The following is a 59,495-nucleotide window of genomic DNA, read 5'->3' as shown; positions in this document are numbered from 1 at the left end:
ATGAAGGAAGGAGACAGATTGAAGGGGAAGGGATGGAGATGGAAATGGAAGGAAGGAAGATTGAAGGGGAAAGGAAGGAGATGGAGAAGGAAGGAGATTGAAGGGGGAAGGGAAGGAGGGAAGGAAGGAAGGAAGGAGAGATTGAAGGAGAAGGGAAGGAAATGGATGAAGGAAGGAAGATTGAAGGGGAAAGGAAGGAGATGGAGAAGGAAGGAGATTGAAGGGAAGGAAGGAAGGAAAGAAGGGAAGGAGAGATTGAAGGGAAAGGAAAGGAGATGGATGGATGGATGGATGGATGGAAGGAAGGAAGGAAGGAGAGATTGAAGGGGAAGGGAAGGAGATGGATGGATGGAAAGAAGGATTGAAGGGGAAGGGGAGGAGATGGATGGAAGGAAGGAAGGAAGATTGAAGGGGAAAGGAAGGAGATTGAAGGGGGAAGGAAGGAAGGAAGGAGAGATTGAAGGGGAAGGGATGGATGAATGGAAGGAAGGATTGATCTTTGGAGAGTCATGATTTCCCAGATGGTGATGAACTGCAACTCCCAGCATTCCCCATTCTTCCACAGTGCTTTTTAGGGCTACTGGAGATGGTAGTCCAGTAAGGTCTGGAGACACACAGATACCCTAGCAGGGAAAATTGGCCGGGTAATTGCTGATCATTGATCTGGGGCCTTGGAAGCCGCACGGAGGATCCACGTGCCTCAGAGCTGCCGGCCGCCCTCTTGCACCCGCCAACCTGGAGCCCCCATTCTCATCCTGGCACCTCTTGCCCTCTCCCAGCTGCCCCCCAGGACCTGCCCGCTCCTCCAGCCTCCTGTGCCATCACAGCAGTGGGGTCGCGGGAGCCCTTTGCTGCCACAATCCTTCCTCGACTCGTCGCATGCAAGGGGTGTGGCCGGAGCTTCAGCTCCTGCTTGGAAGGTGCCGCTTCTCCCCTCCCGGCCCAACCGGCTAGCCTCCGACGCACATGCGGGCATCGCCGCCGCCTCGCCCTCTTCCCAGCCACCTGGCTGCTTCCGAGGCCTGGAGCCCGGTGAGCTGGGAAGAAGCCGCTCCTGCCCGCCAGCCCCAGGGCCGCGTCGGGTGCCAGAGGGCCGAGGCGGCCTCCGATGTCAAGGGAGGCAGGTCGGGCGGCATGGGGGAGGCCCCGCACAGCACGGAGGGCAGCCGGGGGCGGAGCGTGGCCAGGCAACCAGGAGGCGTGGTGACCGGCTTGGCGCCTCAGGTTAGCTAGTAGCAGCGGCAGTGGGGGAGCAGCCCAGCAGCAGCGCCAGAAGTGGCCCAGATTAGGCTTGGCCTGGCTGCCCATGCAGCTGAGCCTGCCCGGGCGGCGTTGGGGGCACGCGCGATGGCGCTGCAGCGGCAGGAGCAGGCGCTGTCGGAGAAGGGTGCCCTGGAGGTGGAGGAGCCGGCGAAGGAGGAGGGCGGCCGTGGTGGCCAGATAGAGGAGCGGTGTCTCGGTTCCTAAGACAATCAGAAATATGTGTTTTCCGATGGTCTTAGGCGACCCCTGTGAAAACATTCGACCCCCAAAAGGGTCGCGACCCACAGGTTGAGAACCGCTGGATTAGAAGATCTCCAAGGTCCCTTCCAACTCTGTTGTTCTGTCACACTTTTTGAACCCACATGTTTCCATGTCTGTCCTAAGAAGGGCTTGTTATGTATTCAGGCTCTTGGGCATAGGGCTTCCTGCCTGAGCAGGGGGTTATAATAATAATAATGAAGTTGGAAGGGAGCTTGGAAGTCATCTAGTCCAACCCCATGCTCAGGCAGGAAACCCTATACCATTTCGGACAAATGGCTGCCCAGTCTCTTCTTAAAAATTTCCACTGTTGGAGCATTCACAGCTTCTGGAGGCAGGTTGTTCCATATTTAATAAGGGAGAATATTTGGAGCTCATGGTTGAAATGAGGGATCCTTGGTGCTTTCTGAGCTTGGTTGTGTTCTTGCAGACGTTTCCTTACCCAATCTACAAACTACTCCTTACTAGCACTGATGATGTTATCTGGTTTGGGTAATGAAACTTCTTCAAGAAAATAAGTAAGCTCAGAGAGCAGAACCCCTCAGGTTTTTCATTCTGCAGCATGGAGGACAAGAGAGACCCCAACCTCAGATCTTATATCAACCCAATTGTAAGGAGCTGCCTCAGCTAAGCCACCCAAGAAAGCAGAACTCTTGAAACAGGCATTGTCTCAAAAGGAACTTTTATTAGGGGCTCATGATAGCAGGGAAAACAAGGTGAGGTCTGAGGAAAAACCCGTGGAAGCGATAAAAGAAAAGCATTATTCAATATTCCTCCCCCCCAGAATCCAGTGTTCATTTGATTCCAGCCAATACACAGGTGGAATAGTGTTTTAACTGGCTTCTTTGGCACGTTCTTTCAAGTTCTCTCTGGCTTTCGTTTCCTTCTGGCTCCAAACGCAACCATCTCTCAGAGAAGGGTGATGCATTCCATCCCCTGGGGGACGGACACCATAGCTGGACAGTGCAAAGTATCCCCAAGACATCCCCCCTCCCAACAGAGTGGCAGGCCACAAAGAAAAGTTACAGATTCAGGAATAGGAATAAGGAGACAATAATATTCTCTGGGAACCTGACACCAGTACCAGGCATCGCCCCATGTTTTGAACATACCCTGATAGACACAGGCAGAGGAATCACCAGAAAAGATAAAAGAAAGAAGATTTGAGATGGTGAGGCATAATTTTGATTAATGTTCAAACAAGAGATGCAACAGTGTGGAGGCCTGAGTCTGTTTGCACCTCACTTTATGTCGGTTATGACAAACCCTTTAGAGACTGAGTACCCCAAACCCACCCATCCCCTGCCCCACCCCCACCCACCGGCAGGGCCACCCACCGCAGATCGCCCAGGTGGCCCAAAAGTGCAATGACAGCCACACTCTCCACCCGCACCCCGCAGCATCAACTGCACGCAACAGGGTGAGAGGGTGGAGTCTTGTCCCTACTACCCGGCTGCCATGTCCTTGGCTGCTCTGCTCTGTGCGGGCTCCGCTTGGGGGTGTCTCTCCTCCAGGGGGGGCTGCTAATGAGGAGAGGGCCGCCGGGGGAGGAGGGGCTGGGATGACGGCACATGTGCCCACAGAGAGAGCTCTGAGTGCAACCTCTGACACACGTGCCATAGGTTCGCCACCACTGCTTTATGTCAACTTTTCTTCTTTTTTTTTCTTTCTTTTTTCTTTTTTTCTGCTTCAAGCAGGTGGTGAATGGGAGATGAAGGATTCTGGCCAAGAATCAGCAGCACCATTGCAAAAAGGCAGAATGAAGTACGCAGAGACATATTTTGGAAAGCAAAGTTCTGAGGAAAAATTATTAAAGGAGGAGCTACAGAAATGCCCTACTTTACCATATGTAGCTGTCAGTGATTTCTCGGGCAAAGATGATCAGCCAGAAAAAGAGGCTTGGCCAGAGTGTGGAAAAATACCCGCAGACGAATCAGGATTATATGACTGTTGCAGAAGCCACACGATAGAGAAACAAAATGAATGTGGAAAACATTTCCGAAGGACCTTTTCTGTTACTTTGCCTCAGAGAATACAAGGAGAGAAACCATATAAATGCCTGGATTGCGGAAAAAGCTTCAGAGACTCAAATTATCTTACTTCCCATAAAAGGATCCACACAGGAGAAAAACCATACAAATTCAGGATATGCGGAAAGGGCTTCGATTTTCCACAAAGCCTCACTTCCCATTTTGGGAGTCACACAGGCGAGAAACCATATGAATGTACGGAATGTGGAAAACATTTCACTCATTCAAGTAATCTCAGTAACCATAAAAGAATCCACACCGGGGAAAAACCGTACAAATGCAGGATATGCGGAAAGGGCTTCAATTTTCCACAAAGCCTCACTTCCCATTTTAGGAGTCACACAGGCGAGAAACCATATGAATGTACAGAATGTGGAAAACATTTCACTCATTCAAGTAATCTCAATAACCATAAAAGAATCCACACCGGGGAAAAACCGTACAAATGCAGGGTATGCGGAAAGGGCTTCAATTTTCCACAAAGCCTCACTTCCCATTTTAGGAGTCACACAGGCGTGAAACCATATGAATGCCCCAAGTGTGGAAAGACCTTCAGTGAAAAATATCAGTATAAAGTTCATAACCAAAAACATACCAGAGAGAAACCATATAAATGTACAGAGTGTGGAAAACTCTTCACTAATTCAAGTTCCTTCACTTACCATAAAAGAATCCACACCGGAGAAAAACCGTATGAATGCAAGGAATGTGGAAAGAGCTTTCGTTGTGCAAAACACCTTACTTACCATACAAGGATTCATACAGGAGAGAAACCATATAAATGCCAGGAATGTGGAAAGGGTTTCACAGTTTCAAGTTCTCTTACTGTTCATAAAATGATCCACACTGGGGAGAAACCCTACAAATGCAAGAACTGTGCAAAAAGCTTCAGACGTAAAGGTCACTATATTGTACATAACAGAATCCATACTGGAGAGAAACCATATAAATGCCCAGAGTGTGGAAACGGCTTCAGAACTTCAACTTCTCTTGCTGCTCACAAAATGATCCACACCAGAGATAAACCCTACAAATGCAAGAACTGTGCAAAAAGCTTCAGTCAAAAATATAAGTATACTGTACATAACAGAATCCACACTGGAGAGAAACCGTATAAATGCCCGGAGTGTGGAAAGAGCTTCACAACTTCAAGTCATCTTACTACTCACAAAATGATCCACACCGGGGAGAAACCCTATAAATGCAAGAACTGTGCAAAAAGCTTCAGACTAAAATGTCAATATATTGTACATAACAGAATCCACACTGGAGAGAAACCATATAAATGCCCGGCGTGTGGAAAGAGCTTCACAACTTCAAGTTATCTTACTGCTCACAAAATGATCCACACTGGGGAGAAACCCTACAAATGCAAGAACTGTACAAAAAGCTTCAGACTAAAAGGTGAATATATTGTACATAACAGAATCCACACTGGAGAGAAACCTTATAAATGTACGAAGTGTGGAAAGGGCTTCACAGTTTCAAGTTCTCTTACTGCTCATAAAATGATTCACACCGGGGAGAAACCCTACAAATGCAAGAACTGTGCAAAAAGCTTCAGTCAAAAATATCAGTATACTGTACATAACAGAATCCACACTGGGGAGAAACCATATAAATGCTCGGAGTGTGGAAGATGTTTCACATCGTCAAGTTCCCTCACTTCCCATCAAAGGAGCCACACTGGAGAGAAACCATATAAATGCCCAGAGTGTGGAAGATGTTTCACTTTGTCAAGTAACCTCACTTCCCATCAATGGACCCACACTAGGAAAAATCGTACATTTGTCTGGAGTGTGGAAAGGGGTGAACTCAACGTCAGTCCCTTTATGAGCACAGAAAAGAACCGTATAAACAAATTATCAGAAATTTGGGACTTTTGAGCTATTTATTACTGTGGAGAAATGAAATGTTAGGGAATGAAGGGAAGATAAGAAGGAACGACTATTCTGAAGAGAGTGGAGAAAAATAACTACAATTGTTGTTGTTTTTTTTTTTTTTTTGAATAACGTTGAGCGTTTGTCCATACAGAGCCCCGAATATACTCTTTTTTGGAAGATCCATTTTGGAACTTTTTGCATCTCTCAGTTTATTGGCCACTAGAAGCACCTAACATAGTTACATAACAATGACTCTGGGTTTTGACTTTGCTCTTTTTGCTCCTTAATTTAGATCTCCATCACTGAACATTAATTACAAGGGCTGTCAACACTTTCATTTCTGCAATAGTGGCAAATATCTGTAGCTCGGGTGTAGGATGAGGGTGAAGGTTTGTTTTCCGATCTTATAGGTTGGTTTCCGAACATTTTCTTACCAGGCTAGGAAACATCTTTAGCGGAGTTTAGAGGATGTCAGGGTTAAGTGTTTATAAGGGCTTCAGATGTGGGTGTGTCAAAAGAAGGTTAGAAAAGAGCAACTAAGATGATCAAAGGCCTGGAGACTAAAACATGAAGAACGGCTGCAGGACTCGGGTTTTGCTAGTCTAAAGAAAAGAAATAGGGGAGACATGATAGCAATATTGCAGTATTTGAGAGTCTGCCACAAAGAAGAGTGGGTCAAATTATTCTCCAAAGCACCAGAGGCAGGACAAGAAACAATGGTTGGAAACTGATCAAAGGGAGAAGCAACCTGGAATTAAGGAGAAAGTTCCTAAACGTGGACAATTAACCAGTGAACAGCTTGCCTTCAGAAATTGTGGGCGCTCCATCACTGAAGGTTTTTAAGAAGCGACTGGACAGTTACTTGTCTCAGATGGTATAGATTCTCCTGCTTGAATGGGAGACTGGGCTAGAAGACCTCCAGTCCCCTCCAGATTCTATTCTATTCCGTTCCATTCCATTCCATTCTACTCTATTCTTGTGATGGCTCAGGTGTGAGTCATCAGTGAGAGGCTTCTGATGGGTCTTGTGATGGGGAGCAATTCCATCAACAGGCACATTGACCTACAACCAGCCTATGAAGTCCTCAGAATCCAAATCAACCACACAGCCAAGCGGAGAGAGCACCGACCTTCAACCAACCCATGTAAGCCCCCCAGAAGTTCACCTCCCAAAGACCCTGACCTGATGTAACCTCCCCATCACAAGACCCTCTCTTGACACACCCACACCTGAAGCCCTTGTAAACAAGAACACTTTACACTGACGTCCTCTAAACTCTGCTGAAGATGTTACCTAGTCTGGTAATGAAATGTTCAGAAACCAACCCACAAGCTGAGAGAAAGAGCTTCACCCTCACTTTCATTTCTCTTTTATTTAGTCTTCTGGCTTTCTCAACTCTTGGGATGATAAAAAAAAACACCATGCCAGGTTTAAGGTATGGGTGGGCAATCTCAGCTTTGCTGTCATCATGCAATTTCTTCAATAAAGGTCCCTTTTGGTTTCCATTCTTTTAAGGACTAATCTCCAAAATTATTTTTACATAAAGTTTCAGTCTTGTAGCTTCATTCTTCCTTTCTTAAATGCACTTTTTACCCATGCAGCACAGGACAGGAATCCGGACCCTATTCCAGAGTTACAATGTCCAAGATCAAAGGTTTTCTTCTTTAGATCCCCAGTAATTTTCCGCACCTAATGACGAAGCTATGGTTGAATCGGTGGTTTGGGTTGAAATCCAGCCCCATAGATCTTTAGGAATTCCATCCAAAGCAGAGATTCTCTTGATTTAGAAGGGAGTTTGAACCCCTTCTGGCTTTTGGCTGATTACTTGACTCAGCTGGCCATGGGTGCTGAGGGAAACCCTTTCTGTCAAAAGATATCAGAACTCCAGCTGAATACCCCCTCCTATTTTTCCTACAACAAACGGCCTGTGAGTGGTTTACCAAAAGAGAATGACAGGCCAAAAGTCACCCAGCTGAGTTTCCCAACCTTTCGGCATTGGCGGCGTAGAGTGAGTGTGAGGAGAGAAAGAAGGGATGATTTTGTGCTATGTGCTCGTGCATGAACACTGCAATGTTTGCAGCGATGCTTGTGTGAGTGGAGCTATGTATACTTTTTTTAAACAAATTTTATTGTTTTTTTTAATTCTTAAAGTGCTCAAGACATAACGTGGTGCTGGGGTAATCAAACATCCAAAAATAAAACCATATATGAATAGCACAAATCAATATTCCCTCTCTATTTCCTTCAAATAGCATAATATATTTAAACTAATCCATTTCTAGATTAAGTTTCTATAAATCCGAAACCTGTTTCAGAGCATTATGACTTTACAATTACCATAATCAAATTTAACCTTAAATGAATACGTTCTCACTTCAGGTATCCCTTCCAGGTGTAATCTAGTTCATGATCTCTTAAATCCTTAATTTTATCACAAGTCTCGTTTATTTCTTCTTCCACTACACAATATTTATCCTAATTAAAATAAAATATTAGTCTACCCTATACGTATAGTCCTTTAATCAATCAATCTCTTTAACATAGCAAAATAATATCAAACCTTAAATCATTTCCATCCATTAGAGAAAATTCAAATTTCATCCAAATAATTATCATACCTAAAAAACACCCATGTTATCACACAAAAAAAATCATCTTGCTCATTTAACATAATTAATTATTGAGTCAATCCAGATCTAAAAAGCCTCTTCAGTTTTCTTCATTCCATTACACAGTGGTTTTCATGGAAATAAACCTATTATTATTATTCCAAGAAATACATTCTTAATCTATTTAAGGTATATATTCTAATAATCACCCATTTTTCTCTTACTTCTAACTCTAAATCTTAATCCTCAAATCATTCCATAATTCTACAGTGTCTTTTAATCCATTACATATAATTTTAAATTTCTCTTTTCAGTCTTATTCTGGCTTTCTTTTTGTGCCAGGTAGGTTTCCATAACAAAGCTTCCCTTTCAGTCGATAAATCTCCCTTTGTTGTTTGTAGTATCATTTGAATCAGTAAAAAGCATCCCATCCTCTGCATTGGGTGTCTATTTCTCTTGTCCTTAAAGCCTCGTTGTTTTAAAGGTTCAAATCTCAGTCTTTGGTTCTTCTGATCCTCAAAGATATAGATGAAATGCTTGTAAGGTAAAATAAATGCCTCTTTAATCTCAGTTGATTCCTCTTCTAATGTGTTTTGATTTATACAATAGTCAGATGCTGTCTGTAAATCAGTTTGAACGTTTTGAGGTAAAGCTTATGGTTCTTAATTCTGTAGTAATCTCTTTCATTTTAGCGCATATTTCTTCAGTAGCCTCATGAATCTTTTCCAATATAAGTTTACAGTTTAATTGTGAATGAGGTTTCTCCATTTTAATAGTAATTGAAGAGAGTCCCTTTTATCTTTTAGTGGAGGCTGTCTTTAATAGAAGTTAAGCAGTATCCACCCCCACAATTTCCACAAGTACATCAGCTTATCTTTTCTCTTCAAAAATAGTTTGAAGGTCAAATCTACCTCATCTCCAGACAGTAACCAGCAGTTCCAGTATTAACTTTTTGCCACTAGATGTCCTCAGTAGGTTAAGAAATCTTTTCCAGACTCCATTTTTTCTGTCTTTTAAAGGAAAAGGTGGAAAAAGAAATAATCTTCCAGTGTAAAATAATAGTACAGCTCTAAAAAGGAGTTTTTTCTGTAGCCCCAAAGTAGATGAGAGTAAAATCTAGTCATTAAAAGTTATTTCTTCTATTCTTTTGTTCAACGCCTTTCTTCCCAAACAAACAAAAGCTGCTTTTTCAAGATAGGGAAATAATTCCAACGAAGCTTTTACAGGCAAAAAGAACACAATAGAATAAAGAGAGGAGCAGGAGGGGTCTCACCCAGATCATTCGTGGTGTGTCTTTTATGCTTAGACGTACTTGTGACTTTCGGCTGGTGCAGCAGAGTAATTGGCCATCTTGCAGGACGATCTTTGCTCTGTCAGCCCTAAGGAGATAGTTGGAGCCGCGAGAGAAGCTGCTGCCCTCCCGCAGCCACCAGCAAGTCTCCTCCCCACTAGGGGGTCTACTGGCGAAGAAAACACGGCCGGTGTGAAGACGAGCCTCAAAACACGACCGGAGTCGCTGTGAACCAGAACCGGACGTCGAGCCATGTACACTCATGATGAACAATTGGGGCTGTGAATGCTCGCGCGAGTGGGGCCACAAATGCCCGCGATGCTCACACAAATGCAGCCACAAACGCTCAGGATGATGCTAACATGAGAGGGGCTACAAATGCCCATGGCAAGGCTCATACGAGTGGGGCTGCGAATACCCACGGCACAGCAATGATCACGTGACTGGGGCTATACGAGAGCATGAAGATGCGCACACAAACTAGCCACTCAAGTGGCCTGGTGGTCAATGGGCTGCAGCCCGGTAGTAGTCCACAGCCCACTGGTTAGGCGCCTTACCTAAGGGGAACTAGATCTCATGGTCCATCAGTTTCTAATCCAGCACACAAACGACTTGTGATCATTATTTATTTATTTATTTATAAAATATATTGTTAATTGCGAAGTCGTGTCCAACCCATCGCGACCCCATGGACAACGTTCCTCCAGGTCTTCCTGTCCTCTCCCATCTTCTGGAGTCCATTTTAGTTCTACTGCTTCAGTGACTCCATCCAGCCACCTCATTCTCTGTCGTCCCCTTCTATTGCCCTCAACCTTTCCCAGCATTTGGCCCTTCTCCAGTGAGTCCTTCCTTCTTATTAGGTAGCCAAAGTATTTGAGTTTCAACTTCAGGATCTGGCCTTCTAAAGAGCAGTCAGGTTGATCTCTTCTAGGACTGACCGGTTTGAACGCCTTGCAGTTCAAGGGACTCACAGGAATCTTCTCCAGCACCAGAGTTCAAAGGCCTCAATTCTTTGGCGCTCAGCCTTTCTTATGGTCCAACTTTCACATCCATACATTGCAACTAGGAAAACCATGGTCTTGACTATACGCACTTTTGTTGGCAGGGCAATGTCTCTGCTTTTTAGAATGCTGTCTAGAGTTGCCATAGCTTTCCTCCCTCGGAGCAAGCGTCTTTTAATTTCTTGGCTGCAGTCCCCATCTGAGGTGATCTTGGAGCCCAGGAAAATAAAATCTGTCACTACCTTCATTTCTTCCCCATCTATTTGCCAGGAATTGAGAGGGCCGGATGCCATGATTTTGGTTTTCTTAATGTTGAGTTTCAAGCCAATTTTTGCACTCTCCTTCTTCACCCGCATCAAAAGGCTCTTTAATTCCTCTTCACTTTCTGCCATTAGAGTGGTATCCTCTGCATATCTTAGGTTGTTGATATTTCTCCCGGCAATCTTAATTCTTTAGCATAGTCAATGAAGCAGAAGTAGATTTTTTCTGGAACTCCCTAGCTTTCTCCATGATCCACCGTATGTTGGCAATTTGATTTTTAGTTCCCCTGCCTCTTCAAAATACTGCCTGTACCTCTGGTAGTTCTCGGTCCACATATTGCTGGAGTCTAGCTTGTAGGATTTTAAGCATAACTTTACTAGCATGTGAAATGAGTGCAATGGTGTGATAGTTTGAACATTCTTTGGCATTGCCTTTCTTTGGAATTGGAATGTAAACTGACCTTTTCCAATCCTGTGGCCACTGTTTAGTTTTCCAAATTTGCTAGCAAATTGAGTGTAGCACTTTTACTGCATCGTCTTTTAAGATTTTGAATAGCTCATCTGGAATGCTGTCACCTCCACTAGCTTTGTTGTTGCTCCGATTTCCTAAGGCCCATTTCACTTCACATTCTAGGATGTCTGGCTCGAGGTCAGTGACCACCCCATTGTGGTTATCTGGGATGTTAAGCTTGTTCTTGTATAGTTCTTCTGTGTAGTTTTGCCACCTCTTCTTAATCTCTTCTTAATATAATGTAAATATATATATACATTGCTTACTGGTGTACACCGCTTAGAGAGTGCTTGCACTTAAAGCGGTAAATAAGTCTCATAAATAAATAAATAAAATAAATAATCTCTTCTGCCTCTGTGAGGTCCCTGCCATTTTGATCCTTTATCATGCCCATCTTTGCATGAAACATTCCCTTCATATCTCCAATTTTTCTTGAAGAGATCTCTGGTCCTCCCTATTTTATCGTTTTCTTCTATTTCTTTGCACTGTTCATTTAAGAAGGTATTTGTATCTCTTCTAGCTATTCTCTGGAATTCTACATTCAATTGGGTGTATCTTTCTCTTTCTCCTTTGCCTTTCACTTCCCTTCTTTCCTCAGCTATTTGCAAAGCTTCCTCAGACAGCCATTTTGCTTTCTTACATTTCTTTTTCTTTGGGATGGTTTTAGTTGCTACCTCTTGTACAATGTCCGTCCATAGTTCTTCAGGCACTCTGTCTATCAGATCTAATTCCTTAAATCTATTTGTCACCTCTACTGTATATTCCTCAGGAATATGATTTAGTTCATACTTGAGTGGCCTAGTGCTTTTCCCTACTTTCTTCAATTTAAGCCTAAATTTTGCAATGAGAAGCTCATGATCTGAGCCACAGTCAGCTCCTGGTCTTGTTTTTACTGACTGTATAGAGCTTCTCCATCTTTGGCTGCAGAGCACATAGTCAATCTGATTTCTGTGTTGACTGTCTGGTGATGTCCATGTGTAGAGCCGTCTATTGGGTTGTTGGAAAAGAGTGTTTGTTATGACCATCGTATTCTCTTGACAAAATTCTATCAGCCTGTGCCCTGCTTCATTTTGTACTCCAAGGCCAAACTTGCCTGTTATTCCAGTTATCTTTTGATTTCCTACTTTAGCATTACAATCCCCCATGATGATAAGGACATCATTTTTGGGTGTTAATTCTATAAGGTGGTGTAGGGTTTCATAGAACCGGTCAATTTCATCATCTTCAACACCAGTGGTTGGGGCATAGATTTGGATTACTGTGATATTGAATGGTTTGTCTTGGATTCGAACTGAGATCATTCTGTCATTTTGTGGATTGTATCCCAGTATTGCTTTTCCTATTCTTTTATTGACTATGAAGGTTACTCCATTTCTTCTGAGGGATTCTTGCCTGCAGTAGTATACCTGATGGTCATCTCAGTTAAATTCACCCATTCCTGTCCATTTTAGTTCGCTGATGCCTAAGGTGTCAATGTTCAGTCTTGTCATCTCTTGTTTGACTACGTCTAGCTTGCCTTGGTTCATCAATCTTACATTCCAGGTTCCTAGGATCTTTACAGCATCAGACTTTCCTTTCACCACCAGATATATCCACAGCTGAGCGTCCTTTCGGCTTTGGCCCAGTCGCTTCATTCTTTCTGGCGCTACTAGTACTAGCCCTCTGCTCTACCCCAGTAGCATATTGGACACCTTCCGATTTGAGGGGCTCATCTTCCAGCGTCATATTTTTTTGCCTTTTGTTACTGTCCATGGGTTTTTTTTAAAATAAATTTTATTAATAATACAAAATTAAAAACACATTGGACATAGATATGACGTCACTGGTTCCATACATCTTCCGACATTTTACAGTAATATTAGTACTCATATAGACATATATGTCTTGAGCGTTGCTCACTATTTGTAATATAATATTAACACTTTTCCCCTTATTTCTGTATATCTATTTATCTTTTAAATATACATTTGTCTATAATCTATATTTTATTCTAACACTGTATATTTGTCTTGGCTACCCTCTTATTGTCTATCCAATCATAAAATTGTTCCCAGATTTTGTAGTACTTAGCTTCATTTTTATCCTTGAGTTCCAATGTAAGTCTATCCATTTCAGCGCAATTGAAATTTTCCAATAATATTTCCTCTTTGGTTGGAGTATCTTTCTCTTTCCATTTCTGAGCGAAGGCTATTCGTGCCGCTGTTACTATATACCAGTGGTTTTCAACCTGTGGGTTGGAACCCCATTTGGGGTCGAACGACCATTTCACGGGGTCGCCAAACAACGCAGTCCGCCATTTTTTCCCCTTTTCCTTAGCTGTGCTGCTCCCTCTTATTCTATTGGCTTTTGAAAGCCAATAGAATAGACTCTCTTGAATAGAGTCTAATTCTATTGGCTTTCAAAAGCCAATAGGAATTGTCCAGGCTGTCTCTGCCCTGCTGAGCCCGCCAAAAGTCCCATTCTGCAAACAGGCACCAGTTGAGTAGTCCTCGACTTACGACCGGTTGAGTAGTCCTCGACTTATGACCGGTTGGGGGTCGCAGCATTAAAAAGGTTGAGAACCACTGCTATATGCTATATGCCCATGGGGTTTTCATGGCAAAGATACTGGAGTGGTTTGCCATTTCCTTCTCCAGTGGATCACATTTTGTCAGAACTCTCTGCTATGACCTGTCCATCTTGAGTGGCCCTGCACAGCATAGCTCATAGCTTCATTGAGTTATGCAAGCCCCTTTGCTACGAGAAGGCAGTAATCCATGAAGGAGATAAAATATATAGGCTGCCCATCTTATCTCAAGGTAACTCTGGGTGCTTATTATAACATGATTATTATAACAAGCTCTTCCCCAAGGGACAATCCGAATTACAAAAAGAAATTAATCACAAAATTCCATCCAGTCAAATCAGCCTACCAAATCCTTTCCACCAAGAAATTAGTATTTCAACTAGCAATAGCACTTAGACTTATACACCACGGGTCTCCACGGTCTGGGGGGGGGGGGGAGGTTGGACCAGATGACCTACAAGGCTACCTTCCAACTCTGTTATTCTATGTCTTATTCTATGTTTCATCCCTTTGTACCAACCTCTATAAAAAAGAGAAAAGAAAGGAGGGCAAGAAGACGCTTTTGGAGACGACATGACAGTCTCTCATGGAAATTGCAGCCTTTCTTCTCTCTTTACATTGAGCACCTGCGTTGCACAAGGCATCCACCAGGGGGCTCCCTTTGCCAAGCGAAGGGAACACAGGGCGCTTCACCATTGGGCGGCTGGAGGACGAAGGCCACAGCTGGCTTTCCGGAGCAGGAGGAGGAGGAGGAGGAGGAGAGGAGGAAATGACGTCACAGAGCTTTGCCTCTCTAGGACGCTGCACTCTCTCTCCATCACCCTCTGCGCTTTGCTGCAGGTAAAAGAAAAAAAGGAGGGGAATATCTTGCAGGGGAGGCAGCTAGATGTGGCCCTAAGGGAAGAGAGGGGGGGGGTCTCTCTTCCCATGCAAAGGGAGGCTGAGGGTCCTCATCCTGGAGAAGGGAGGGACACATGCCAAGTCCTCATCCAAGTTCAGTCTTCTGAGTCCCAAGAGTGGGAGAGACCAAATCCCATGTTCCCCAGCTGCCCCCCCTTTCCATGCACACAACAGACAGTGGGTGGGGGGGGAAGCAGAGGACCAGACCAGCCTTGTTGCCCCTTCCTCGACGGAACTCAGGATTCCCAGGAAAGGGACTGGGGAAGTCCTTCCCGCCTGGTTTTCTCGGAACAGCTGTGGGGGGAAGGGGAGAGAAGAAGGAAGATCTCAAGCAAGAGATAAGAAAAGCCTTGCAAGACAGGAGACGCCCCAGATGGGACCGGATTCGCACTAGGTGCTGGCTGAGGCTCAAAAGAGAGCCAAATCCTTCACAATGGAATCTGTCTTGGGAGGGGGAGTGAAGCAGGACGATATCTCCAGACCCTGTTTGGGGGGGAGAACTTGGCTCCTACTGTTGACTGACCTTTTTGGGCTTCAGGGCATGTTGTGTGGAGATGCCAGCCTGTAAGAGTCTGTCTTGGTGCTCTAAAAGTCAGTCTTGAACAAGGGTAATGGAGCATCCTAAGCTAGTTCTTGCATTTCTGTTGAGGGGAACAGAGATTTTCTGGTTGGCTAATTTGTTTGGAGTGTTGACATGTTGCGTGAACCCGCTTGGAGGTGAATGTAGGTTTAGTTTTTAAAAAGCAAGACCTTGTGAAAAAAAAACAGAAATAGAAAATGCTCCAAATACATTAATTCAGCATGAATAGAATAGAATAGAATAGAATAGAATAGAATAGAATAGAATAGAATAGAATAGAATAGAATAGAATGACAGAGTTGGAAGGGTCCTTGGAGGTCTTCTAGTCCAACCCGTTGCTCAGGCAGGAAACCCTATACCATTTCAGACAAATGAATAGAGTTGGAAAGGACCTTGGAGGTCTTCTAGTCCAACCCCTTGCTCACCCCTATATCATTTCAGACAAATGATTGTCCAGTCTCTTCTTAAAAACTTCCATTGTTGGAGCATTCACAACTTCTGGAGGCAAGTCGTTCCATTGATTAATTGTTCTAACTGTCAGGAAATTTCTCCTTAGTTCTAAATTGTTTCTGTCCTTGATTAGATTAGGGTTAGATTTGAAGACCTCCAAGGTCCCTTCCAACTCTATTATTTGATTTTGTTCTGAATTTATTTTATTTTCTATCTTAGAGACACAAACTGAAAGCCATTTGTACTCATGTAAGGATAAAATTATCTCCTGGCTAAAGAAAGCTGAACCTCTATATCCCCACAGCTGCAGCAAGAGAAACAGTCCTTTGAATGAAACGTTTCTTGGAGATTCACATAAGAGTCCTTGGACCCATTTGGGGTTGCGTTACAGGACAGAAAGAATGGAGACCCGACCTTTAGCAAGTGAGGGAATTGGAAAAGGACTTTCAACTGTTCAGCCTGGGCGCTGTGAGGAGACCTGGTTAAGAAGTGGGCAGAAGTTCTTGGAAGAAGACACCATCATTCCTTCAGAAGTTCAGTCCTGGAACTTCAGGAGCGTCCGATATCAGGCTTCTGAGGATCCCCGAGGACTTTGCAGCCGACTCCATGACTTTTGTAATCGATGGTTCAAAGCAGAAAAGCACACCAAAGCCCAGATGCTGGACCTGGTTGTTCTGGAGCAGTTTCTGGCTCTTCTGCCCGTTAAGATGGAGAACTGGGTGCGAGAGTGTGGAGCAGAGACCAGCTCCCAGGCGGTGGCCCTGGTGGAAGGCCTTCTCCTGAGCCAAGCAGGGGAGCAGAAGGAGCAGGTGAGAGACCTTCACCTTGGGAGCCTAGAAGGGGTTGACTGGAATAAAGAATGTGGTTGAAGTCTTCACCTCTCCCTTCCAGAGGCCCAAAGGTGCTTTTTTCACGAGGCAACTGGACTTTCTTGTTTTTCTTTGAAGACGTTTCGCTTCTCATCCAAGACACTTCTTCAGCTCTGACGGGATGGTGGGGAATGGAAGGATTCATACTCCTTGCAGACAGCTGGTCGTTTGCATTCTTTTAGAGTCATTGAGGCCACTTGGAGGCTTATCTGTGTCCTCAGCGTCACCTGAGTGGTGCAAATGGGTGTGAAGCCTTCTTGGAACTGCTGAAAGGACTGTATTACACTGGAGTTAGATGATGTTGAACAGCCCTCTCTCAATAGAGGGGCGGGATATGACATCATCTATCTCCAGTATACAACACTGTCCTTTCAGCAGTTCCAAGAAGGGTCTACACCCCTTTGCCCTACTTCGCTGACCTTGAGGACACAGACAAACCTCCAAGTGGCCTCAACGTCTCTAAAAGGGTGCAAAAGACCAGCTGTCTGCAAGGAGTATAAATCCTTCTATTCCCCACCATTCAGTCAGAGCAGAAGAAGCTTCTTGGATGAGAAGCAAAACGTCTTCAAAGAAAAAGAAGAAAGTACAGTTGCCTCCTGAAGAAGCACCTTTGGGACAACCATGACCTGGATGACTAAGAATCTTCACAGACATATCCTTACTAGGGGTTTCTGGAAATCCTAATATGTGGAGATGTTTCACTAATTCTTCTAGGATATTGTTTCATTGGTGACAGATATTCCTTTCTTTCTTTTTTAATATATTTTATTAATTTTTTTTAAACAAGCATAGTCACTCAATAATTGGTAAACAGTGTGTTGTCTGGGTTACATTTGTAAAAACACTCCTTAACAATTGATTTCTATAATCTGTATTCCATATATTAATTTTAATTGATTTCCTCTTTCCCCAGAACATCCTTTTTTTTGCAAACATTTAATACAATTCTTATTGTTTTAATAAATGACAATTAAGTATATAGTTTTTCCAATATTCCTAAAAAATAATCATCATGTTACTGTAATATTTCTTTTCTTTTCAGTCATTTGGGTTGCCTTATCATCCATCCTGCTAATGATCCTTGTTTTAGTTTGTTTCTCCCACCAAGTTCTACATATTTTTAATAGTAAAGGTTTTCTCAACAATTAGTTACATTTACATTGACAGATTTAATTCTATTTTTCCCATATAAGCCATCTCAGAATTTTACATTTCTTAAAGAATAGATAAAAGAGTAAAAAGAGAGAAGAAAAAAAGAAAAATAAAGAAAAAAATAAAAAGGAAGGAAAAACCAAGAGCAACAAAACATAAGAAATAGTACACTACTTAGAATATACCTTATTTTCTGGCATATAAGATGACTTTCTAAACCATGCAAATTGTCTCCGAAGTCGGGGGTCGTCTTATACGCCGAGTCGTCTTATTCGCCGGAAAATACGGTAATTTCCGGCTTATAAGACGACTTTCTAAACCATGCAAATCATCTCCAAAGTCGGGGGTTGTCTTATACGGCGGGTCGTCTTATATGCCGGAAAATAAGGTATATCTCTCCTAAGTTAATATGTATTTATTTCCTCAGATTTCTTATTCTTTTTAACCATAGTTAAGAATATATTTGATCTTTAGACATTCCATTCAATAGATCTAGTCATCTAATCCCTTAACTCCGATTCAAAACATTTTATATGCTTTCCTTAAATTCAGTAACATTTAAATATATGAAATATTTCATCCCTCTTAAAGTGGTATATTCCAAAATTTTTCTATTTCTTTAACTATATTCAAACACATGCTTCTTTTTAAGTATTCTCTGATATGTCCCATCATCTATTCTCTTAGTTTCCATCTTAATCTTTTTTCTTTGCCCAGAATCTTTCTTAATCAATGTACTTTGCTGAATCAAAAGGTTTTCCTGTATAATCATAGGTGTTGTTGTAGATATAGAAAGTAAATCAATGTCTTTGTCATGGGCATTTGCCCACTCCTTTTTAATTAGGAATCTTTTTACTTCCTTTTCTCTCCACTTCTTTTGTCACTTTTTGTCTCTCCATCGAGTACTTCCTCTCATCCTCAAGTTTGCTTTGTAGTGTTGAAATATAAATGGTCTTTTCTTCCACTTGAATTAAATCATACTCTTTTATTTTGTGGAAGTCCATCTTTAGGTTTTTATCCTCAGATGTATATTCAGGCATCTCTGCTGTATCCTCCTGAGGGTTTTTTTGGAGTAAAATTAAATTGGAGATAAGTTGTTTTATACTTTCAAAGTTATTTTGTATTTCTTTGTGGTTTAAGATCATTGTCTTTTGAATTAGTTGCAGCTTATCATATATTTCCTCTTGTGGAGTATACATTGTTTCTGTAGGTCTCACTTCATCTGAACAGCTGTGTTGATTAAAACTTTGAAGGCCACAGGAAGAGATTTCATAATCCTCATCCTCAGTAGATGTCAGCATTTGATCATTTTTCAATTCTTTCTAGTCTTTTTTCTCCTTAAGGGGTTATATTCGCAGCTTCCAATAGCCAAAAAGGTGGGGGGGAAACCCCTCCCTTTTTCACTCTCGGAGGTATTTTTGCTTTTTGGGAGTTCTCCTTTTCAGGAAAATAAGTAGGATAGAGAAAATCAATATTCTTATCCAGATTTCAAACGCACTGCTTACGATCAGCTTAGAGTAGCGCTTTTGACTTCCGTTGCTTGCAGCTGGGGCTAGACAATGGAATTAGCTAGTCTTTCTCCTGTTGGTTTCTGGAGGGCTTCTCCTGGACCGATCAGGGAGACCGCCGTCTTTCCTAGGTCCCTAGGTCTACCTTCCTTCATTGCCACTTCTCCGGGGCGCCTTCTGGCCCATTTAGGGTCCCCAAACAGAAAGAAACTCAGCTGGAGGACATCCCGAACCTCTCAACTGATTTCGCTGCTCACAGGAAGCAAAAGTCCCAACAGATATTCCTTTCTTACTTTCCAGTCTCACTGATGAACATTGGAGACTTTCAAGAATCCATCCGTGTGTTGTGTTGTCCACTAATTCTTCCTTTCTCCTGTCTCCTATTTCAAGTCCTTCACAATGGACATCAGAGATTCAGAGGGAAGCAGGAATCCATCAAATTCTCCTCAGGAGTTGTTTTTGAGGAGCGTTTCTCTGGAAGATCCGAGTCTGGACACCTTGGGAGGTAATCAAAGGTCCTCAATTCTCCAGAAAGTCCCAAACTCTCTCCTCTTCTGTAAAATCTCTCTTCCTGTGTTATTAATTATGCTTTTCAAAATTCTGTTTTTCCTCACAGGGAAGACTCCAGTGGAGTTGTCTGCTCTGTACGGTGCAGCTGAAACAGTGTTTGAACCTCCATCTCAAGTAAGAGGAGCAAATTCCCTAATAGAATAGAATAACAGAGTTGGAAGGAACCTTGCAAGTCATCTAGTCCAACCCCCTGCCTGAGCAGGAGACCCTACACCATTTCTGACAGATGGCAGTCCAGTCTCTTCTTGAAAGCCTCCAGTGATGAAGCTCCCACAACTTCTGAAGCCAGGCTGTTTCATTGGTTGATTGTTCTCACTGTCAGAAAATTTCTCCTTATTTCTAGGTTGAATCTCTCCTTGATCAGTTTCCATCCATTATTCCTTGTCAGGTGCTTTGGATAATAGCTTGACCCCCTGCTCTCTGTGACAGCCCCTCAAATATTGGAACACTGCTATCATGTCACCTCTGGTCCTTCTCTTCACTAGACTAGTCATGCCCAGTTCCTATAACCATTCTTCACATATCTGAGCCTCCAGTCCCCTAATCATCTTTGTTGCTCTTCTCTGCACTTTTTCTAGAGTCTCAGCATCTTTTTATACTATGGTGACCAAAATTGGATGCAGTATTCTAAGTGTGGTCTTACTAAGGTCTTTTAGGTTTATTAGATTCAAATTCTCCCTTTCCTTCAGGAAGTCACAATGGTACACAATGCACTCTCTCCTTCCATTCTCTAGAAAAAGTGCAGAGGAGAGCAACAAAGATTATTAGAGGTTTAGAGGCTAAACTGTACAATGGATGGCTGTGGAAACTAGATATGTCTAGTCTAGCAAAGAAGAGGTTTGGGATAACGTGACAGCAATTTCCCAATACTTGAGGGCAGTCACAGCGAAGAGGGGATCAAGCCGTTCTCCAAAGCAACTGAGAGCAGGACAAAAAGTAACGAATGGAAGATTATCAAGGAGAGAAGCAACCTAGAACTAAGGAGGAATTTCCTGACGGTGAAAACAATCAATCCTTGGAATGGCTTTCCTCCAGAAGCTGTGGATGCTCCATCACTGGAGGTTTTCAAGAAGAGATTATACAAAAATTTGTCCAGAATGGTACAGGGCCTCCTTCTTGAGCAGAGGGTTGGAATAGAGAAGCTCCAAAAACCCTTCCATCTCTGATACTCTATGATTCTGTAATTCTTTCTTCTTCTGGCTTGGATATTTTTGTATTCATGAGCAAAATGTTATGGGGAATAGAAGATTCAAGTTGCTCTCAGTCAGCTTTGCTCCCTCTGAAGTCTATTCTTTGGATACAATGGTTTGTAAATTCTACCTTGAGATTTATATTAGGAAATCTTTTTTTTTGAAGACCAGTACTTAACTCCCCCTTTTTCTAGATACCTTTCCTACTATTAGTTACACCCACTCTTGAGTCCTTCAAGAGATAGGAATATCACATGGGAAGCAAGTACTAAACTGCACCTATTCGTTTTGTAATTATTCTTTGATTTGGAATTGTGCAAGATTGTTCAAAAATACATAAAAACTCAAATAGTACAATACCATTTTTAAAAAGCCTTGTCTACAACCAGTGAAAAGATTAAAAGATAAGGCAGAAGATTAAAGTCCAATGAAGGTAACCAAATAGAAAAATCTCTTAAGTAAAAATTGTCATGCATGTAATCAAAGAACTTTTGACTTGCAAAGTAATTTCTATTCCTCTGACTTGTGTCTGGATTTGGAGGCCAAACTATCCTGCTTTGTAAAATTTTCTTCAATCCCAGGAATTTTTCTCCGCTTTCTCACCTTCAATTCAACCAATGACTCAGATAGATGATTGATTGATTGATAGAGATAGGTAGATAGATGAGAGAGAGATGAGAGAGTGATGATAGATAGACATGAGAGAGAGATATGATAGATAGATAGATAGATAGATAGATAGATAGATAGATAGATAGATAGGATATACATTGAGAGATGATAATGATGGATGATAGAGAAAGAGAGGATGGTAGGTAGACAGACGGATAGACAGACAGACAGCCAGAGATAGATAGATAGATAGATAGATAGATAGATAGATAGATAGATAGATAGATAGATGAGAGAGATGAGAGTGATGATAGAGAGAGAGAGACAAATGGACAGACAGACAGACCAGGATAAGATGATAGAGATAAGAGAGATGATAGATAGATAGATAGATAGATAGATAGATAGATAGATAGATAGATAGATAGATAGATAGGATATATATTGAGAGATGATAATGATGGATGATAGAGAAAGAGAGGATGGTAGGTAGACAGACGGATAGACAGACAGACAGCCAGATAGATAGATAGATGATAAGGAAACTAGGATTACTTTCCTTAAATGGCACTGAAAGTCTTGCCAATCAATCATCAATTAAACTTGCCTGAATTATTTCTTCACTCAAAGGCTTTTGATACAGTTTTTATCACCTAAAACAGTGGTGGCGAACCTATGGCACGCGTGCCAGAGGCGGCACTCAGAGCCCTCTCTGTGGGCACTTACACCATGCCCACCATACCGTCCATCTTCAACCAGCTGCCTGCTAACTCGCCAAGGTCCCACATGGCTAGATGTATCCCAGCACTCATGTGCACACTGGCTGGCCTCTGTGTGGTGTGCAGGGGCTGATGGTATCAGGCAGCAGCTGCCCCGGCCCCTGGCTCACCTTGCCCTGTGACAATGGCACCCCCGCCCTGCCTCACCTTGTCTCACCTCACCCCGCAGGACGAGCCTCCTGCCCACCGCCCCAACTGCCAGAGACCCCCTGGATCTCCCCCAACCCTGCCCGGCCCCCATAGGCATCCCTCCCCACGAGCAACATTGAAGTGATCATGCCCACCTTGGCCACACCCACCTAATCTGTCATGACCACCACAGCCACCCAGTGGGCTACGCCCATCTGGCACCCGGCGATAAATAAGTGGGCTTCGGGTTGCAGTTTGGGCGCTCAGTCTCTAAAAGGTTGGCCATCACTGACCTAAAACTTTGGAATCCTACCAAGCTGAGCCATTCAACTTAGTGCATGTCTTTCCTTTGGGAATTTGTGCGTAATGGGATAGACCTTCCAAATCCTCCTTGACACTGTTCGTTTCTTGGTTTTCCTTGTTCAGGAGGGTCTGGTGTCCTTCGAGGAGGTGGCTGTGTATTTCTCCAAGGAGGAGTGGTCTCAGCTGGATTCTGACCAAAAAGCGCTCCATTGGGAAGTCATGCTGGAAAATTATAGGAATGTGGCCTCTCTGGGTAAGCAAGTTTGCTATTCGCCCATCAGAGAGTTTAGTAATTAAATGCCATCTGCTGTTTCTTATTAGAAGGTCTCCATCCATCCAACCCTCCCCACACCTATGTATCTATTAACTGCTCTTTGTGGTTTAAAGTTTTTCCATCTGTAATGATGGCATTTGAAAGTCCTAATGGTATCAGAGGGATTTGGCTGTTAGAGAATTGGGCCATCTGATGAGCCAGGTTCTCAAGTAATGAGACCTTTCACTCAGGGGATTCTTCCCACCCCCCACCCCCAATTTTCTCCAAGGCTTCCTTTTGTAAGTTCTGCCCAGAAAATGCAGGGACATCTGAGGATGAATGAACATACCCCATCTGAGTACTATTTTTTTCAGTGCTTGAGATGAAGTTCCCAGGTTCAAATCCACCAGTGTGTCCAGACTGAAATTAAACCAATGGGTCCCCATCATCAAGCCCATTATTATGCTTGCTTCCTTGGAACTGAATCTAGAGCAGTAGACAGGATGGTGCCCCACCACCTGTCTAAACTTTTCTGGGTTGCCGGCCTGGAGGGAAAGGGAGGGGCAGGTACCTTTGCTCAGCCATGCGCACATGTGAATGGGGCCGCACACATGCACAACACTCACAGTGACACTAAGGCTGGTGCAATATTTTAACAGCGATGTTAGTGCTCGTGTGACACGGCGACGCTAAGGCCTGTGTGATGTTTGCGGTGATGTTAGCACCCACATGATGCTCGTGGCCGCACTAGCAGCCACTCAACACTCATGGTGATGCTAGCAGGAGTGGGAGGGTGAGTTTGCATGCACACACACATGCACACTGGCTAGCCACTCACACGGTCCTGTTGTGGGCCGCAGACCACAGGTTGGAGACTCCTGGTCTAAATAATCTTAATAAAGGAGAATATTTGTAGCTCATGGTTGAAATGAGGGTAATAATAATAATAATAATAACAAAAAAGTCTGGATAGTGGACGTGGCAGTGCCTGGAGTTAGCAGAATAGAAGAGAAAGAACTGGAGAAGATAACAAAATACAAAGACCTACAAATAGAAATAGAAAGACTATGGCAAAAGCAAGCAAGGGTAGTACCAATAGTCATAGGCTCCTTGGGTGCAATCCCAAAACAACTGGAGCACCACTTGAACACCATTGGCATTGACAAATTCGCTATTAGTCAATTGCAAAAGGCGGCCTTACTAGGAACTGCTTCCATCCTGCGACGATATCTGTAATACCATCAAACATCCAACATCTGCCTATCCCAGGTCCTGGGTAAGGACTCGATAGGTAGACAAAATGCCAAATCCAGTCTGAACATCTGGCTGACTGTGCGATGATCGATAATAATAATAATAATAATAATAATAATAATAATAATAATAATAATAATAATAATAATAATAATATTAAAAAGTTGGACGGGACCTTGGAGGTCATCTAGTCCAATCCCCTGCTCAGGCAGGAAACCCTATACCATTTCAGACAAATGGCTGTCCAGTGTCTTCTTAAAAACTTCCAGTATTGGAGCATTCACCACTTCTGGAGGCAGGTTGTTCCACTGGTTAATTGTTCTGTCAGGAAGTTTCTCCTAGGTTGCTTCTCTCCTTCATTAGTTTCCATCCGTTGCTTCTTGTCCTACCTTTAGGCGCCTTGGAAAATAGCTTGACTCCCTCTTCTTTGTGGCAGCCCCTGAGATATTGGAATACTGCTATCATGTCCCCCCTCGTCCTTCTCTTCATTAAATCCTTGGTGCTTTCTGAGCTTGGTTGTTTTCTTGCAGTTGTCTCATTACCCACACTGGGTAACATCAGCAGTGCCAGTAAGGAGTGAGAACAACCTCTATTCCTTACTAGCACTGATGATGTTATCTAGTTTGAGTAATGAAATGTCTGCAAGAAAACAACCAAGCTCAGAGAGCAGAACCCCTCAGGTTTTTCGTTCTTCAGCATGGGGGACAAGAGAAACCCCAACCTCAGATCTTATATCAACCCAGTTGTAAGGAGCTGCCTCAGCTAAGCCACCCAAGAAAGCAGAACTGTTGAAACAGGCATTGTCTCAAAAGGAACTTTTATTAGCGGCTTGTGATAGCAGGGAAAACAAGGCAAGGTCTGAGGAAAAACCCATGGAAGCGATATAATAAAAGCATTATTCAATATTCCTCCCTCCAGAATCCAGTGTTCATTTGATTCCAATCAATACACAGGTGGAATAGTGTTTTAACTGGCTTCTTTGGCACATTCTTTCAAGGTCTCTCTGGCTTTCCTTTCCCTCTGGCTCCAAGCACAACCATCTCTCAGATAAGGGTGATGCATTCCATCCCCTTGGGGAAGGGCACAATAGCCGGACAGTGCAAAATATCCCCAAGACATCCCCCGTCCGAACAGAATGGCAGGCCACAAAGATTCAGGAATAGACATAAGGAAACAATAATATTCTTTGGGGACCTGACACCAGTACCAGGCATCACCCCATGTTTTGAACATACCCTGGCAGACGCAAGCAGAAGAATCACAAAAAGAGCTAAAAGGAAGATTTGAGAGGGTGGGGGCATAATTTTGGTTAATGTTCAAATAAGTGATGCAACAATGAGGAGGCCTGATCCTGTTTGCACCTCACTTTATGTCAACTTTTCTTTTTTTCTTTTCTTTTTTTCTGCTCCAAGCAGGTGATGAATGGGAGATGATGGTCCAAGAAGTGGCAGCACCATTGCCAAAAGGCAGAATGAAAGAGGCAGAGACATTTTTTGGAAAGCAAAGTTCTGAGGAAAAACAATTAAAGGGGGAGCTAGAGAGATGCTCTACTTTACCACATGTTGCTGTCAGTGACTTCTCGGGCAAAGATGATCGGCCAGAAAAAGAGGGTTGCCCAGAGTGTGGAAAAATACCCCCAGACGAATCAGGATTATATGACTGTTGCAGAAGCCACACAATAGAGAAAAAAAATGAACGTGGAAAACGTTTCCAAAGGACGTTCTCGGTTACTTTACCTCAGAGAATACAAGGAGAGAAACCATTTAAATGCCTGGATTGTGGAAAAAGCTTCAGAGACTCAAATTATCTTACTTCCCATAAAAGGATTCACACAGGAGAAAAACCATACAAATGCTGGCAATGCGGAAAAAGTTATCGTTTTCCACAAAGCCTCACTTCCCATTATAGGATTCACACAGGTGAGAAACCATATGAATGTCCCAAGTGTGGAAAGGCCTTTAGACTAAGATGTCAATATATTGTACATAATCAAAACCACACTGGAGAGAAACCATATAAATGTACGGAGTGTGGAAAATGCTTCACTAATTCAAGTTCCCTCACTTCCCATAAGAGAATCCACACCGGAGAAAAACCATATAAATGCCCTGAGTGTGGAAAGAGCTTCGGAGCTTCAAGTTCTCTTACTGCTCACAAAATGATCCACACCGGGGAGAAACCCTACAAATGCAAAAACTGTGCAAAAAGCTTCAGACAAAAATATCAATATGTTGTACATAACAGAATCCACACTGGGGAGAAACCGTATAAATGCTCGGAGTGTGGAAGATGTTTCACTATGTCAAGTTCCCTCACTTCCCATCAAAGGAGCCACACTGGGAAAAATCATACATTTGTCTGGAGTGTGGAAAGGGGTGAACTCAACGTCAGTCCCTTTATGAGCACAGACAAGAACCATATAAACAAATTGTCAGAAATTTGGGACTCTTGAGCTATTTATTACTGTGGAGAAATGAAATGTTAGGAAATGAAGGGAAGATAAGAAGGAACGACTATTCTGAAGAGAGTGGAGAATAATAACTACAATTGGTTTTTCTGAATAATGCTGAGCATTTGTCCATACAGAGCCCCGAATATACTCTTTCTTGGAAGACCCACTTTGGAACCCTTCATTTTTTGCATCTGTCCATTTATTGGCCACTAGAAGCACGTAACATAGTTACATAATAATGACTCTGGCCTTTGACTTTGCTGTTTTTGCTACTTACATCTCCATCATTGAACATTAATTACAAGGGTGGTCAACACTTTCATTTCTGCAATAGTGGCAAATATCTGTAGCTCGGGTGTAGGATGAGGGTGAAGGTTTGTTTTCCGATCTTATAGGTTGGTTTCTGAACATTTCATTACCAGGCTAGGTAACATCTTCAGCGGAGTTTAGAGGATGTCAGGGTTAAGTGTTTATAAGGGCTTCAGATGTGGGCGTGTAAAGAGAGGGTCAGAGAAGAGCAACTAAGATGATCAAAGGTCTGGCGACTAAAAATATGAAGAACGGCTCAGGACTTGAGTTTGGCTAGTCTAAAGAAATAATAATAAAGTTGGAAGGGACCTTGGAGGTCATCTAGTCCAACTCCCCTGCTCAGGCAGGAAACCTTATACCATTTCGGACAAATGGCTGTCCAGTCTCTTCAGTATTGGAGCATTCACCACTTCTGGAGCCACTGGTTAATTGTTCAAACTGTCAGGAAGTTTCTCCTTAGTTCTAGGTTGCTTCTCTCCTTGATTAGTTTCCATCTGTTGCTTCTTGTCTTGCCTTCAGGGGCTTTGGAAAATAGCTTGACTCCCTTTTCTTTGTGGCAGCCCCTGAGATATTGGAACACTGCTATCATGTCCTTCTCTTCTTTAAACTAAACATACCCAATTCCAGCAACCTCAAGCATCTAGAACAGTATTCTTCAACTTTTGTAACTGTGAGATAAGTGGACTTCATTTCCCTGAAATCTTCATGGTGGCTGATGCAAAGACTGATGCAAAGAATGAGTTAAGCAGCTCTGCTTTCTCCCTAATGCCTGTTACTTCCTTGCCACCTTTCATTTTCTTTTCTGCTGTCTCCTTTGTTGCAGAAAAAGGCAGCGAAACCCCACTTCTACCATGCTGCACCTCTATTGCGCAGTCGTCCTTGGCTTAGCTCAGAGGTAGGCAACCTTGGCTCTTTTATAACTCGTAGACTTCCACTCCCAGCTAACTCAGGAATTCTGGGAGTTGAAATCCACAAGTTATAAAAGAGCCAAGGTTGCCTACCCCTGGTTTAGCCAAACCTAGCGCTACTGTGGGAGACGGGATCCTCCACTAGGAAATGGCCCACCTGTCAACACTGCCAACATTAGACGTTCCTGCTTTGACAAGAGATGAAAATGCAGCCATCTTCGCTTGCACTTTAATCTGCTTTCTTGCTTTTAGAATTAGTTGCTGGAGGATAGGGGGGATTGGGATGCGAGCTCAATTAGCCATAGTAATAACTCTGCCATGGGAACCCAAGGACAAGCTGGGTTCTGAACTGATAATGTTTTGGCGGGCTGGAAAGCTGGGGAGAAAGCCCGTGCTTTAAGCTAATTGGGGAATGTGCTCTATGACTGTTTATTGGGGGTGGGAATTGTACTTACTTTGTATCCAGGGGAAGGGAATTTAGTTTTTGGGTTCAACTATGTAGTGCCTATACTTTGTTTCCTGAATAAAAGATTCTTTAAGGAAAATCATGCCTCAAAGTTCTTTTGAGGGTTTCATCTATCGGAACCATGGCACCACCCACCAGGGCAGCTGGTTGGTTCGGTTGCCTGTCCTGCAGGAGGTTGGAGGTGTGCGGGGTCGGAAGTGGGAGCGCATAAAATGTATAAGGAGATCTGATCACACATGAAGGGTAGCAGTGTATTTTAATGACAACATTCATCTTCCTGACCTCAAAAGGAGGTATCTGCATCTATCCAGAATTTGCTACTATTTTTTCTTCTCTGAGATCACACCTGGACTTCGAGGATAGCAAACTCCTATCTGAGTGTGTGATGCTGTCTGAGCTTGGTTCTTTTCTTGCAGACGTTTCGTTACTCAAACTAGGTAACATTATCAGTAATGAAGGCAAATCTATGAGTCCCAGGATGATGTTGCAGGATCCAATCTGAGTCGGTCACCAGGACCTGAGGTTTTCTCTTCCGAGCTTTCAGATTCGTGCTGGAGCTCATCTTCCTGGAACTTTTCTCTAGCCAAAGAAGTCCCCTGAAGATGGGCTCCAGTACAACTTTGAAAGCTTGGAAGAAAGAAACTCTGGTAATACTAATAGTAGTAAAGTTGGAAGGGACCTTGGAGGTCGTCTAGTCCAACCTCCTGCTCAGGCAGGAAAGTCTATACCAGTGGTTCTCAACCTGTGGGTCGGGACACCATTTGGGGTCGAACGACCATTTCACGGGGGTCGCCAAACAACGCAGTCCGCCATTTTTTTCCCCCTTTTCCTTAGCTGTGCTACTCCCTTTTATTCTATTGGCTTTTGAAAGCCAATAGAATTGACTCTCTTGAATAGAGTCTAATTCTATTGGCTTTCAAAAGCCAATAGGAATTGTCCAGGCTGTCTCTGCCCTGCTGAGCCCGCCAAAAGTCCCATTCTGCAAACGGTGCCGCACCAGTTGAGCAGTCCTCAACTTACGACCGGTTGAGTAGTCCTCGACTTACGACTGGTTGGGGATCGTGGCATTAAAAAGGTTGAGAACCACTGCTCTATACCATTTTGGACAAATGGCTGTCCAGTCTCTTCTTAAAAACTTCCAGTGTTGGACCGTTCACCGCTTCTGGAGGCAAGTTGTTCCACTGATTAATTGCTCTAATTGTCAGGAAATTTCTCCTTAGTTCTAGGTTGCTTCTCTCCTTGATTAGTTTTCATCCGTTGCTTCTGGTCCTGCCTTCAGTGACCAACTCAGACTGGATCCTGCAACATCATCAATGCTAATATTGATCTAGCATTGAACTAGCACTGATGCTGTTAGCTAGTTAAGGGTAATGAAATGTCTGCAAGAAAACAAGCAAGCTTAGAGAGTGTCAGGGAGCCCTCATTGCAACCCTGAGCTAGAAATATTCTCCTTTATTGAAATCCCAAAGGATTCAACAGTTCCAAGAAGGCTCCATACCCATTTGCACTACATTTGAGGACACAGATAAACCTCGGAGTGGCCTCAACGACTCACTAAAAGAATGCAAATATCCAGCTGTCTGCAAGGAGTATAAATCCTTCCATTCCCCACCATTAAGTCAGAGCTGAAGAAGCTTCCTGGAAGAGAAGCGAAATGTCCTCAAAGAAAAATAAGGAAGACCAGTTGCCTCGTGAAAAGGCATGTTTGGGACAATTATGACCTGGATGGCTGAGAATTTCCACAGTCCTTTTATTGAAACTCCTACCTTTCAAACACTAGTTCTGTTCAGAAGATCTAAATTTGATTTTTCAAGCAATATGAACAGCAACACCTTAAGTAGTCATTATACATTTACAGCCTAGCAATTTTAATGATTTCCCTTATCCCCATATTTTGTCCCGTCGTAACAACCTGTATATATATAAAAAAGGAGGGCTACAAGACGCCTTTGGAGAAGACATGACAGCCTCTCACGGAAAACGCAGCCTTTCTCCTCTCTTTACCTTGAGCACCTGCGTTGCACAAGGCAACCACCAGGGGGCCCCCTATGCCAAGCGACGGGAACACAGGGCGCTTCACCATAGGGTGGCAAGGAGGAGGAGAGAAGGGAATGACATCACAAAGATTTGCCTCTCTAGGACTCTGCACTCTCTCTCCATCACCCTCTGCGCTTTGCTGCAGGTAAAAGAAAATAAAAAGGCGGGGGGAATGTCTTGCAGGGGAGGCAGCCAGATGTGGCCCTAAGGGAGGAGAGGGGGGGGTCTCTCTTCCTATGCAAAGGGAGGAGGAGGGTCCTCATCCTGGAGGAGGGAGGGACACATGCCAAGTCCTCATCCAAGTTCAGTCTTCTGAGTCCCAAGAGTGGGAGAGACCAAATCCCATGTTCCCCAGCTGCCCCCCCTTCCCATGCACACAACAGACACGTGGGTGGGGGGGGGGAAGCAGAGGATCAGACTAGCCTTGTTGCCCCCTCCTTGACGGAACTCAGCATTCCCAGGAAAGAGGTGGGGACTGGGGAAGTCCTTCCCGCCTGGTTTTCTGGGAACAGCTGGGGGGGGGGGGAAGGGGAAGGGGGGAGAAGAAGGAAGATCTCAAGCAAGAGATAAGAAAAGCCTTGCAAGACAGGAGGTGCCCCAGATGGGCCCGGATTCGCACTAGGTGCTGGCTGAGGCTCAAAAGAGAGCCAAATCCTTCATAATGGAACCTGTCTTGGGAGGGGGAGTGAAGCAGGACAGTATCTCCAGACCCTGTTTGGGGGGTGAACTTGGCTCCTACCGTTGACTGACCCTTTTGGGCTTCAGGGCATGTTGTGTGGACATGCCTGCCTGTAAGAGTCTGTCTTGGTGCTCCAAAGGTCGGTCTTGAAAAAGGGCAATGGAGCATCCTAAGCCAGGGTCATGTCCTTGGCTTTCATTTGAGATGAATTGAGATTTTATGGTTGGCTAATTTGGAGTTTTGACATGTTGTGTGAACCCTGCTTGGAGGTGAATGTAGGTTAATGTTTTAAAAAGCAAGACCTTCCTTGTGAAAAAAAAAATTGAAAATGCTCCAAATATATTCAGCATTCGAAGAATAGAAGAGAAGAGAATAATTGGAAGGGATCTTGGAGGTCTTCTAGTCCAACCTATACCATTTCAGACAAATGATGGTCCAGTCTCTTCTTAAAAACTTCCATTGTTGGAGCATTCACAACTTCTGGAGGCAAGTCATTCCATTCATTAATTGTTCTAACTTTCAGGAAATTTCTCTTTAGTTCTAGGTTGCTTCTCTCCTTGATTAGATTAGGGTTGAGTTAGAAGACCTCCAAGGTCCCTTCCAACTCTATTATTCGGTTCTGTTCTGAATTTATTTTCTTTTCCATCTAAGAGACACAAACTCATGTATGGATAAAATTATCTCTTGACTAAAGAGGGCTGAACGTCTAACTATCACCATATAGCTGCAGCAAGAGAAACAAGTCCTTTGAATGAAAGGTTGCTTGGAGAGTCCTTGGACCCATTTGACCTTGTGCCTTGCGTTACAGGACAGAGAAAGAATGGAGACCCAACCTTTAGCAAGTGAGGGAATTGGAAAAGGACTTTCAACTGTTCAGCCTGGGCGCTGTGAGGAGACCTGGTTAAGAAGTGGGCAGAAGTTCTTGGAAGAAGACACCATCATCCCTTCAGAAGTTCAGTCCTGGAACTTCAGGAGCGTCCGATATCAGGCTTCTGAGGATCCCCGAGGACTTTGCAGCCGACTCCATGACTTTTGTAATCGATGGTTCAAAGCAGAAAAGCACACCAAAGCCCAGATGCTGGACCTGGTGGTTCTGGAGCAGTTTCTGGCCCTTCTGCCCATTAAGATGGAGAGCTGGGTGCGAGAGTGTGGAGCAGAGACCAGCTCCCAGGCGGTGGCCCTGGTGGAAGGCCTTCTCCTGAGCCAAGCAAGGGAGCAGAAGGAGCAGGTGAGAGACCTTCACCTTGGGAGCCTAGAAGGGGTTGACTGGAATAAAGAATGTGGTTGAATTCTTCACCTCTCCCTTCCAGAGGCCCAAAGGTGCTTTTTTCACGAGGCAACTGGACTTTCTTGTTTTTCTTTGAAGACGTTTCGCTTCTCATCCAAGATGCTTCTTCAGCTGTGACGGGATGATGGGGAATGGAAGGATTTATACTCTTTGCAGACAGCTGGTTGTTCGCATTATTTTGAGTCTTTGAGGCCACTTAGAAATTTATCTGTGTTCTCAGGGTCAACTGAGTGGTGCAAATGGGTCTGAAGCCTTCTTAGAATTGCTGAAAGGACTGTGTATTACACTGGAGTTAGATGATGTTGAACAGCCCTCTCTCAGTAGAGGGAAGGGACATGACATCATCTATCTCCAGTATACAACACAGTCCTTTCAGCAGTTCCAAGAAGGGTCTACAACAATTTGCACTACTCAGCGGACCTTGAGGAGGCAGACAGACCTCCATGTAGCCTCAGTGATTCTCTAAAAGAATGCAAATGATCAGCTGTCTGCAAGGAATATAAATCCTTCCATTTCCCACCAATCAATCAGCTGAAGAAGCTTCTTGGATGAGAAGCAAAATGTCTTCAAGGAGAAAAAAAGTCCAGTTGCCTCTTGAAAAAGCGATTTTGGGACAACCATGACCTGAATGACTGAGACTCTCCATAAACATCTCCCTACCAAGTTTCTGGAAGTCATAAGTGGAAATGTTTCATTAATTATTGTAAGATATTGTTTCATTACCTGTTATAAAAAATTGATGACAGACATTCCTTTCTTACTTTCCAGCCTCACTGATGAACCTTGAAGGCTTTCAAGAATCCACTTTGTGCTATGTGTTGTCCACTAATTCTTCCTTTCTCCTGTCTCCTATTTCAAGTCCTTCACAATGGACATCAGAGATTCTGAGGCAAGCAGGAATCCATTAAATCCTCCTCAGGAGTTGTTTTTGAGGAGCGTTTCTCTGGAATATCCAAGTCTGGACACCTTGGGAGGTAATCAAAGGTCCTCCATTCTCCAGAAAGTGCCAAATTCTCTCCTCTTCTGTAAAATTCTCTTCCTATATTATTAATTATGCTTTTTACAATTCTGTTTTTCCTCACAGGGAAGACTCACAGGGAAGTGGAGTTGTCTGCTCTTTATGATGCAGCTGAAACAGTGGTCAAACCACCAACTGAAGTAAGAGGAACAAATTTACTTATTAGATTCAAATTTTCTCTGCCATTCAATGGTACACAGTGCACTCTCTCCTTCCATTCTCTAGAAAAAGTTCAGAGAAGAGCAACAAAGATGATTAGAGGTTTGGAGGCTAAACTGTACAATGGATAGTTGTGGAAACTAGACATGTCTATCTAGCAAAGAAGAGGACTGGGTTGACATGACAGCAGTTTCCCAATACTTGAGAGCAGTCACAGCGAAGAGGGGGTCAAGCCATTCTCCAAACAACTGACAGCAAGACAAAAAGTAATGAATGGAAGATAGAGAAGCTAGTAGAGAAGCAATCTAGAACTAAGGAATTTCCTGACGTTGAGAATAATTAATCCGTGGAACAGCTTGCCTCCAGAAGCTGTGGATGCTCCATCACTGAAGGTTTTCAAGAAGAGATTAGACAAAAATTTGTCCAGAATGGTATAGAGCTTCCTTCCTGAGCAGAGGGTTGGAATAGAGGACCTCCAAGGCCCCTTCCATCTCTGATACTCTATGATTCTGTAATTCTTTCTTGTTCTGGCTCGGATATTTTTGTATTCCTGAGAAACATGGTATGGGGCATAGAAGATTCAAGTTGCTCTTAGTCAACTTAGCCCCCTCTGAAGTGTATTGTTGGGATACAATGGTTTGTAATTTTTATCTTGAGTTTCACATTAAGAAATCTTTTTTTAAAAAAAGTACTTAACTACCCCCCTCTTCTAGATACTTTTCCTACTATTAGTTTACACACACTAACTTTTTAAAGAGTCCTTCAAGAAATAGGAATATCACAATGGCAGCAAGTGCTAAACTGCACCTATTCTTTTTGTAATTCTTTGACAAGATTGTTAACAAATGCATAAACATTCATATAGCGCAATACCATGTTTAAAAAGCTTTGTCATACATAAACACATCAGATTAAAAGTTTAGGCAGAAGATTAAAATGTAGTGAAGGTAGCCAGATACCTTTGATTACATCAAAGCACTTTTGGCTTGCAAAGTAATCTCTAATCCTCTGAGTTGTTTCTGGATTTGAAGGCCAAACTATCCTGCTTTGTAAAATTTCCTTCAATCCCAGGAAATTTTCTCTACTTTCTCATCTTCAATTCAGCCAATGAATTGATGATAGATGAGATGATTGATTGATTGATTGATTGAGATAGGTAGATAGATAGATGAAAGAGAGATGTGTGTGTGAGAGAGAGAGAGAGAGAGAGAGAGAGAGAGAGAGAGAGAGAGATGACAGATGAGAGAGTGATGATAGAGAGACAGATGGACAGATAGACAGAGATAGTTAAATGATAGATAGATAGATAGATAGATAGATAGATAGATAGATAGATAGATAGATAGATAATAAGGAAACTAGGATTACTTTCATTGAATGGCACTGAAAGTCTTGCCACATCAATCATCGATTAAACTTGCCTGAAATATTTCTTCACTCAAAGGCTTTTGATCTATTTTTATCACCTAAACCTTGGAATCCTACCAAGCACAATCATTCAACTAGTGCATGTCTTTCCTTTGGGAATTTGTGCGTAATGGGATAGACCTTACAAATCCTCCTTGACCCTGTTCGTTTCTTTGTTTTCCTTGTTCAGGAGGGTCTGGTGTCCTTCGAGGAGGTGGCTGTGTATTTCTCCAGGGAGGAGTGGTCTCAGCTGGATTCTGACCAAAAAGCGCTCCATTGGGAAGTCATGCTGGAAAATTATAGGAATGTGGCCTCTCTGGGTAAGCAAGTTTGCTATTCGCCCGTCAGAGAGTTTAGTAATTAAATGCCATCCGCTGTTTCTTCTTAAAAGGTCTCCAAAGAGATATCATCTCTTGGGAAGAAGCAAGAGATCTAGCCTTTTTCTACTCCAAGGAAGGAAGTTTATCAGTCTATCTGTCTGTCCATCCGACCGTCTGGCCGGCCGACTGACGGGCTGGCCGGCTAGCCACCTATCATCTATCTATCTATCTATCTATCTATCTATCTATCTATCTATCTATCTATCTATCTATCTATCTATCTATCATCCATCTATCTAGCCGGCCGGCCGGCCGGCCAGCCAGCCAGCCAGCCACCTATCATATCTATCTATCTATCTATCTATCTATCTATCTATCTATCTATCTATCTATCTATCCATCCATCCATATTTCATGTTTCTAGCCACCCAGAGTCACCCTACTGGGAATATGGGAGGCATACAAATTTAATACATATACTAAGCAAACATTTCAGTGCATAAAAATATTGACTATCTACGAGTGCAATTCGGAAATAAACCTCCGTTCGGTTATCAATGACAGACGCTCGCAGATACAGAACGTTTATTACGTTAGAAAACTACAACATTACATTCCTTTTGGACATCATCGCTATTCAAATTGAGGCACTTGTCATAATGTCTTACAAGGTTTGAAATTCCTTAGTAGTAGTTGCTCGGCACCAAATCTGGGCGATGGGGGCGGTGATCAAAAGCATCCCAATGGAACTGCTTGAAAAGTTCTTGGGTGCGTCTAGCAGTGTACGGGCGAGTATTATCATGAACCAACACCACACCGGAAGTTAGCTGTCAAGACTGCTAACATCGGGTATTCTTGCTTGCCATATATGAAGAAGCAAGCCTGTTTTGTTTAGCCTGTATAGCATTTTTAGAGTTAAAGCAGATAATACTAGTGGATGGGAAAATATCTCAGCACAGTATTGCCAAGGTCAGCTGCAATGGGAGGGGCACTTCACTCTTCACTTTAATTGGAGAATGTGATTGATGATTGTGGAATGAGGCAGTGAATTATGCTTTGTTACAGGGGATTGGGGGAGGGTTCAGTTTTTGGCTTAACTTTTGTGTGTGCCGAAACTATGCAGAAATAAAAGGATTCTTTAAGGTAAATAAACCTCAAAGTTCTTTGAAAAGCTGCTTCTTTTCGGAACCATGTCATTAGCATGCCCCGATGCTTGTTATAAATGGCTCGTCTGAATTTTCGTAACGTTTCACAATAAACATTTGAATTGATGGTCAAACCATGCTCCTTGAACTCACTAGCAGTACCCCTTTGGCATCTTCACATTTGGTGGGATTTTCTATGGCACCACTTCCAATCTGGTGTTGGTTCATGATAATGCTTGCCCCCACACTGCTAGACGCACCCCTGGTCTAAATGATCTTAATAAAGGAAAATATTTGTACCTCATGGTTGAAATGAGGGATTATTGGTGCTTTCTGAGTTTGGTTATATTCTTGCAGACGTTTCATTACCCAAACTGAGTAACATCATCAGTGCCAGTAAGGAGTGAGAACAAACCCTACTCCTTACTAGCACTGATGATGTTACCTAGTTTGGGTAATGAAACAACTGCAAGAAAACAAGCAAGTTTAGAGAGCAGAACCCCTCAGGTTTTTCATTCTGTAACATGGGGGACAAGAGAGACCCCAACATCAGATCTTATATCAACCCGATACCAGGCATCGCCCCATGTTTTGAACATGCCCTGATAGACACAGGCAGAAGAATCACAAAAAGAGCTAAAAGGAAGACAACGTGAGAGCATAAGAGCTTAATTTTGGTTAATGTTCAAATAAGAAATGCAAAAATGAGGAGGCTTGATCCTGTTTGTGCCTCACGTTATGTCAAGTTTTTTATTTTATTTTTTTCTGCTCCAATCAGGTGATGAATGGGCGATGATGGGTTCTGCCCAAAAAGCGGCAGCACCATTGCCAAAAGGCAGAATGAAAGACACAGAGACATGTTTGGGAAAGCAACGTCATGAGGAAAAACAATTAAAGGGGGAGCTAGAGAAATGCTCTACTTTACCACAGGTACCTGTCGCACAAGTAGCTGTCGGTGACTTCTCGGGCAAAGATGCTCAGCCAGAAAAAGAGGCTTGGCCACAGTGTGGAAAAATACCCACAGATGAATCAGGATTATGTGACTGTTGCAGAAGGCACACGGTAGAAGAACAAAATGAACATGGAAAACGTTTCCGAAGGACCTTCTCAGTTACTTTGCGTCAGAGAATGCAAGGAGAGAAACCATATAAATGCTTGGAGTGCGGAAAAAGCTTCAGAGATTCAAGTTATCTTACTTCCCATAAAAGGATCCACACAGGAGAAAAACCGTACGAATGTAAGGAATGCGGAAAGAGCTTCCGTTTTGCACAAAGCCTCACTTCCCATAATAGGATTCACACAGGCGAGAAACCATATGAATGTCCCAAGTGTGGAAAGACCTTCAGTCAAAAATATCAGTATACTGTACATAACCGAAACCATACTGGAGAGAAACCATATAAGTGTATGGAGTGTGGAAAACGCTTCACTAATTCAAGTTGCCTCACTTCCCATAAAAGAATCCACACAGGGGAAAAACCATATAAATGCCCGGAGTGTGGAAAGTGCTTCAGAGCTTCAAGTTCTCTTACTGCTCACAAAATGATCCACACCGGGGAGAAACCTTACAAATGCAAGAACTGTGCAAAAAGCTTCAGACAAAAATGTCAATATATTGTACATAACAGAATTCACACCGGGGAAAAACCGTATAAATGCTTGGAATGCGGAAAAAGTTTCCGTTCAGCAAAACATCTCCCTTCCCATAAAAGGATCCACACTGGTGAGAAACCATATTCATGCAAGGAATGTGGGAAGAGCTTCAGTGAAAAACATCATTTTACTGAACATAACAGAATCCACACTGGGGAGAAACCGTATAAATGCTTGGAGTGTGGAAGATGTTTCACTGTGTCAAGTTCCCTCACTTCCCATCAAAGGATCCACACTGGGAAAAAATCATACATCTGCCTCGTGTGTGGAAAGGGGTTTACTCAACATCAGTCCCTTTATGAGCACAGAAAAATTCACTTGAGGGGAACGCATAAAAAGAAACAGAGTAGAACCGTATAAACAAATTGTCAAATATTTGGGACGCTTGAGCTATTTATTACTATGGAGAAATGAAATGTTAGGGAATGAAGGGAAGATAAGAAGGAATAACTATTCTGAAGAGAGTGGAGAAAAAGAACTACAATTGGTTTTTTTGAGTAAGGTTGAGCATTTGTCCATATAGAGTTCCAAATATAATCTTTCTTGGAAGACCCACTTTGGAACTCTTCGCTTTTTGCATCTCTCAATTTATTGGCCACTAAGAGCACTTAACTTAGTTACTTAACAATGACTCTGGCCTTTGACTTTGCTCTTTTTGCTCCTTAATTTACATCTCCATCATTGAACATTAATTACAAGGGCTGTCAACACTTTCAGTTCTGCAATAGTGGCGAATATCTGTAGCTCAGAGGTAAGATGAGGATGAAGATTCGTTCTCCAAACATTTCATTACCAGACTAGGTAACATCATCAGCAGAGTTTAGGGGATGTCAGGATTAAGTGTTCTTGTTTATAAGGGCTTCAGGGGTGGATGTGTCAAGAGAGGGTCTTGTGATGGGTCAGCCTCTCATCAGTGAGAGGTTTGTGATGGGTCTTGTGATGGGGAGCAATTCCATCAACAGGCACACTGACCTACACCCAGCCTATGAGCTCCTCAGAATCCAAATCTACCACATAGCCAACCGGAGAGAGCACCGAACCTCAACCAACCCATGTAAACCCCCCAGAAGTTCACCTTCCAATGACCCTGACCTAATGTAACCAGCATCAAATTCCTGGGTGTGCAGCTAACAAGTAGGCTGGCTTGGTTGCTCAAGAGTGAGAAACTGGTGAAGCGGGCACAGCAGCGCCTGCATTTTCTGCGTCGCATGAGAAAAGCACATCTTCCTTCCCCTGTCCTGACCATTTTCTACAGGGGGACGATCGAGAGCATCCTGTCATACAGCATCACAGTCTGGTTTGGAAGCATCACCGCTTCAGACAGGAAGGCGGTGCAGAGAGGGGTGAGAATGGCTGAAAAGAACATTGGCAGTTCCCTCCCTCCCATCCAGGACATAGCACAGAAGTGTTGCTTGAACAGGGTGCGTAAGATTATCTGGGAGACTACACATCCTCTTCATGACCTGTTTTCCTTGTTACCTTCTGGGAGGCGGCTTCGTGGTATCCGTAGCAGAACATCCAGATTCAGCAAGAGTTTCATTCCGTACAGCATTAACTTGTGAACTCTCAAGCGTCCTCCTTCCATTATATTCAGTATTCAAGATGGACAGTATTTAATATTTATTTGTTATGTATATGTAGGGGTGTGGGTCTATACATATGCTGTATATAGTATGTTTAGGTGTGTGTCATGTATGTGTTTCACTTTGAGAGCGGGCAACTAAATTTCATTTTTGATGTGTGCTGTTGTGCCCACAGTAAAAAAATGACAATAAAGGTTATTTTATCTTAACCTCCCCATCTCAAAACCCATCACAAGACCCTTTCTTGACACACCCACACCTGAAGCCCTTATAAACAAGAACACTTAACACTGACATCCCCTAAACTCTGCTGAAGATGTTACCTAGCCTGGTAATGAAATGTTCAGAAAACAACCCACAAGCTGAGAGAACAACCTTCACCCTCACTTTCAGTTCGCTTTTATTTAGTCTTCTGGCTTCCTCAACTCTTGGGATGACAAAAAACACCATGCCGATTTTAAGCCACGGATGGGCAACCTCAGCTTTGCTGTCATCATGCAATTTCTTGAATAAAGGTCTCTTTTGGTTTTCATTCTTTTAAGGACTAGTCTCCAGAATTGTTTTTATATAAAATTTCAGTCTCGTAGCTTCATTCTTCCTTTTTAAATGCACTTTTTACCCTTGCAGCACAGGACAGGAATCCGGACAATATTCCAGAGTTACAATGTCCAAGATCAAAGGTTTTCTTCCTTATATCCCCAGTAATTTCCCCCACCTAATCACAAAAACCATGGTTGAATCGGGAGTTTGGGTTGAAGTCCAGCCACATAGGTCTTTAGGAATTCCATCCAACACAAAGATTCTCTGATTAAGAAGGGAGTTTGAACCATTAGGGATTGATCCAGTGTAACCTTTTTCTCGGAAGAGAAAGTATCTTTTTTTTTTTTTAAATTGAAAATTTTTAAAATTTTACAAAAAAAATTTCCCTTCCCCAGACCCTCCCAACCCACCCCAGCCCTCCCCCAACCTTCCCAGAGCTGAATACAGGCTTAATTAAAATTTAAAAGAAAAAGTTTTAAACACAAATAAATCATATACAAATTTGATTACAATAATTAAACAAATTATAAAATACTTTAACACCCATATTTAGAAAACAAAAAGAGAAAAAGAAAAGAAGAAAAAGGAAAAAAAATCTTAAACTTTAAATATAAATTATTCAAAAACTAAATAATATTTTTATATCATATTTATATTGTATAAAATTTATCCATCTTTTCCATACCAAGAGGTACTTCTCTTGCGATTGATCTTTCAAGAAAGCTGAAATCTTTGCCATTTCCGCTAAGTAGGAAACTTTAAGAAACCATTCTTGCAAAGTAGGCAAAGATTCCTTCTTCCAACATTGCCCTACTAACAACCTAGCCGCTGTAATTAAATTTAACATTAATATAGTTTCTCTACTGTCACAATCGGAAACAATACCCAGCAAAAACAATTGTGGAGTAAATTTTATCCTTCTTTTAAAAATTCTTTGAATATTCCACCATATCTTAATCCAAAAAGCTTTTATATTTTTACATGACCACCAAATATGATAATAAGTAGCATCCAAGCAACCACATGAAGAGAAAGTATCTTGTGATGAAAGTTGGATGAGTACTTGGCTCAGCTGGCCCTGGGTGCCAAGGGAAACCCTCTCTTTAAAAAGACATCAGAACTCAAGATGAATATCCTCTCCAATTTCTCCCACAACAATCACCCTGTGAGTGGTTTATCAAGAGAAAATAACAGACCAAAAGTCACCTGGCTGGCTTCCATGCCTAAGGGAAGAGTTCCCCAACCTTTTGCCATTGGTGGCCTGGAATGGGTGGGAGGAGAGAAAGAAGGGATGGTTTTGTGGAATGGGTTAGCCCATGTTCTTGTGCATGAACACCTGCAACCTTCGCGGTGATGCTCGTGTGGATGCAGAAGTGGGACTGCGAATGCTCATGCGAATGGGGCCGCAAACACCTGTGACACACAAATGCAGCTGCAAACGCCCATGACAACACTCACATGAACGGGGCTACAAATGCACACAAGTGGGGCCACGAACATCCACAACACTCCCACCAATGGTCGTGTGACGGGCTGTGTGTGAGACCACACCTGGAATACTGCAGCCAGTTTTGGTCATCATATCACAAAAAAAATGTTGAGAGTTTGGAAAAAATTCAGAGGAGAGCACCTAAGAAGATCAAAGGCCTGGAAACTACTGTAAAACATACAAAGAATGGCTGCAGGATTTGGGTTTGGCTAGTAGTCTAAAGAAAAGAAGAAATAGGGGAGACATGATAGCAGTGTTCCAGTATTTGAGGGGCTGCCACAAAGAAGAGGGGGTCACATTATTCACCAAAGCACCAGAGGGCAGGACAAGAAACAATGGCTGGAAACAGATCAAAGAGAGGAGCAACCTGGAATTAAGGAGAAACTTCCTGACAGTGAGGACAACTAACCAGTGGAACAGCTTACCTTCAGAAATCATGGTGCTTCCATCACTGGAGATTTTTAAGGCTAGACCAGGGGTGTCAAGCTCAGTTTCATTGAGGGCCGCATCAGCATTGCGGTTGTCCTCAGGGGGGCCGGGTAGGTGTGGCCAGGATGGGCTGGGTAGGTGTGGCCAGGGTGGGCATGGCTGGAGTGGGTGTGGCCTACTGGGTGGGCATGGCGAGGTCTACATCGTTCGCGTCAAGGGTGCCTGTGGGGGACTGGGCAGGAGTGGGACAGATCTGGCAGAAGGGGGTGGGACTGGGGCAAGAACCAAGGCATGGTCCACTGGAAGAGCCTCACTGTTCCTCTCAGGCCATGCGAGGGGGGGGGCTGGATGGTTCTGTGGGCTTTCCGGAGCCCTGGGCAGTAGAGGTCAAATGCCCAGCCTGGGCCTCAAGCACCAAGCCCAGCCCCACTATCCCAAGGGGGTACCCAGCTGCACTTATCTCCTCCTCAAGGCTGCTGCTGCTGTGCTTGCTCTCCTTAGCCGGGTTGCTCATGATGGGTATGAGGGCAAAGTCAGAGGGAGGCCCACTCCCTCTCCATAGGAGGAGACCTGGCTTTGTATCCAAAGCTTCCTTAGCAATAGGATGGGAGACCCCCGAGGATAGGCCAGGAGGAGGGGGCAAGAGGATGGTGAAAGGGCAGCAGAGCAGTCCCTCCCTCTCTTTCCTTCCTTCCTTTCTTCCTTCCTTCGAACAGAGTGGTGGGAAAATATTTAATAATAATAATAATAATAATAATAATAATAATAATAATAATAATAATAAAGTTGAAAGGGGCCTTGGAGGTCATCGAGTCCAACCCCCTGCTCAGGCAGGAAATCCTATACCATTTCGGACAAATGGCTGTCCAGTCTCTTCTTTAAAACTTCCAGTGTTGGAGCATTCACCGCTTCTGGAGGCAGGTTGTTCCATTGGTTAATTGTTCTAATTGTCAGGAAGTTTCTCCTTAGTTCTAGGTTGTTTCTCTCCTTGAGTTTCCATCCGTTGGAGAAAAATAGGCAAGAAATGCAGCTGGGGAGGTGTCACCCTTCTTGAGGAATGAAGAAATGCACCATCTGTCTGGAAGGGGCCAGCACATGGCCCTTCACATATCTGGCTTGGTGGGCTTTGGGGAAGGGGACGCCATGAACAGTGTGAGAGTCAATGTTACTTGTGCAATGCCGCCCAGCCCCCAGCCTGCCCGGTTTCAGCAGGCAGCAAGGTGCTCTCCTCACAGCGCCGAGAGGCTGAACCAGGTGGCGCGAATCTGAAAAAAGTACTACGCCACCCAGCCCCCAGCCTGCCCAGTTTCGGCAGGCAGAAGGATGCTCTCCTCACAGTGCTGAGAGGCTGAGCTGGGCAGTGGGAAGCTCGCCAGCTTTGCACCTTGTTGCCTGCTGAAATCAGGCAGGCTCGGGGCTGAGGGCGTCGTGCTTCTTTTTGAATTTGTGCCGCCTGGCTCAGCCTCTCAGTACTGGGAGGAGAGCGCCCCACTGTCTGCCGAAATTGGGCAGGCTGGGGCTGAGTGGTGTCGCGCTTTTTTTTGCATTCACGCTGCCTGGCTCAGCCTCACGGCACTGTGAGGACAGCACCCCACTGCCTGCTGAAACCCCTCCCCCGGAGCCCATCAAGCCAGATATGTGAAGTAGGTGAGAGCCATTTGCTGGCCATTTCCAAGCGATGGTGCATTTCTTCATTCCTCACAAAGGGTGACAACTCCCCAGCGCGCGCCCAGGGGACAGTGCCAACGCGGCAGGGACCGATCCCTTGCTGTTTCCAGACGGCCTTGTGAAGCTAAGACTGAATGCGTTTCAGCATAGATGGCCACCACAAAATTGTACATTGGCTCCCGGCCGGGGCCAAGGCAATGGGGGCCATTCCCTCACTGTTTCCAGGATGGCTTCAAGGGCCACATGAAACCACGTCGCGGGCCTTGTGTTTGACACGTCTGCGTTAAGTATTCATTGTACATTGACTGGCTTAAGGAGAAATTTTCTGACAATTTGGGCAGGGGGTTGGACTAGATGACCTACAAGGTTCCTTCCAACTCTGTTATTCTATTCTATTCTATTCTATTCTATTCTATTCTATTCTATTCTATTCTATTCTATTCTATTGTAAGAAGAGACTGGGCTGCCATCTGGCAGGTCCCCCGCTTGGGTGGGGGGGGGTGTTGGACTAGATGACCTAAAATGTACTTTCCAACTCTGTTGTTCTATGTCTTAGTCTATGTTTCGTCCCTTTGTAACAGCCTCTATTTAAAAAAAAAAAAGGAGGGCAACGAGACGCTTTTGGAGAGGACATAACAGCCTCTCACGGAAAATGCAGCCTTTCTCCTCTTTTTACCTTCAGCATATTTACAAGGCATCCACCAGGGGGCTCCCTCTGCCAAGGAAGGGAACACAGTGCACTTCACAGCTGGCTTTACAGAGGAGGAAGAGAGAAGGGAATGACATCACAAAGATTTGCCTCTCTAGGATCCTGCACTCTCTCTCCATCATCCTCTGAGCTTTGCTGCAGGTGAAAACTCTCCTGTTCCGGCAGGCCTGGGGTTGATGTGGGGGGGGGGCAGGATTCGATTGGGACATGCTGTGTGAATGTATTCATTTTTAATTGTTATATTTGTTGTTTTAATTTTGTACGCCGCCCTGAGTCCCTAGGGATTGGGCAGCATATAAATTTTACTAATAAATAAATAAAAGAAAAGGCGGGGGGAATGTCTTGCAGGGGAGACAGCCAGATGTGGCCCTAAGGGAGGAGGAGGGGGGTCTCCCAGTGCAAAGGGAGGTGGAGGGTCCTCATCCTGGAGGAGGGAGGGACACCAGCCAAGTCCTCATGCAAGTTCAGTCTTCTGAGTCCCAAGAGTGGGAGAGACCAAATCCCATGTTCCCCTGCTGCCCCTCCTTTCCATGCACACAACAGACACGTGGGTTGGGGGGGGGAAGCAGAGGACCAGACCAGCCTTGTTGCCCCTTCCTCGACAGAACTCAGGATTCCCAGGAAAGAGGTGGGGATTGGGGAAGTCCTTCCCGCCTGGTTTTCTCGGAACAGCTGGGGGGGGGGAAGGGGAAGGGGGGAGAAGAAGGAAGATCTCAAGCAAGAGGTAAGAAAAGCCTTGCAAGACAGGAGACGCTCCAGATCGGTCCGGATTCGCACTAGGTGCTGGATGAGGCTCAAAAGAGAGCCAAATCCTTCACAATGGAACCTGACTTGGGAGGGGGAGTGAAGCAGGACAGTATCTCCAGACCCTGTTGGGGGGGGGAGAACTTGGCTCCTACCGTTGACTGACCCTTTTGGGCTTCAGGGCATGTTGTGTGGGCATGCCTGCCTGTAAGAGTCTGTCCTGGTGCTCCAAAAGTCAGTCTTGAACAAGGGTAATGGAGCATCCTAAGCCAGGGTCATGTTCTTGCATTTCTTTTGAGCTGAACAGAGATTTTATGGTTGGCTAATTTGTTTGGAGTGTTGACATGTTGCGTGAACCCTGCTTGCTTTTTTAAAAAGCAAGACCTTCCTTCTGAAAAAAAAATATATAAAATGCTCCAAATACATTTACTCAGCATTTGAAGAATAGAATAGAATAGAGTAGAGTAGGGTAGAGTAGGGTAGGGTAGTACAGAACCTTGGAGGTCTTCTAGTCCAACCCCCTGCTCAGGCAAGAAACCCTATACTATTTGAGAAATATGGTGGTCCAGTCTCTTCTTAAAAACCTTCAGTGTTGGAGCATTCACAACTTCTGGAGGCAAGTCGTTCCATTGATTAATTGTTCTAACTCTCAGGAAATTTCTCCTTAGTTCTAGGTTGTGTCTCTCCTTGATTACATTAGGGTTGGATTAGAAGACCCCCAAGGTCCCTTCCAACTCTATTATTCGGTTCTGTTCTGAATTTATTTTCTTTTCCATCTTAGAGACACAAACTGGAAGACATTTGTACTCATCATGTATACATAAAATGATCTCTTGGCTAAAGAGGGCTGAATGTCTAACTATCACCATAGCTGCAGCAAGAGAAACAGTTCTTTGAATGAAAAGTTTCCTGGAGATTCACATAAGAGTCCTTGGACCCATCTGGCCTTGCGTTACAGGACAGAGAAAGAATGGAGACCCAATCTTTAGCAAGTGAGGGAATTGGAAAAGGACTTTCAACTGTTCAGCCTAGGTGCTGTGAGGAGATCTGGGCAAGAACTGGGCAGAAGATCCTGGAAGAAGACACCATCATCCCTTCAGAAGTTCAATCCTGGAACTTCAGAAGCATCCGATATCAGGCTTCTGAGGATCCCCGAGGACTTTGCAGCCAACTCCATGACTTTTGTAATCGATGGTTCAAAGCAGAAAAGCACACCAAAGCCCAGATGCTGGACCTGGTTGTTCTGGAGCAGTTTCTGGCCCTTCTGCCCATTAAGATGGAGAACTGGGTGCGGGAGTGTGGAGCAGAAACCAGCTCCCAGGCGGTGGCCCTGGTGGAAGGCCTTCTCCTGAGCCAAGCAGGGGAGCAGAAGGAGCAGGTGAGAGACCTTCACCTTGGGAGCCCAGAAGGGGTTGACTGGAATAAAGAATGTGGTTGAATTCTTCACCCCTTTTACCAGAGTCCCAAAGGTGCTTTTTTCACAAGGCAATTGGACTTCCTTGGGGTTTTTTGAAGACATTTTGCTTCTCATCCAAGAATCTTCTTCAGCTCTGATGGGATGGTGGGGAATGGAAGGATTTATACTCGTTGCAGACAGCTGGTCATTTGCATTCTTTTAGACTCATTGAGGCCACTTGGACACTTTCAAGAATCCACTTTACGTTGTGTGATGTCCACTAATTCTTCTTTTCTCCTGTCTCCTGTTTCAAGCTCTTCACAATGGACATCAGAGATCCTGAGGGAAGCAGGAATCCATCAAATTCTCAGGAGTTTTTGAGGAGCATTTCTCTGGAAGATCCAGGTCTGGACACCTTGGGAGGTAATCAAAGGTTCTGCATTTTCCAGAAAGTTCCAAGCTCTCTCCTCTTCTGTAAAATGTCTCTTCCTATGTTATTAATTATGTTTTTTTTTAATTCTGTTTTTCCTCACAGGGAAGACTACAGTGGAGTTGTCTGCTCTGTATGGTGAAGCTGAAACAGTGCTCGGACCTCCAACTCATGTAAGAGGAGCAAATTCACTAATAGAATAGAATAAAAGAGCTGGAAGGACCTTGTATGTCATCCAGTCAAACCTCCTGCCAGAGCAGGAGACTCTTCATCAATTCTGACAGATGGCAGTCCAGTCTCTTCTTGAATGCTTCCAGTGATGAAGCTCCCACAACTTCTGAAGGCAAACTGTTCCTTGGTAGATTGTTCTCACTGTCACAAAAGTTCTCCTTATTTCTTGGTTGAATCTCTCCTTGGTCTGTTTCCATACATTATTTCTTGTCTGGCCTTCAGTTGCTTTGGAGAATAGGTTGACCCCCTCCTCTCTGTGACAACCCCTCAAATATTGGAAGACTGCTGTCATATCACCCCTGGTCCTTCTCTTCACTAGACTAGCCATGTCGAGTTCCTGTAACTTTCTTCATATGTGAGCCTCCAGTCCCCTAACCATCTTTGTTGATCTTCTCTGCACTTTTTCTAGAGTCTCAACATTTTTTTTTATACTATGGTGACCAAAACTGGATGCAGTATTCTAGGTGTGGTTTTACTAAAGCCTTACTTATTAGATTCAAATTCTCCCTTTCCTTCAGGAAGTCACAATGGTATACAAAACACTCTCTCCTTCCATTCTCTAGAAAGAGTGCAGAGAAGAGCAACAATGATGATTAGAGGTTTGGAGGCTAAACTGTACAATGAATGGTTGCGGAAACTAATATGTCTAGTCTAGCAAAGAAGAGGACTGGGGTGACGTGACAGCAGTTTCTCAATACTTGAGGGCAGTCACAGCGGCGATCAAGCCATTCTCCAAAGCAACTGAGAGGAGGACAAAAAGTAGATTATCAAGGAGAGAAGCAACCTAGAACTAAGGAGGAATTTCCTGACGGTGAGAACAATCAATCCTTGGAACAGCTTTCCTCCAGAAGCTGTGGATGCTCCATCACTGGAGGTTTTCAAGGAGAGATTAGACAAACATTTGTCCAGAATGGTACAGGGCCTCCTTCTTGAGCAGAGAGTTGGAATAGAGGAGCTCCAAAAACCCTTCCATCTCTGATACTCTCTGATTCTATAATTCATTCTTCTTCTGACTTGGTATGGGGAATAGAAGATTCAAGTTGCTCTCAGTCAGCTTAGTCCCCCTCTGAAGTCTATTCTTTGGATACAATGGTTTGTAAATTCTACCTTGAGATTTATATTAAGAAATCTTTTTTTTAAGACCAGTACTTAACTCCCCCTTTTTCTAGATACCTTTCCTACTATTAGTTACACCCACTCTTGAGTCCTTCAAGAGATAGGAATATCACATGGGCAGCAAGTGCTAAACTGTATCTATTCATTTGTAATTCTTTGACTTGGAATTGTGCAAGTTTGTTTAAAAATACATAAATACTCAAATAGCGCAATACCATTTTTAAAAAGCCTTGTCTACAACCAGTTGAAAGATTAAAAGGCAGACGATTAAAATCCAACGAAGGTAGCCAAATAGAAAAATCTCTAAGTAAAAAATTGTTATGCATGTAATCAAAGAACTTTTGACTTGCAAAATAATTTCTAATCCTCTGATTTGTGTCTGGATTTGGAGGCCAAATTCTCCTGCTTTGTAAAATTTTCTTCAATCCCTTGAATTTTTCTCTGCTTTCTCATCCTCAGTTCAGCCAATAGCTCAGATAGATGATAGATGAGATGATTGATTGATTAATAGATAAATAGGTAGAGAGAGAGATGAGAGAGTGATGATAGAGAGAGAAATGGATGGATGGATAGATAGATGGATAGATAATAGTTATAGATGATAGATAGATAGATAGATAGATAGATAGATAGATAGATAGATAGATAGATAGATAGATATGGTACAGTAGATCCATAAAGAAACTAGGATTACTTTCCTTGAATGGCACTGAAAGTCTTGCCACATCAATCATCAATTAAACTTGCCTGAACTATTTCTTCACTCAAAGGCTTTTGATCTATTTTTATCGCCTAAATTCTATGAAGCACAGCCATTCAACTTAGTGCATATCTTTGCTTTGGGACTTTGTGCGTAATGGGATAGACCTTACAAATCCTCCTTGACCCTGTTCGGTTCTTTGTTTTCCTTGTCCAGGAGGGTCTTGTGTCCTTCGAGGAGGTGGCTGTGTATTTCTCCAAGGAGGAGTGGTCTCAGCTGGATTCTGACCAAAAAGCACTCCATTGGGAAGTCATGCTGGAAAATTATAGGAATGTGGCCTCTCTGGGTAAGCAAGTTTGCTATTCGCCTGTCAGAGAGTTTAGTAATTAAATGCCATCCGCTGTTTCTTCTTAAAAGATCTCCAAAGAGATATCATCTTTTGGGAAGAAGCAGGAAGAGATCTAGCCCTTTTCTACTCCAAGGAAGTATCTATCCCAGTGATGGCCAATCTTTTAGAGACTGAGTGCCCAAACTGCAACCCAAAATCATCATCATCATCTTCTTCTTCCTCTTCTTCTTCTTCTTCTTCTTCTTCTTCTTCTTCTTCTTCTTCTTCTTCTTCTTCTTCTTCTTCTTCTCCTCCTTCTTCTTCTCCTTCTTCCTCTTCTTCTTCTTCCTTCTTCCTCTTCTCCTTCCCTCTCTCCCTCCCCCCTTCTCTCTAACCATGTGATTTTGGGATGAGAAAAATGAAGAGTAAATGGGAAATATTTCTGGCAGGAAGAAAATGGTTTCAAAATGGATTTGCATCTATGCTGGTTATTGACACACACCCCTTCCAATAAATGTTAGGTCTTCTCCTAAAACCATACTGGATGTTTCCTCTGATGCTTCCTTAACTACTCTTTATGGTTTATGATTTTTTTTAATCCACAATGATGGCATTTGGAAGTCCTAATAGTATCACAGGGATTTGGCTATTAGAGAATTGGGCTCTGTGATGGGCCAAGTTCTCAAGTAATGGGACCTTCCACTCAGGGGTTCTTCCCACCACCACCCTCCAATTTTCTCCAAGGCTTCCTTTTGTAAGTTCAAATCCATCAGTATGTCTAGATTGAAATTAAACCAATGGGTTCTCCATCATCAAGCCCATTATTAAATAGAGGTAACTGTCGAAAGTCCCTCTTGCGTCCTTGGAACTTAATGTAGAGCAGTAGATCTGATCGTGCCCTACCACAAAAGTGAGATCTCCCCAACTTTTCTGGGTTGGTGGCCTGGAGGGAAAAGGAGGGGCAGGTGAATTTATGTGGTCATGCACACATGTGAATGGGGCCGTGCACATGGACAATGCTCATGGTGACAATGCCATGCAATGTTAACAGCGATGTTAGTGCTCGTGTGACACTCATGATGATGCTAATGCCTGCATGTTGCTCACGGTGACGTTAGGACCCATGTGACAGTCGTGACCACACTAGCACCCACGCAACACTCATGGTGACGCTAGCATGAGTGGGAGGGAGAGTTCACACACACACACACACACACATACACACACACACACACACAGAGGCTAGCCAATCATGCAGCACGCAGCCCACAGGTTGGAGAACCTTGGTCAAAATAATCTTTGTAGCTCATGGTTGAAATCAGGGATACTTGGTGCTTTCTGAGGTTGGTTGTTTTCTTGCAGACATTTCAATACCCAAATTGGATAACATCATCAGTGTCAGTAAGGAGTGAGAACAAGCCCTACTCCTTATTAATACTGATGATGTTATCTAGTTTGAGTAATGAAATGTTTGCAAGAAAACAACCAAGCTCAAAGAGCAGAACCCCTCAGGTTTTTCATTCTGCAACATGGAGGACAAGAGAGACCCCGACCTCAGATCTTATATCAACCCAATTGTAAAGACCGGTCTCAGCTAAGCTACAAAAGAAAGCAGAACTCTTGAAACAGGCATTGTCTCAAAAGGAACTTTTATTAGGGGCTAGTGATAGCAGGGAAAACAAGGCAAGGTCTGAGGAAAAACCCATGGAAGCGATATAATAAAAGCATTATTTAATACTCCTCCCTCCAGAGTCCTAGTGTTCATTTGAATTCCAGTCAATCCAGTCAATTCCAGTGGAATAGTGTTTGATCACTGGGTTCTTTGGCTCGTTCTTTCGAGGTCTCTCTTGCTTTCGTTTTCCTCTGGCTCCAAGTGCAACCATCTCTCAGATAAGGGTGATACATTCCATCCCTTGGGGGAAGGGCACAATAGCCGGACATTGCAAAGTATCCCAAGACATTCCCCCCTCCCAACAGAACGCCAGGCCACAAAGAACAGTTACAGATTCAGGAATAGGCATAAGGAAACAATAATATTCTTTGGGGACCTGACACCGATACCAGTTATCACTCCATGTTTTGAACATACCCTGATAGACACAGGCAGAAGAATCACAACAAGAGCTAAAAGGAAGATGACTTGGGAGGGTGGGGACTTAATTTTGGTTAATGTTCAAATAAGAGATGCAACAATGGAGGCGGGCTTGATCCTGTTTGTACCTCACTTTATGTCAACTTTTCTTTTTTTTTCTTTTTTTCTGCTCCAAGCAGGTGATGAATGGGAGATGATGGGTTCTGGCCAAGAAGTGACAGCACCATTGCCAAAAGGCAGAATGAAACATGCAGAGACATTTTTTAGAAAGCAACGTTCTGAGGAAAAGCAATTAAAAGGGGAGCTAGAGAAATGCTCTACTTTACCACATGTAATTGTCAGTGACTTCTCAGGTAAAGGTGATCGGCCAGAAAAAGAGGCTTGGCCACAATATGGAAAAATACCCGCAGATGAATCAGAAATATACGACTGTTCCAGAAGCCACATGGTAGAGAAACAAAACAAATGTGGAAAACGTTTCCAAAGGACGTTCTCGGTTACTTTGCATCAGAGAATGCAAGGAGAGAAACCATATAAATGCTTGGAGTGCGGAAAAAGCTGCAGAGACTCAAGTTATCTTACTTCTCATAAAAGGATCCACACGGGAGAAAAACTGTACAAATGCAAGCAATGCGGAAAGAGCTTCCGTTTTCGACGAAACCTCATTTACCACAATAGGATTCACACTGGAGAGAAACCATATAAATGCCCAGAGTGTGGAAAGGGCTTCAGAGCTTCAAATTCTCTTGCTGCTCACAAAATGACCCACACTGGGGAGAAACCCTACAAATGCAAGATCTGTGCAAAAAGCTTCAGACGAAAACATCAATATATTGTACATAACAGAATCCACACTGGGGAGAAACCGTATAAATGCTTGGAGTGTGGAAGATGTTTCACTGCGTCAAGTTCCCTCACTTCCCATAAAAGAATCCACACCGGAGAAAAACCATATAAATGTCCGGAGTGTGGAAAGAGCTTCAGAGCTTTAAGTTCTCTTACTGCTCACAAAATGATCCACACTGGGGAGAAACCCTATAAATGCAAGAACTGTGCAAAAAGCTTCAGACTAAAATATCAATATACTGTACATAACAGAATCCACACTGGGGAGAAACCATATAAATGCTCGGAGTGTGGAAGATGTTTCACTACGTCACGTTCCCTCACTTACCATAATAGGATTCACACAGGCGAGAAACCATATAAATTCCTGGAGTGTGGAAAGAGCTTCACAGTTTCAAGTTCTCTAACCACTCACAAAATGATCCACACTGGGGAGAAACCCTACAAATGCAAGAACTGTGCAAAAAGCTTCAGACAAAAACATCAATATATTGTACATAACAGAATCCACACTGGGGAGAAACCGTATAAATGTAGAAAGTGTGGAAGACGTTTCACTGTGTCAAGGTCCCTCATTTCCCATCAAAGGATCCACACTGGGAAAAATCGTAGATTTGTCTGGTGGAAAGGGGTTTACTCAACATCAGTCCCTTTATGAGCACAGAAAAATTCACTTGTGGGAAATGCATAAAAAGCAGTAGAACTGTATAAACAAATTGTCAGAAATTTGGGACTCTTGAGCTATTTATTACTGTGGAGAAAGTAAATGTTAGAGAATGAAGGGAAGATAAGAAGGAACGATGATTGTGAAGAGAGTGGAGAAAAATAACTGCAATTATTGAGTAATGTCGAACATTTGTCCATACAGAGCCCCGAATATAATTTTTCTTGGAAGACCCACTTAGGAACCCTTTGTTTTTTGCATCTCTCAATTTATTGGCCACTAGAAACACCTAACATAGTTACATAACAATGACTCTGGCCCTTGACTTTGCTCCTTTTGCTGCTTAATTTACATCTCCATCATTGAACATTAATTACAAGGGGTGTCAACACTTTCAGTTCTGCAATAATGGCGAATATCTGTAGCTCGGGTATAGGATGAGGGTGAAGGTTGGTTCTCTGAGCTTGTGGGCTGGTTTTTGAATATTTCGTTACCAGGCCAGGTAACATTTTCAGCGGAGTTTAGGGGATGTCAGAGTTAAGAGTTTATAACAGCTTCAGGTGTAGGTGTGTCAAGAGAGGGTCAGAGAAGAGCAACTAAGGTGATCAAAGACTTGGAGACTACAACATATGAAGAACGGGTTCAGGACTTGGGTTTTGGTAGTCTAAAGAAAAGAACTAGGGGTGACATGATAACAGTATTCCAGTATTTGAGAGGCTGCCATAAAGAAGAAGGGGTCAAATTATTCTCCAAAGAACCAGAGGGCAGGACAAGAAACAATGGTTGGAAACTGATCAAGGAGAGAAGCAACCTAGAATTAAGGAGAAAGTTCCTAAGAGTGAGGACAATTAATCAGTGGAACAACTTGCCTTCAGAAATTGTGGGCACTCCATCACTGGAGGTTTACAAGAAGAGACTGGACAGTCACTTATTTGAGATGGTATAGGTTCTCCTGCTTGACTAGAAGACCTCCAAGGTCCCCTCCAGATTCTATTCCATTCCGCTCCGCTCTACTCTGCTCTACTCTGTTCTTGTGATGGGTCTTGTGATGGGTCAGGTGTGAGTCATCAGTGAGAAGCTTGTGATGGGGAGCAATTCCATCAATGGGCCCATTGATGGCACATTGACCTACAACCAGCCTGTGAACTCCTCAGAATCCAAATCAACCACACAGCCAACTAGAGGGAGCATCAACCCTCAACCAACCCATGTAAGCCCTCCAGAAATTCACCTCCCAATGACCTTGACCTGATGTAACCTCCCCATTTCAAAATCCTCTCTTGACACACCCACATCTGAAGCCCTTATAAACACTTAACCCTGACGTCCTCTAAACTCTGCTGAAGATGTTACCTAGCCTGGTAATGAAATGTTCAGAAACCAACCCACAAGCTGAGAGAAACAGCTTCACCCTCATTTTCAGTTCTCTTTTAGTTAGTCTTCTGGCTTTCTCAACTCTTGGGATGATAAAAAAAAACCACCATACCAGTTTTAAGCCACAGATGGGTTATCTCAGCTTTGGTGTCTTCATGCAATTTCTTGAATAAAGGTCTCTTTTGATTTTCATTCTTTTAAGGACTAGTACATTTATATCCAGAATTTTTCTCTTCTTTTAAACCATATTCAAACATATGTTTAATCTTTAAATGTTCCATTTAATAAATCCAATTATTTAATCTTTTAGATCTATTCAAAACATTTTTGTCCACTGAAGATTTCTCAAGATCACGTTCACTTAAGTATCTAAAACATTTCCTTTATATAAACCAGTGGTTCTCAACCTTTCTAATGCCGCGACCCCATAATGCAGTTCCCCATGTTGTGGTGACCCCCAACCACTTATACATCACCGGGTGCCAGGGGCCTGGCCAAAGAAAAGGGGGAAAAAATGGCGGACAGCCTTGTTTGGCGACCCCCGTGAAATGGTCGTTCGACCCCAAATGGGGTCCCGACCCACAGGTGGAGAACCACTGATATAAACCATCCCAACAGAAGAAGAAAAGAAAGAAAAAATGCTATGTTATGTGAGGAGTTCATCCCTCTTAAACTAAAATACATTTATATCCAAACTCTTTCTATTTCTATCCAAACGTGTTTAATTTTTAAATATCACCTAGCCTGGTAATGAAATGTTCAGAAAACAACCCACAAGCTTGGAGAACGACCTTCACCCTCACTTTCAGTCTTTTTTATTTAGTTTTCTGGCACCCTCAACTGGGATGCCAGTTTTAAGCCATGGATGGGTTATCACAGCTTTGCTGTCATCAAGCAATTTCTTGAACAAAGGTCTCTTTTGGTTTTCGTTCTTTTAAGGACTAGTCTCCAGAATTGTTTTTATATGAAGTTTCAGTCTCGTAGCTTCATTCTTCCTTTTTTAAATGCACTTTTTACCCATGAAGCACAGGACAGGACGATATTTCAGAGTTACAAAGTCCAAGATCAAAGGTTTTCTTCCTTAGATCCCAAGGAATTTTCCCCACCGAATGTCAAAACCATGGTTGAATCGGGGGTGGGGCTGGGTGGGTTTGGGGTTGAAGTCCAGACCCAAGGGTCTTTAGGAATTCCCTCCAAAGCAGAGGGGAGAAAGAAGGGATGGTTTTGTGGAAGGGGTAAATGGGCGTGCATGAACACCTGCAACGTTTGCAGCGATACTCGTGTGAGTGGAGCCGTGAACACTAACGACACTCACATGAGTGAGACCGCAAATGCTTGTGGGAGTGGAGCTGCAAACGCCTGTGATGCTCGTGCGAATGGGGCCACAAATGCCACAATGCTCACACGAATCCAGATGCAAATACCCATGACGACACTCGCATGAGTGGGGCCGCGAACACCCACGATGCTTTAGGCAAGTCATGAGGTTCGGGAGAACTAGATCTCATGGTCCCCCAGGTTATAATCCAGCACCCAAACCACTTATGGTCATTCATTCATTCATTTATAAAATTGATAGGCTGCCCATCTTACCTCAAGGTAACTCTGAGTGGCTTATTATAACATGATTATTATAACAATCTCTTCCACAAGGGCCAATATGAACTAGAAAAAGAAATTAATCACAAAATTTCATCCAGTCAAATCAGCCAGCCAAACATTTGTCATTCCTTCATCCTGAAGCCAGTTCTGGATTTGAGGACAGAGGGAGGAGGGTGAGTTATCTTTGATACTTGGCTTATCTGCTGAAATTTTAACTCGCTAAAGCCTTTTGGAAAGAAATCATGTTGTCCTGCCATACAGTCTTGGCACTCAATCAGGGCAAAAACTTTAAAAACACACACACAATTAGAATGAACTGAACTCAAGAAATAATATCCAGCAGGAAACACCAAATTAATCAGATGACCTGTATTCCTGGCTGAGCTTAGGTTTTCTTTGTTAAATAGGAAAAAAAATCCTTTCTACCAAGAGATTAGTATTTCAATTAGCAATAGCAAGTAGACTTATATACTGCTTCACAGTGTTTTACAGCCCTCTCTGAGCGATTTACAGACTCAGCCTATGGCCCCCAACAATCTAAGTCCTCATTTTACCAACCTCAGAAGGATGGAAGGCTGAGACAACCTTAAGCCTGTCAGGATCAAACTGCTGGCAGTGGGCAGAGTTTGCCTGCAAAGCTACATTCTAACCACTGTGCTATCACTTGGGAAAAAAACTATATTTTCCAAGTAGCTGGGGAAAAACTCCCACCCCTGACAAATATGTATTCCTCCTTCCCAAAAAGAGAAATAGACCAGAGAGAAGCAAGAAAAGATTAATCAGCCATTGAGAATTGAACTGCTGGCAGCTGACAGTCGGCAGAAGTAGCCTGCAGTACTGCATTCTAACCACTGCTCCCCTAAACAAGCAGAAACTGCAACTCAGCAGTGTGCCTGACTGCAAAACACCCCCTCTTCAAATGCCAGCTAAAAGTAAAAGAAAGGTCCAGTTGAGAGAGAGAGCTGTTCAATCTAGAGGAGAAGGGATATGACATCATCTGTCTCCAGTTTACAACACAGCCCTTTCAACAGTTCCGAGAAGGCTCCACATCCATTTGCATGGGTCAAGTGACTCTGATGACACAGATAATCCTCCAGATGACACCACGACCCTCTAAAACAGGCGTGTGAAACTCAGGACATCATGGGACTTTTTCCCCACTGCCAGCAATGGGGTGGATGAGGTTTCGGTGTGATGCATCTGGCCTGTGGGCCGGTAGTTTGACATGCCTGCTCTAAAAAGAATGCAAATAACTAGCTGTCTGCAAGAAATATAAATCCTTCCATTCCCCATCATCTAGTCAGACCTGAAGAAGCTTCGTGGGTGAGAAGCGAAAGGTCTTCAAAGACAAACTAGAAAGTCTTGAAAAGGCACCTTTGGGATTTCTGACAGAACAATTAATCAGTGGAACAGCTTGCCTCCCATGGTTGTGTGTGCTCCATCACGGGAGGTTTTAAAAACTAAACTGGACAACCATTTCACTGGCAAGGTATAATAATAATAATAATAATAATAATAATAATAAGGTGTTTACCCGTCGCAGATACACAGTGATGGAAAACAAAGAAATAATGATCTGTTACTACAGATCAAGTCCAACAAGAAGAGGATATCTAAAACGAATGCACCAGTTCTGGAAAGAACAACATCCAGAATCAGAAATAACAGAACAGAGACTAGCAGATCAACGCCGATTTATAACACGAAATAAAGTATTTACAGAAACAGAATTGGACGAACTGCAAAGGTTTACCCAGGGCAAAGAAATCAAAGCCTTACCAGAAGTAATTCAGAATGTAGAGGCAAACCAGGGGGAGTTGGCAGTGAAAGAATCCAGTAGAGATATACAACTGTTCTCATTTGGAAACCAGGCACCTCTTCCTCAGGAAGAACAAAACCCTCTAACTAAAGAAATAAAAGAATTGAAACAAAGAATAACTGAGCATCTAGAACAGCACAAAAACAACAGAATAAGGCTACCTGCATTGAAGCTTGTTCCAAAGAAACAGCTAGCACAAGCATTAAAAGATGCAAATACTGCAATATCAAGTATAAGCACAATTCACTGCAAGAAACAAACCAACTAATGTACAGCACAGCTGCAGTTATAACAGAATACCTGGGATGCAAAATCAACAAAGAAGAAAAACAAACAAACAGTGCACCAGAAAAATGGAAGGTTAGACTAGAAAATAAGATCAGCAAGTTAAGATCACATGCAAGCAAGCTAGAACAGATGAAAGAAAAGAAGCTGAAGAACAAGAAGACCAAAGAATACCTAATCAAGAAATACCACTTAGAAACAAGGAAGATCAAGGAAGCACTGGAAATAATAAAGCAACAAATAACAGCTATAGCCAGGAAAATCAGTAGATATGAAGCTCGAATTGCAAACTATAGGCAGAACCTCCAATTTCAATCCAATCAGAAACGTTTCTACCAATCCATCAATGGAGAAACTGCAAGGAATCAGTCAGTACCTGACAAGGAAGAAACAGTGCAGTTCTGGAAGCAGATATGGGATAACCCAAAGAAATACAACAAGGATGCGGCTTGGTTAAAAGAGGTGGATGCAAATAAAACAGAAGTTGAAATGAAAGAACTAGTAATAACAACAAAAATGGTAGAAAAAAGAGCAAAGAAAATCAAAAATTGGTCAGCACCAGGTGAAGATGAACTGCATGGGTTTTGGTTGAAACATCTAACTGTTATACACCCACTCATTGCCAAACAGTTCAACAATATACTACAAGGAGGAGAAATTGAAAAGTGGCTAACAACTGGGAAAACCTACCTAATAATGAAAAATCCAGCAAAAGGGGCAACACAGGTAACTACAGGCCAATTACCTGCTTACCAACAACTTTCAAATTACTAACTGGTGTGGTAGCTGATGCAGTACAACAGCATCTAGTTGAAAACAATCTCTTTTCCACCTGAGCAGAAAGGAAACCGCCCCAATAGCAGAGGAACAAAAGATCAACTCCTAATAGACAAAATGATCTTGGAAAACTGCAAGAGAAGGAAGACCAACCTGAATGTGGCATGGATTGACTACAAAAAGGCATTTGACTCTCTGCCACATGACTGGATAATCAAGTGCCTAGAAATAACAGGAGTCAGTAGAAACATCAGAAAATTTGTGCAAAGATCGATGGCACAATGGAAGACACAGTTGCAGATCAATGGTGAGAGACTGGGAGAGGTTAATATCAAGAGAGGAATATTTCAAGGAGATTCATTGTCACCATTACTATTTGTTATTGCACTGTTTCCTCTGTCAACAATACTGAATAACTCAGGACATGGCTATCAAACATCAAAAACATCTGCCAGACTATCCACCTCCTTTACATGGATGATCTGAAGCTGTATGGAAAAACATCATCTGAAATAGAATCGCTGCTCAACACTGTCCGTATATATAGCCAAGATATTGTAATGGAGTTTGGCTTGGACAAATGTGCCACACTTACTATCAAACAAGGAAAA

At 43.2% G+C, this 59,495-nt stretch overlaps 3 protein-coding genes across 3 annotated transcripts in view; all 3 read left to right on the top strand.

Annotated features, from left to right (window-relative positions):
- The window catches only part of LOC120302126 (zinc finger protein 91-like), a 32,368-nt gene extending 26,285 nt beyond the window's left edge, over positions 1-6,083 (top strand). Inside the window, exon 11 of the mRNA XM_039330039.1 lies at positions 3,216-6,083. Coding sequence (XP_039185973.1) covers positions 3,216-5,437 — 2,222 coding nt within the window. The 3' untranslated portion in view covers positions 5,438-6,083. The remainder of the gene's footprint in view (positions 1-3,215) is intronic.
- An 8,352-nt stretch (positions 6,084-14,435) lies between these two features.
- Positions 14,436-53,727, top strand: LOC120302125 (zinc finger protein 91-like). Its single transcript, XM_039330038.1, has 14 exons — positions 14,436-14,512; positions 15,822-16,411; positions 19,522-19,636; positions 19,748-19,815; positions 22,838-22,967; positions 25,634-26,569; positions 37,554-38,416; positions 38,791-38,813; positions 40,273-40,346; positions 46,151-46,602; positions 46,935-47,043; positions 47,156-47,223; positions 49,314-49,443; positions 51,694-53,727. Exons 2-14 carry the CDS (start codon positions 16,004-16,006, stop codon positions 53,019-53,021), a joined length of 4,704 nt encoding a protein of 1,567 aa, XP_039185972.1. The 5' UTR covers positions 14,436-14,512; positions 15,822-16,003; the 3' UTR covers positions 53,022-53,727.
- On the top strand, positions 30,062-33,432 carry LOC120302134 (zinc finger protein 287-like). The gene is made up of 3 exons (XM_039330064.1): positions 30,062-30,538; positions 31,881-32,300; positions 33,220-33,432. Exons 1-3 carry the CDS (start codon positions 30,317-30,319, stop codon positions 33,409-33,411), a joined length of 834 nt encoding a protein of 277 aa, XP_039185998.1. The 5' UTR covers positions 30,062-30,316; the 3' UTR covers positions 33,412-33,432.
- Positions 53,728-59,495: the final 5,768 nt, after the last annotated feature.

The sequence above is a fragment of the Crotalus tigris genome, unplaced genomic scaffold, assembly GCF_016545835.1.
Source record: "Crotalus tigris isolate CLP2741 ecotype Arizona unplaced genomic scaffold, ASM1654583v1 scf7180000024423.372371, whole genome shotgun sequence".
NCBI lineage: Eukaryota > Metazoa > Chordata > Lepidosauria > Squamata > Viperidae > Crotalus > Crotalus tigris.
Note: the sequence above shows the minus strand (reverse complement) of the source record. Positions and strands in the feature narration are given on the sequence as shown.

Excerpts from the sequence above, each read along its gene's own strand:
- LOC120302125 (XM_039330038.1), top strand. The coding sequence starts at position 16,004 with ATGGAGACCCGACCTTTAGCAAGTGAGGGAATTGGAAAAGGACTTTCA. Across the intron at positions 40,347-46,150 it reads TTTTCTTCCTTATATCCCCA|AGTCCTTGGACCCATCTGGC; the intron begins GTAATTTCCCCC and ends GATTCACATAAG. Across the intron at positions 49,444-51,693 it reads TAGGAATGTGGCCTCTCTGG|CAGGTGATGAATGGGAGATG; the intron begins GTAAGCAAGTTT and ends TTCTGCTCCAAG.
- LOC120302134 (XM_039330064.1), top strand. The coding sequence starts at position 30,317 with ATGACAGCCTCTCACGGAAAACGCAGCCTTTCTCCTCTCTTTACCTTG. Across the intron at positions 30,539-31,880 it reads CCCTCTGCGCTTTGCTGCAG|GACAGAGAAAGAATGGAGAC; the intron begins GTAAAAGAAAAT and ends CTTGCGTTACAG. Across the intron at positions 32,301-33,219 it reads CAAGGGAGCAGAAGGAGCAG|TCCTTCACAATGGACATCAG; the intron begins GTGAGAGACCTT and ends TCCTATTTCAAG.